The sequence below is a fragment of the Marmota monax genome, unplaced genomic scaffold (genome assembly GCF_021218885.2).
Source record: "Marmota monax isolate L192 unplaced genomic scaffold, Marmota_monax_Labrador192_F-V1.1 WCK01_AAM20220418_F8-fsc00096, whole genome shotgun sequence".
NCBI classification, from domain to species: Eukaryota; Metazoa; Chordata; class Mammalia; order Rodentia; family Sciuridae; genus Marmota; species Marmota monax.
Genome location: NW_026695236.1, coordinates 280057 through 352145, shown reverse-complemented (window position 1 = coordinate 352145; position 72089 = coordinate 280057). Strand labels below are relative to the sequence as shown.

General features: G+C 36.9%; 1 protein-coding gene across 1 annotated transcript; it reads right to left on the bottom strand.

The window, feature by feature from the left end:
• Positions 1-52698: 52698 nt before the first annotated feature.
• Positions 52699-65564, bottom strand: LOC124089358 (tripartite motif-containing protein 64C-like). Its single transcript, XM_046439367.1, is given in 6 exon segments — positions 52699-53174; positions 61616-61713; positions 62616-62638; positions 63419-63649; positions 64301-64396; positions 65145-65564. Coding segments are annotated over 6 exon segments (1344 nt in total).
• Positions 65565-72089: the final 6525 nt, after the last annotated feature.

Sequence of the window (72089 nt, the reverse complement as noted above, 5' to 3'; positions counted from 1 at the left end):
ATTAAAACTTACCAATATCATATTTAAATCTTCAAAGTTAGAATAAACTGAAATAACAGAAAATATGACAGCTGCTCTGAAAAGTAAGCATTGTATTGCTTAATAGCCTCAAAACATCATGAATATCCCTTCTCTTGTACTGTCTGTATCAGAACTCAAATATGTATCTGAGCTACTAGTTAACAAATGTGGTCTCGATCATTGTATTATGACTAGACAGGGAAAGAAGATATAAATGTTTCATGTCAGAAAATTTAAAATAAGAAGCATCTTCTTTGAGTAGCCTACTAAAATAATTGAACCTGACTGCCAGAGATCCCTTTCTTATCTGGGAACTTGTTCAGCATGTCCAGGATTCCAGTGATGTGTAATGAAAAGAGGTCTGGGTTCACTGGCTGGGGTTTCTGCATCTCCAGCAACTTGATTCTGTAAAGAATGACATCAGTTACACTTTTGAACCAAGGTTCTCTACAAAATCATTACAATGATACCACTTTTAATCCAATATATTGTAGAAATTGCCTATGTTGGTGAATTAGATATACATTTTATTCAACACTCTTGGAATTGTGTGATACTTTTTCTAAATTTGATGTACTAAAATCCAGTCTTTTTATTCTTCTCAAACATTATCAAACTTAAAAAACATATTAATTGCCATCCCCTCCCTTCTGTTCCCCCTAAAGCTTTTTAAAATCTAACATCACTTGAAATTCTCCATCATTGTGGGTCTGAAACCAAAATCTACTTTCTTGTCTAGTGCTCAGACTTTGTTCTCCTACAGAAGTTCCTAAAACAAATAAGATCTCTTTGGAAAAAAGATCCAAAGAAACCAGAGGAATCTAAAAGAGGAGAGCAGAAAAAAAAAAAAAAAAAAAAAAAAAAACAATGAGTTGTAAATATGAGTATTTATTTTCTCAGAAACATCTTAAGATGGGAAAGTTAGACTTTTATCAATTAATCACTTGAGTTGGAATCATCACAAGATTTTAGGAAGAACTTTCTTGATAGCTTCTACTTCTTGGAGCACAGCACAACACTGTTGCTCAGAGAGAATGGTTGGGCTATGTAGCAGGAAAGTTTAATATTACTGACCTATTTACTAACAGAAAGGAAAATGTTGCATACAATTATTATGAGCCATGCATAAATTCCAAAGGTTTGCAGGAGAGATTACCAAGGCAGCTCATGGGATGCTGCATCTCATTGTCCATGAGGAAGAAAAAGAATATTTAGAGACATTTATAAAGAAACACAAATGACTGTACAGCAACCTAAGAAAAGCAAATCCAGAGAAGAGGAGCAGCGACCTGCTGAGAGGCAGAGCCGCCCCCTCCCCCTGCACTGGCAAGGTAGAGGGAACTGTGAACACGCATAGAGCAGGCCCAGCGGCCTGCTGAGGGGCAGAGCCACCCCCCACCCCCCGCACCTGCCTGGTGACCACTGACAGAAAAGGCCCAGTGGCCCGCGGTGGGACAGAGCTTCCAATCACTCCTGCAAGGTAGGCGGGCCTGCGACCCACCGGCAGAAGAGGAGCAGCAGTCTGCTAAGAGGCTGAGCCGCCCCCTCCCCCTGCACCGGCAAGGTAGAGGGAACTGTGACCACGCACAGAGCAGGCCCAGCGGCCTGCTGAGGGGCAGAGCTGCCCCCCACACCCCGCGCCTGCCAGGTAGGTGGAACTGTGACCACGGACAGAAAAGGCCCAGGGGCCCGCGGCGGGACAGAGCTTCCAATCACTCCTGCAAGGTAGGCGGGCCTGCGACCCACTGGCAGAAGAGGAGCAGCGACCTGCTGAGAGGCAGAGCCGCCCCCTCCCCCTGCACTGGCAAGGTAGAGGGAACTGTGACCACGCACAGAGCAGGCCCAGCGGCCTGCTGAGGGGCAGAGCCACCCCCCACCCCCCGCGCCTGCCTGGTGACCACTGACAGAAAAGGCCCAGTGGCCCGCGGTGGGACAGAGCTTCCAATCACTCCTGCAAGGTAGGCGGGCCTGCGACCCACCGGCAGAAGAGGAGCAGCAGCCTGCTAAGAGGCTGAGCCGCCCCCTCCCCCTGCACCGGCAAGGTAGAGGGAACTGTGACCACGCACAGAGCAGGCCCAGCGGCCTGCTGAGGGGCAGAGCTGCCCCCCACCCCCCGCGCCTGCCAGGTAGGTGGAACTGTGACCACGGACAGAAAAGGCCCAGGGGCCCGCGGCGGGACAGAGCTTCCAATCACTCCTGCAAGGTAGGCGGGCCTGCGACCCACCGGCAGAAGAGGAGCAGTGACCTCCTGAGAGGCAGAGCCGCCCCCTCCCCCCAGCGCCTGCAAGGTAGACGGAACTGTGACCACCATCAGAACAGGCCAGACCTGCAACCGAGAGACAGAACAGGCCCAGTGGCCTGAGGAAGGGTAGAGCCGCCCCCCCCCCCGCGCCTGCAAGGTAGGCGCACCTGCGACCCACTGGCAGTACAGCCCCAGAGGCCTGCAGAGGGGCAGTGCCGCTGCCTGCGCCTGCAAAGTAGACAGAACTGTGACCACTGACAGAACAAGCCTAGCGGCCCACAGAGGGACAGAGCCGCCACCCACACCTGCGAGGGAGACTTTGCAACTATACAAGACCAATATAAATATATAGGGGGAAAATTCAATAGCACAACAGTTTCACCAAGTAGAAAGGAACGCGAACAGTATGAAGAGAAAAGGAAAGAAAGGACCACAAGCATTGCAGGTCAACTCAACGTTAGAAGAGGTAATAGCTGCAGCAGATGGAATGTCAGATAAAGAATTCAGGATATACATGCTTCAGATGATCTGGAGTCTCAAGGAAGACATCAGACCGCAAAATAAGACAATGAAAGATCACTTCAACAATGAATTACATAAACAAATCCAAGAAGCAAAAGATCAACTATACAGGGAAATAGAGGTTATAAAAAACAAACAAACAGAAATCCTAGAAATGCAGGAAGCAATAAGCCAACTTAAAAACTCAATTGAGAATACTACCAGCAGAGTAGAACACTTAGAAGACAGAACATCAGACAATGAAGATAAAGTATTTCAACTTGAAAAGAACATAGACAGCTCAGCAAGACTGTTAAGAAACCATGAGCAGAACATCCAAGAAATGTGGGATAACATCAAGAGACCAAATTTAAGAGTCATTGGGATACAGGAAGGGACAGAATTTCAAACCAAAGGAATGAGCAATCTATTCAATGAAATAATATGAGAAAACTTCCCAGACTTGAAGAATGAGACAGAACCCCAAATCCTAGAAGCCTACAGGACGCCGAATGTGCAAAATCATAAGAGACCCACACCTAGACACATTATAATGAAGATGCCCAACATACAGAATAAGGAGAGAATTTTAAAAGCTACAAGAGAAAGGAAGCAGATCACATTTAGGGGTAAGCCAATCAGGATAACAGCTGATCTTTCAACACAGACTCTGAAAGCTAGAAGATCCTGGAATAACATATTTCAAACACTGAAAGAAAATGGGTTCCAACCAAGAATTGTGTTTCCAGCGAAATTAAGCTTCAGGATGGAAGATGAAATTAAAACCTTCCACGATAAACAAAAGTTAAAAGAATTTGCAGCTAGAAAACCATCTCTTCAAAACATCCTTGGCAAAACATTACAGGAAGAGGAAATGGAAAATAACAATGAAAACCAACAGTGGGAGGTAGGACACTAAAGGGGGGAAAATAATCAAAGAGGAAAACAAACCATGTTTAGTAACATAAATAAACAAATATGGCTGGAAGAACAACCCATATCTCAATAATAACCCTAAATGTTAATGGCTTAAACTCACCAATCAAGAGACACAGGCTAGTAGAATGGATCACAAAACAAGACCCAACCATATGCTGCCTACAGGAGACGCATTTGATAGGAAAAGACATACATAGGCTGAAGGTGAAAGGTTGGGAAAAATCATATCACTCATATGGACTTCGGAAACAAGCAGGAGTATCCATACTCATATCAAATAAAATAGATTTCAAGCCAAAGTTAATCAAAAGGGATAAAGAGGGACACTACATACTGCTCAAGGGAACCATACACCAACAAGACATAACAATCATAAATATATATGCCCCAAACAATGGTGCAGCTATGTTCATCAAACAAACTCTTCTCAAGTTCAAGAGTCTAATAGACCACCATACAATAATCATGGGAGACTTCAACACACCTCTATCACCACTGGACAGATCTTCCAAACAAAAGTTGAATAAGGAAACTATAGAACTCAATAACACAATTAATAACCTAGACTTAATTGACATATATAGAATATACCACCCAACATCAAGCAGTTACACTTTTTTCTCAGCAGCACATGGATCCTTCTCAAAAATAGATCATATATTATGTCACAGGGAAACTCTTAGACAATATAAAGGAGTAGAGATAATACCATGCATCCTATCTGATCATAATGGAATGGAACTGAAAATCAATGATAAAAGAAGGAAGGGAAAAGAATACATCACTTGGAGAATGAACAATAGGTTACTGAACGATCAATGGGTTATAGAAGACATCAAGGAAGAAATTAAAAAATTCTTAGAGATTAATGAAAACACAGACACAACATATCGGAATCTATGGGACACATTGAAAGCAGTTCTAAGAGGAAAATTCATTGCTTGGAGTTCATTCCTTAAAAAAAGAAAAAACCAACAAATAAATGATCTCATACTTCATCTCAAAATCCTAGAAAAAGAAGAGCAAAACAACAGCAAAAGAAGTAGAAGGCAAGAAATAATGAAAATCAGAGCTGAAATTAATGAAATCGAAACAAAAGAAACAATTGAAAAAATTGACAAAACTAAAAGTTGGTTCTTTGAAAAAATAAACAAAATCGACAGACCCTTAGCCATGCTAGCGAAGAGAAGAAGAGAGAGAACTCAAATTACTAACATACGGGATGGAAGAGGCAATATCACAACAGACACTTCAGAAATACAGAAGATAATCAAAAATTATTTTGAATCCTTATACTCCAATAAATTAGAAGATAGTGAAGGCATAGATAAATTTCTTAAGTCATATGATCTGCCCAGATTGAGTCAGGAGGATATAGACAACCTAAACAGACCAATATCAATTGAGGAAATAGAAGAAACCATCAAAAGACTACCAACTAAGAAAAGCCCAGGACCGGATGGGTATACAGCAGAGTTTTACAAAACCTTTAAAGAGGAACTAATACCAATACTTTTCAAGCTACTTCGGGAAATAGAAAAAGAGGGAGAACTTCCAAATTCATTCTACGAGGCCAACATCACCCTGATACCTAAACCAGACAAAGACACTTCAAAGAAAGAAAACTGCAGACCAATACCTCTAATGAACCTAGATGCAAAAATCCTCAATAAAATTCTGGCCACTCGGATACAAAAACTTATCAAAAAAATTGTGCACCATGATCAAGTAGGATTCATCCCTGGGATGCAAGGCTGGTTCAATATACGGAAATCAATAAATGTTATTCACCACATCAATAGACTTAAAAATAAGAATCATATGATCATCTCGATAGATGCGGAAAAAGCATTCGACAAAGTACAGCATCCCTTTATGTTCAAAACTCTAGAAAAATTAGGGATAACAGGAACATACCTCAATATTGTAAAAGCAATCTATGCTAAGCCTCAGGCTAGCATCATTCTGAATGGAGAAAAATTGAAGGCATTCCCTCTAAAATCTGGAACAAGACAGGGATGCCCTCTCTCACCACTTCTGTTCAACATAGTTCTCGAAACACTGGCCAGAGCAATTAGACAGACGAAAGAAATTAAAGGCATCAAAATAGGAAAAGAAGAACTGAAATTATCACTATTTGCAGATGACATGATTCTATACCTAGCAGACCCAAAAGGGTCTACAAAGAAACTATTAGAGCTAATAAATGAATTCAGCAAAGTGGCAGGATATAAAATCAACACACATAAATCAAAGGCATTCCTGTATATCAGCGACAAAGCCTCTGAAATGGAAATGAGGACAACCACTCCATTCACAATATCTTCAAAAAAAATAAAATACTTGGGAATCAACCTAACAAAAGAGGTGAAAGACTTATACAATGAAAACTACAGAACCCTAAAGAGAGAAATAGAAGAAGATCTTAGAAGATGGAAAAATATACCCTGTTCATGGATAGGCCGAACTAACATCATCAAAATGGCGATATTACCAAAAGTTCTCTATAGGTTTACTGCAATGCCAATCAAAATCCCAACGGCGTTTCTTGTAGAAATAGAGAAAGCAATCATGAAATTCATATGGAAAAACAAAAGACCCAGAATAGCAAAAACAATGCTAAGCAGGAAGTGTGAATCAGGCGGTATAGCGATACCAGACTTCAAACTATACTACAGAGCAATAGTAACAAAAACAGCATGGTACTGGTACCAAAACAGGAGGGTGGACCAATGGTACAGAATAGAGGACACAGAAACCAATCCACAAAACTACAACTACCTTATATTTGATAAAGGGGCTAAAAGCATGCAATGGAGGAAGGATAGCATCTTCAACAAATGGTGCTGGGAAAACTGGAAATCCATATGCAACAAAATGAAACTGAATCCCTTTCTCTCGCCATGCACAAAAGTTAATTCAAAATGGATCAAGGAGCTTGATATCAAATCAGAGACACGCCGTCTGATAGAAGAAAAAGTTGGCTATGATCTACATACGGTGGGGTCGGGCTCCAAATTCCTCAATAGGACACCCATAGCACAAAAGTTAATAACTAGAATCAACAAATGGGACTTACTCAAACTAAAAAGTTTTTTCTCAGCAAAAGATACAATAAGAGAGGTAAATAGAGAGCCTACATCCTGGGAACAAATCTTTACTCCTCACACTTCAGATAGAGCCCTAATATCCAGAGTATACAAAGAACTCAAAAAATTAGACAATAAGACAACAAACAACCCAATCAACAAATGGGCCAAGGACCTGAACAGACACTTCTCAGAGGAGGACATACAATCAATCAACAAGTACATGAAAAAATGCTCACCATCTCTAGCAGTCAGAGAAATGCAAATCAAAACCACCCTAAGATACCATCTCACTCCAGTTAGATTGGCAGCCATTATGAAGTCAAACAACAACAAGTGCTGGCGAGGATGTGGGGAAAAGGGTACTCTTGTACATTGCTGGTGGGACTGCAAATTGGTGCAGCCAATTTGGAAAGCAGTATGGAGATTTCTTGGAAAGCTGGGAATGGAGCCACCATTTGACCCAGCTATTCCCCTTCTTGGTCTATTCCCTAAAGACCTAAAAAGAGCATGCTACAGGGACACTGCTACATCGATGTTCATAGCAGCACAATTCACAATAGCTAGACTGTGGAACCAACCTAGATGCCCTTCAATGGATGAATGGATAAAAAAAATGTGGCATTTATACACAATGGAGTATTACTCTGCATTAAAAAATGACAAAATCATAGAATTTACAGGGAAATGGATGGCATTAGAGCAGATTATGCTAAGTGAAGCTAGCCAATCCCTAAAAAACAAATGCCAAATGTCTCCTTTGATATAAGGAGAGTAACTAAGAACAGAGTAGGGTCGAAGAGCATGAGAAGAAGATTAACATTAAACAGGGATGAGAGGTGGGAGGGAAAGGGAGAGAGAAGGGAAAATGCATGGAAATGGAAGGAGACCCTCAGAGTTATACAAAAGTACATACAAGAGGAAGTGAGGGGAAGGGGAAAAATAATATAAGGGGGAAAAACGAATGTCAGTAGAGTGGGTAGAGAGAGAAGAGGGGAGGGGAGGGGAGGGGAGGGGGGATAGTAGAGGATAGGAAAGGCAGCAGAATACAACAGACACTAGTATGGCAATATGTAAATCAATGGATGTGCAACTGATGTGATTCTGCAATCTGTATATGGGGTAAAAATGGGAGCTCATAACCCACTTGAATCAAATTGTGAAATATGATATATCAAGAACTATGTAATGTTTTGAACAGCCAACAATAAAAAAATTAAAAAAAAAAAAAAAAAAAAAGAAAAGCAAATCCAAAACAGAAAACAGCTAAAGAAAGGCAATAAGAAGCTAATGAAAATTTTCCATAAACCAGATGTGAAGCTGCTCAGGATAAGGATGGCAACATACCTGAACACGTTTTTTTTGTGTTGAACACATTATTTGGAACTGAAGGTATACTTATATGTATCCTGTATTTTGAGTGGGATCTTCCCCATTTGGAAATAATAGACATACTGTAGTTTCTATCGTCAGGCAGCAAGGAAGCTTAATTAAATTATGACAGTAGGTTCCTCAGGATATATTTCCACCTAAAATTATCCTTTTGTAGGTTACTTCAGTAAGAAACAGAAATGAACTATTTATTCATGGACACTCCATTTTTGACTCCAACATAAGGATATATGGAAATTAGTCACAATTATTACAGTCGTTTTTTGATTTGAACATCCATAGTTCAAATTGCCCTTAGTACATCATTCTTTGTGGATAAGCTCTGCCAAAGACAGCTTTTTTCAGACAGCTGCTGGTTGGATGCAATATACAGTCACTCTTAACGGTTCTGAATTTAGCAAGAATTTAGATTTTGCCTGTTTTGCGTTTATGGTAGAAAATTAATTTACAAGGAGAGTTGGGGTGGTGCTTCTACTCTTTTTTAACTTTCTCAAACACAAAGGCTGGATGGGTCAAATAGCTAATTCTGATGAAGTTTACACTTTTCTTTTCTTATTTATTTTTGTTTTTTCTTTACACTATTTAGAAGACTCATTGACATGGAAGTTTAGCTTTCAATACAAACTGGAGCACCATGAAGGCTGTGAATACCAAGCTGTTTCTGACAATGCAGAGCATACTTATTGAGATAGTGTACTTTTCTCTGTGTTTGTGATTTAGTGAATATAATTTCTCTTTTTCTCTTTGTAAAATTAATTAATGCATTTAATTAATGAATTAATTAAATTATTAATTTCTTCTATTTCTTTCATTTTTTTACTTATTAAGTATATTAAAATTCAGAGATGGCCTCCTTAAAGCTCATCTAGTTCATGAATTGCTGAAACAATTGGAAACAAAAATTTTCATTGATAATTCCTTTATATATTTTCTCAATATAATTTCTTCTTCCCTTTTAAAACATGTTTTTTAGCTTTCTAAAGTCAGCTATGTATGATTTAAGATTTCAAGTCATAAACATATTGAGGTGCATGGGATAGTTATTCCCAGGTGATATGTGAGAGAATGCAGCAAAGGAAAAAAAATTAAGAAAGATTCCTTAAAACTAGAACAATCCTGATCTGGGCATGCCTGTCACCCCAATGGCTCAGTAGGCTGAGACAGGAGGATCATGAGTTTAATGACAGCATTGGCAACTTAGAAAGACCCATCTCAATAAAAAATAAAAAATGACTGGAGATTTGTTCAGCACTTCAGGGTTCAATCCTTGGTACCAAAAAACAAAACAAAACAAAACAAAACAAAACAAACAAACAAAAAAAACTACAATAAGCCTACCCCATGATTGTGTAGTTATAGTAAATATCAGTGTTAGGTCAGCTGTTAAGCTATATAGGCACCTTTAGAGAAAAACACATTTCCTTTGTTTCAGCTAAAAAATTTTGTAGAAATTCACAGTGACTCAGTCATCTCAAAGATGGCTGAGTTTTCTTTTAGACTTATTATAGCATTTAACTGAGCAAGCCCAGAAATGTCGGCCATCTTTAAGTGTTCTCATCTGCCATTTCAAGAATTTATTGTGTGCTCTATGACCTCCACTTGAGCGTATCAAGGAATATATGCCATCTTTTCATCTTAAACTATGTTTCTTAATTAAGCATGCCCAGAAAGGTACATATTTTGGCTGGACACAGTGGTGCAAGCCAGTAATCTCAGCAATTTGGGAGGCTAAGGTTGCGATTCAGAAGGATGACACCTTTGAGCCCTGCTTCAGCAACTTAGTGAGATCTTCAGCAACTTAAGGAGATCCTGTCTCAAAATAAAAAGGGTTGTGTGTGTCACTCAGTGGTAAATAGCCCCTGGGTTCAATCCATGGTCCTAAAAAGGAAGAAAAAACAAATGACAGAGAAATGTACATGTTTTCTTTCTTTCCTTTTTCCTTTCTTACATTTTATTCATGGAGATTGAAACCAGGGCCTCATACATGCCAGGCAAGTTCACTGAACAACATCCCCAGTTCAGAAATGTGCATTCTAAAGTGAATATGTACAGTGCCCCCCAAAGTGATTATGTACAGACTTGCAGAATAAAGTGCCAAAGCTTTATTTCTTTGAGGAGAGTCTTGTTTTTCAGACAACTACCATCCTGTCCTTACTCCCTGTGGGTAATAAATATTTCTCCATTATGGTGTGCTCCTTGGCTTTGCATCAACAAAAATGAAAATGCTTTTAATTAGGTTTCACTAGAATATAATTTTAATGAACAATCTCCAGTTGAGCCATTATCTCCTTCCTTAAATACGGTTTGAATCCATTGATGAATTTGTTGGTGACAAAAAGATCAATTTAATTTCTTCCCTTACAGGTGTGAGTTAGTGCTGCTGTACATACCCCAGTCTGTGAGGCCACATCAGTGCTCAACCCCTCACTGGAGTGATAGACAGACTTAACCACTTCCAAGTTGAGTGTCAGCCTGTTTGAGGTACAACTGCAAAGTGCCCTTCAATGATATTTTTCTGTGGGTTATCATGCCATCTTTCTTAATCTTTCACCTAATAAAAGAGAACAGCTGGCAACTAAGAATTTAAATTATATTTAGCGAGATATATACCATGTGATCATATGGGACAATGTAAAGAAAAAAAAATAAATGAAGCTGGTGTAATGTCACCAAGACCTGTCATAAAAGTTACAATTAGGAAAAGGAAATAAAAAGTCTCACTAAGCCCTAAAAACATCATCAATACAATATCAGTTGTTCACTAAGTCACACTAATAGAGTCAAGTCAAGACATTTCTATTTCAAGTGCAATTAAATATGGTGATGGCTATATTGATTTTATATTTTAAAACTGCTTTCATTTAATATTTCTCAGTAACTGAATTTGTAATACATTATACTTGATATGCTAAACAGTACAAAAACATAAAATAAAAAATGCATAGAAGAATTTATGAACAATAATAAAGTAAGTCATCACTTGGTGAAGAAGTATATGGAACTCCATGGTAGATTTAACCCTGACAGGTTAGTTTAGAAGAAAAAGACTAAGGGTCAGATGGAATTACACGTAGAGGCAGAAAATTCTTTGTGGGAAACGAATTCTGAAATATTTAGATTTTCTTAAACATGAATTTTTGACTGAAATATTCTATTAATATTAATGTTAAACATGAACATTTGACTGAAATATTCTCTTCTTTTCACAGTGAACATTACTTTTCATAATGAAAGAAACAATCTCAATGTAGTGCTGTGTGATTATTCAGGAACCTGACTTCTTTGCCTGGGAATCCATATTTGTTTTTTAACTAGAAAACTGTAATATCCCTCATACAATGATTGCCTTTATTTTGGTGTTATTTGTTTTCTCTTTTTCTTAAGAAAGACTAACAGAGGTTCATTTCATTCCTATGGAGTTGAGAATGCTCAGGTCTCTAGATTTTTTGGTGTCATGAAGAGTAACCAGCAGAAGTAAACTTTATAAGATCTGATTTGTAAAAAAATAAAAATAAAAAATAAAAAATAAGTTGTTAGACTTTTATTTTATTTATTTATATGCAGTGTTGAGAATCGAACCCATTGGCTCCCCCATGCCAGGCAAGTGAGCACCAGCCCCAGCCCCTATAAGAGCTGACTTTTTAGGAATATTTCCCCGTTAGTAAATGTTCAGATTTGCTGGTAGCCCTTGAATCTGATGTTTCTCTAGTAAGAGCTGTTCCACTAATCCTTGTTTTTTTCTTTTTTTTTTTTCTTTTAAGTCTCTAAGTAGACTCTCACCTCATATAAATTTTAAAAAGAAAGTTTGACTGAAATATTCTCTTCTTTTTACAGTGAACATTTCTTTTCGTAATGAAAGAAACACTCTCAAGGTAGTGCTGTGTGATGGTCTGAGAAGACTAACATTTGAACAAGACAATGAAAATGAATCTTTGAATTCTGACAGATCAAACTATTTTGCTGCATGGGGAGAGCATGTCCTTGCTTCTGGGAAACATTACTGGAAGGTAGATGTGAGTGACTCTTGGAACTGGGCTCTAGGAGTCTGTAGGGATTCTGTGGTAAAGAAGAACCACACATGAATTTTAGTATGTTTCTCCTTTTATGTATGAAGAAGGATAAACATATTAGTCTCTTGACCACCTCCCAGATATTTTCTCTCTATATAAAGAGATCTCCAGGACATGTTGGTATGTTCCTTAATTTTCAAACAGAAAGTGTGAATATTTTAAATGTTGCCAAGAGTTCCCATATGTGGATTTATCATACTGGGTCCCTGAATTTTCCTCTCAGGCCATTTTTCCCCCACAGGCCACACATAAGTAGGGATAATTCAGACACCTGACTTCTTTGCCTGCATACTCCATATTTGAGGGACTGCTTCTCAGTGGAAACACGGCAATAATACTGTAGCTGTCTTTTTTACCTATCTTAATGTAACCTCATCTTATTAAATATGAAGATAGGATATAGTGCAAAATTTTGTTTGTTGGCTCAATTTCTCTATAATAAAAACCATCTTTAGTGGCCCTTAACTGTAACAGAGTCTGTGGTTAATTCAATGTTTTTTTTTTTGTTGTTGTTGTTGTTGTTGTTGTTGTTGTTTTTTACTTTTGTGTGATTAAAAAAAAACCAAAAAAAAAAAAACCCAAAAAAAAAATACCTGGGTTTTTGATGCCAAATCAATATCTAATGCAGGAACACATGAGTTTTCACATCTAGACAGTAGTCACTATTCACAATGCTCCTGTCAGTTTGAAAAGACTACTGAATGAAGTAGTGGTTCATGCTTCTTGGGAAGCTGAGGAAGGAGGGTTGCAAGTTTGAGGTCAGCCTGGGCAATTTTGGAATATCCCTACTCAAAATGAAAAAGCCTGGAGATGTAGATCAATGGTAAAGAATCTTTCATAGCATGAATTTAAGGCCCTGCATTCAGTCATGAGTACTAAAATTAAAAAAGAGAAAACAAAATCTAAATGAAGTACCCCACACAAAAGCATTTTAGAATATCTTTTGCAACTAGAGGTCACAGGTGGACCACTAAAATAGCCTTTTGTTCATTACTGTCTATCTCCCTAAGCTTGAAAAGAGCTATCTATGTCATATAATGAAATTTTAGAAAACCTACCAGGGGGAATTTGAATACTTTCAACATGACTTGGATTTTTAAAAGAAAACAAAGGAGTTGGGTATGGACACACACACACACACACACACACACACACACACACACAATTTTCAGCTACTAGAGATGCTGAGACCTGATGATACCAAATTTGAGACCATCCTGGTAAACCTAGTAAGAACTTGTATTATAAAATAATAAAAAAAGAGGAGGCCTGCAGCATAACATAGAGGTAGAACACTTGTGTTGCATGTGTGCGGCCCTGAGTTTCATCTCCAGGACTGAAAAAAAAATAGTTTGGAGTGGTGATGCATGCATTTGATCTCAGCTATGGAAGTGTAGCTCAGTGATAGAGCACCTGCCTAACATGCTGAAGGCCCTGGGTTTCATTCCAACACCAGCATAAGTATTAAGGAATAGAGACTCCTCAAACCTACATTAAAATTTGGGTAAAATTTTAATACTCAACTTTTAACAAATGTTTATTTAACAAAAGGTAGAATTTAATTTAGGACTTACTTTCTTCATAAACTGGAATGGAGCTTAGCAGCAGAATATATGTAAACTTTCAAGCTCATCTAACTTGTGTTTCTTTGGCTTTCTTCCAAAAATCTGTTTGTATAAAACAAAAGTGACATAGGTAATTTCATAAAGAGAAAAATCTGTCATAAATCTGATGAATTGATTTTTTTAAATTGCAGATAGAGAAAAATTATATATATACACATACACACACATACACACACACTCCTAGTCATATACTACTAAGAATGATGAAGTAACAGAAATCAGCATGTTAGAAGCACAGTGAATAATTCTACTTCCAATACAGCATCAGAACTATTCTTCAGTGTTTTTTTTTTTTTTTTTTTTGTTCTCAATTCATTACTCTTTTTTGTTGTTTGTTAGGGGTATTGGGAACTGGTCCCAATAGTGCTTTGCCATTGGGCTATATCTGCATCCTGTTAAAATTATTTATTTTGAGACCAGGTCTCACTAGGTTGCTTAGAGTCTCACAAAATTACTCAGTCTGGCTTCAAAGTTGCAATCCTGTTTCAACCTATTGAGTCAATGGAATTAAAGGCATGTAGCACCAAACCCATCTCTATCCCTCAGTCTTAATTATTAACACCCTGATTGCAGGTTTTCAGAAATGGGAAGTATTGGTGACAAACTTAATGAAATGCTTCTATACTTGATTTTCTGAGTTAATCTCAAGGTGCATTATCAGGTAGTCTTAAGCTCTTTATTTTCTCCAAACTTATTTTTTAATTATTTTCTTTTTCAAGCTCAATTTCTTTTTTAAACTTAATTCATTCCTAACTTTAGCACTTCAGAAGGTGTTATGAATATTAAATGAGCCAGAAATAATGCATTACCTGGAAAATAGTAAGCACCCTACAAATTTTTAGGTGTCATTAAGACAGCAAAATCCTAAAAGATCTTATTTATTTATTTACAGATACAAAATTTTTTATAAATTTTATAATCAGTTTATTGCAGAGAACTGGAGTAACAGTTCTTAGTTGATTCTAGCAATTGGGACCCTGGGGACGGTGTTGTGAGATATTCATAAAATGGAATCATCCTTTAATGATTATGAATCTGAATATCCCCATAATGAGAATCTCTGGTGCCATTAGCCACTGTTGTCAGTGTGACTGGTCAGCTCACTTACACCCTCTCCAGAGGGGAAAATGAGAATCAAATGACCTAAGGGCAAATAATTATGACCTGCTCTAACAAAGACTGTATGGTGCTCTGACTCTGAGTTGGACACTGTTCTCAGGATTGCTGATATATACAAAATCTAGAAGACAATACAGCCTGTTGAGATTCTTTAATATTTGGAGTTCGTACAAAACAACAACTTAATTAAAATGGGAAATGGATATAAAATTTTCCAAATACGTGAAAAGATATTCCATTTGATGCATGAAAGGAATCAATTTTTTCAAACAAAAAACAGGAGAAAAAGGAGGACAGTGCGAAGGATGGGTTCCGGATCTAGGTGCGCCCAGAGCGCGGGCAGACCTCGCCCCCTCTAGTGGAAATTTATGTACTGCATCCAAACAACTGAGATGGCTCCACAATCCTAGCTCTTCAAGCCCAGCCCAGCTCCCCCGCCATAAGCTTCAAGTGGGCGAACCCGGGTGAGCTCGCTGAAGGAGAGCAGCGCTGAGAGCTTCATGGTTAGAGCCACGAAAGGAAATTCATTAGAAGCAGCCCCAAATTAGTACCCAGTTCTTTGTGAAAATATGCATACTATTGTCCATTGTCGGCTTCTGCCATCCACTCACCTGCAACTTCTAAACAATCTTGATTTCAGGGTCTCTAGTTCTAAGATTTACCAGGAAAAAAAAAAAGTAACATCAAGATTTGTGGAGATCATTGCCATATAATAATCCAATCTTATTCTCATTTGGTGGCAGTAGATACCAGTGAAGTGTCCAAAGGAAAGTGAAACAAACATGAACCTTTCCTTTCTCTCTGATATCAGCTTTAATATCCGTCTTGGAAGGAACTTGTGTAGATTTTCTCAGGGAAAGGTGGCCCTTATTTCTCTAGACAGAATTAATAGTCAGATTTACAAGCTTTGAAAACCATCAATTGCTTTCTCCGAAACAAAGCAGATATTTAGAGTTTATTTTGCAATTACACAAGAACCAGAAATTAATTATCAGAATTTTTTCAAATACTACTACTACTACTACTACTACTACTACTACTAATAATAATAATAAATTAAATCATTTTATTCTCAACACCCCTACAGCAATTTTATAAATACTTTGGAAAAAAATAATAGGAGGTTCTTTTTTCTTTCATTTTTCTTCTTCCTTTTTTTTTCTTCTTCCTAACAAAGGGGTGTTTTACCACTGAACTATATGTATCCCAGCTTTTTATTACTTTAAAATTCAATTTAATCATTTTAATTTTTTATTAATTAATCAATTTGTTTAGCTACTGGGAAATGAACCCAGGGGTGATTTAGAACTGAGTTACATCCCCAGCTGTGTGTGTGTGTGTGTGTGTGTGTGTGTGTTATTTTTAAATTTTAAGAGAGGATCTAGTTAAATCTCTTTGGCACTCACTAAATTGCAGAGGCTGGTCTGAAACTTGTGGTTCTCTTGACTTAGTCAGGGGAGTGGCTGGGATTACAGGCTTGTTCCACAACTTCTTCTCAGATTTTCCTAATAAATAGATTTTTATACTTTGCAGAGTAGTGGATTCTGCTAGAAAATTTGATTTAGAACTGGAAATAAAGCCTTTGTGTTTAACAATTATGGGACTCCAGAGTGCAGCTTCTGCTTTTAGAATCCAAGATCATTTCTAGAAATCACAGTTGTGAAGACGAACCAGACCATAAATTGTATATATACATATAGGTATGCTGGAAGACTAAAAGGTCAGATATGAATTTTCATTCCTTCTAAAACCCTTGTATTCCCACAATTGAATCTTGGTGTGAAGTATGCCAGGAAAAGGGAGGCATCTGTATTTAAAAATCAAGTTTGGTACATTGGCAATATAATTTAATTCTTTTTAAAACACTATTTCTCAAAGTCAGTAAATAAACTATTTCATATTTTTGCATTGTTCTTTTCTTTTTGTAATAATAAGGAAAGTACAACTGTCCCAGTGGTGCACACCTGTAACTTCACCACTTGGAAAACTAAGACAGGAAGATATCAAGTTCAAGGCCAGCCTGAGCAACTCAGACCAAATAAAAATTAAACAAATAAGTATAATGTAAATTTCACATTAAATTGCCCCACAAAGTTCACTGAGCAAGGAATAATCTTGGCCTTTCTCCCATGTACTCTTGAAATGGTTCAGGCACTGCCAAATCAATTTTTTTCTCTTGATGGAGGCCTTGGGAAGCATAATCTGGAATGTGAGGGCTGGAGAAATCTCCAGTGTAGAGAGGGATCAAAGATATTCTTGGATTAAAATTAAAAAAAAAAAAACATAAACAAATGGATAACTGCATAACTCTCTATAAGACAGGATAGAATTAAATCCAATCTGAAGCAAAACATTTCCAAGTTTCCCAAAATGCTCGCTAAAAACATAAATTTATGACACTTCATTTCTATCATTTCATAGACAAAAAATAAAAAATATTCCAAAAAATTACATTGAACGTTGACCTATGAAGTTTCAAGTATTGTAAAATCAGTGGCTATTGATGAGAGGAAGTTTTTACAAGATTGTTTATGGAGATTAGCCAAGGGGCTAAATCAGTTTCTATTTTGGACAAACCTAATGGATCATACATTCAAGCATCTTCCCCAAGCTCCAAGGAAAGCAATCTCTTAGAGAAAGTGGGTATGGTTTTAGGGCCAATTGAAGAAAAAAAAAAAAAAAACCTTGAAGAGCCCAACTCATTCTTCTCCAGAAACCACAGAGTGCCTTTTGGACTGGCTGGAAGATTTCTGAAGCCTGCCAGTACCATACACAATCTTCATATTATTACTTCTGCAGCAGGTATCGGTGAGCCCACAGACATATTTCTTAGGTCAGTATACAGAAGAGCAATTCCTCCTACTTTCCATATCAAAGCAAGCAAATATATGAACTTCAATTATAAGCAAAATAAACTTATTTTCTGTGAAGTGATATAATTTACTTTCTTAGAAATGATTAGACTGCTATTTTCTTAACTTTGTACATCCCTTGGAATTAATTTGATGATTAATTTACTTCAATAATTTATGTGTTGCATTGTTGTTCCTTTGTATTAAAAAAAACAATTTACATCCTCACCGAAGTATATAATATTTTCTTTTTTCACATCCCTACCAGAATTTGCTGTTATTTGTTTTGTATTCTTGATGATTTCTATTCTCATTGGAGGGAGAATCACAGTGTATTTTTTTATTTGAATTTCCTTGAGGGATAAAAATATTAAATATTTCTTTTATCCTTCCTTGATATTTTTTTGTGAAGTTTGGGTACTAGAGACTTAACCTAGAGGTGTTTTAACACTGAGCCACCTCTCCAGACCTTTTTAATTTTCATTTTGAGACAGAATCTCAACAAGTTACTTAGAGTCTACTGAGTTGCTGAAACTGGTCTTGAATTGGCAAACCTCTTTTCTCAGCCTCTCCGATCTCTGAGATTACAGGTGTGCATCCTCTATACACTGAGCATATTTTCATATAGTTGTCAGACATTTGTATTTCTTTTGAGAACTGTCTGTTCAGTTCCTATGCCTACTTTGTTAATTGGGTTAGTTGCTTTTATAGTGCTCAATGTTTTGTGTTCTTTCTGTTCTGAATAGTAATACTCTATCATAAGCGATGATGACAAAATTTTTCTTCTGTTCAGTAGTTTCTCTTCACTCTGTTGGTTTCTTGTTGTGCAGAAAGTTTTTAATTATCTGTCATCCCATGTATTGGTTCTTATTTTTTGAGCTATGGGGTCCTGTTCAGAAAGTGTGGCAAAATACATTCCAACAGAAAGCAATGCTTGTTTTCTGGCATCAATTAAGATAAATACATATTTTTCTAATGTGAACATTACTTGATAATAGTTTTAGTGATTTGCAAGATGTACCTTTTGTAATTTGTGTGTATTTTTTACAGGAGAATATATAATAAAGGTAGGATTTTTATCACAACAGATTAATATATTTTTTCAGTAGACTTTGGTTGAAATCTGATACAGTTTTGCAATATTAACTTTAATCATTAGCCCTTAGACATTTAGAAATTGTTTGGGAGTAGGGGATTCTGGTTGAAATCATAATACTATCAAATTTAATATTTAAATAAAATGACTAAGGTAAAAGTTCAATTGCAGGGCCATTCCTTTTCACTTTTTTCTTTTTTAAAATTCTTCTTTTTTTTTTTTTTTTTTTTATGGTGCTGGAAACCAAACCCAGGGCCTCCACAATGATGGGCCTGACTCTTCCACTGAGCTAAATCCCTAGCCTTCACATGCCCTTTTCTATGTGAATTACTGGCAGTAAGCATTATGGTTAATGTTAAGGGCATTCTGAATCCACACTATAAAAATGTAAATTGGGCTAAACACCCATGCTTAAAACTGTTTAGAGGAATGTCACATCTCCATGAAACTTAGATTCCTTTATTTTTTAAAAGGCAGTTTTATAACTTCATTTGACAATCAGCCATTAGTTTTAATCCATATTGTCTAGGTTTTTGAATGGGACAACTGGAATGTAGACTACCAAAGTGTAATACTTGTTTGGTGAATCTTCATCCTTGTTATGTTTTCTGCACAATTGAACATAGATACAGAATTCAGACACTGTGTGTTCTTCTTTTCTAGAAATTTTTGCTAAGTTTGGAATCCATGTGCATATCTAGAGTCCCCATTTCCTTCATAGCAAATTTCTTGATCTTGAGTGACTGAGGTACATGTCTTGAAGCCCACTCCCTGGATGGGATTGTAATTGCTAATCGGGTATTCTTTGGTCACCACTTTCTTAATGGCAAAACAGCCCTTCTCCTCACCACTCTTCCCTGTGGGAGCCATTCTATCTCAACTCAATTTGGAAAGGAAGACCACTAGGGATTATATGAAACTGGATTATGCATGAGAAAAATATAGGATGAGAATGCTGATGACTAAGGAAGTCATAGTGGTTTATACAGATTTTGAGAGCTATTTTTATGCCTCAGTTTTTGTTAGTATCATATAAAAAGTAAATTCTATTCTTCTTTAGACATAAGATTATTATTACATCATGACTTGAGTAAAACTTTTCTTAATTCTTTGTCTTTTCTGGGTATAAAATTAAAATTGTTCAGATTTTTAGCCCTTAAAAATAAAAAGAGAGAGACAAAAGAAATAAATGGTCTCAGACATCCTGCAAGTCTTTCAGAAAGAACTCATCTGCTCTATCTGCATGAATTGCCTTATAGACCCAGTCACCATAGGATGTGGGCATAGTTTCTTTAGTGCATGTCTCTGCCTTTACTGGAAAGAAGCCCAAACTCCTGACCATTGCCTTATGTCAGGGAGCCATCACAGCAGACACTTCAAGAGCAATGTTCCTTTGAAGAATATCATATCCACTGCCAGATAAGCCAGTCTCAAGCATTTCCTGAGCTCTAAGGATCACATGTGTGTGACCCATGAGAAAAAAAGTTCTTCTGAGAGGAGGACAAAAACCTGCTCTCTTCACTCTGCTCCAAGTCTCAGGAGCACAGGGCTCACAGAGGTTGTCCCATTGAAGAGGCTACTGAATAGTACCTGGTAAGTGATGCTTTGAAGTCACTGAGAAAGTTGGAGTGCAGGATAACTAATAATATAAAGCCAAGAATCACCAGCTTAACTTAGTGTTCCATAGAGCTGTACATACCAGTGATAAAATTCTGAATACTATATGTGTTTGTATCTGCCTTTATGGAGACTGGGAGAATGCTGAACCTAATTTATTATTCTTTATTATAATAAATTGATTATATGGCATACTGCTTCAGAAGCTTTAAAGCTCTCATGAGTATTAATGAGTTTCTAAACTAACAAAACTCTTTAGTACAGCTAGAGGTGGTAGTTCAACCCTGTAATCCCAGCTACTCATGAGACTGAGGCAAGAGGATACTCAGTTTGAGGATGACATAGGGAGCTTAGACCTTAATGCTAAACAAAACAGTAATAACTTTTAAAAATTCCTGGTGATGTAGCTCAGCTGTAAAGCACCCTCTTAGCATGCAGAAGCCCCTGGGTTCAATTGGTAGCACCATGGCCTGGGGACAGATTCAAAAGCCTTCTAAAGAGGATATAGTACATTGAAACTCACAGAACATTGGAGTCATTAGATCCAAATTCTGAAGCAAATTCCAAACTACCTAAGAATTTACTAAACTTTTGGATGTGTCAGTTTCTCTAGGAAAATGATTTATTAAGTTCTGCGATTCCATAGTCTGAATCTCCTAAAATTGATAATTACCCATATCAATCCTGGAAACACCATTCTTCTGTTCCCCTTAAAACTTTTTTTTAAATCTATCATTGTGGCTCTGAAATCAATATCTGTGTGCTTGTCTAGTCTCAAACTTTGTTGTCTTTCAAGAGAATTTTCTAAAACAAATGAGATCTTTTTGGGAAATGATCCAAGGAAACCAGAGAAATCTGAGAGAGAAGAGCACAAAAGTCAACCAATGGGGTGTAAGTCTGAGAGTATACTTCCTTCAGAAACAACTTAAGACAGGAAAGGTAGACATTTGTTAATTCATTTCATGATTGGAATCATCACAGGATTTTAGGAAGATCTTTCTTGATGGCTTCTACTTGTGGGCGTACAAAGCAACACTGTTGTTCAGGGAGAATGGTTGGGTAATGGATCAGGAAATCTTGATATTATGGACATATTTACTAACAGAAATCAATTTGTTGCATACAATTATTTATGAATTATTTGTGAATAATATAAAGATATAAAAACAAATATTTTTTTCTCTAATACAGAGAGACCTCTGGATCATGTTGGTGTGTTCCTTCATTTTCATAGTGAAAGACTGAGTTTTTTGAATAGTGCCAACTTTCCTTTATACAGAAATATCCTACAGGGTCCCTGAATTTCCTTGTTAGGCTGTTTTTTTGTTTTGTTTTGTTTTGTTTTGCACTTCACATATAATCAGGAATTGTTCAGGAACCTGACTTCTCTGCCTCAGAAATCCATATTTGAGGGAACCCTTATCAGTCGAGGCAAAGCAATAATATTATACTTCTATCTTTCGCTTAACTTTATCTAATCTTATTTTACTAAATATGAAGATAGGATACAATGTAAAATTTTGTTGGCTCAATTTCCTTTTAATAAAAATCATCTTTAGTTGCCCATTATCCATAATATAGGTTGTGGTTGACTCAATGTTCTGTTACCTTTGTATGATTACAAAAACATGAATTTTTTATTCCAAATCAAATTCTAATACACGAACACAAGAGTTTGCACATCTACCCAGATCTGGCTATTCACAATGCACCTGTCAGTGTGAAATGCCCCTCTATATCTAATAAATCCTAGTAATCAATTCACCCGTAGTAGAGAAAAGGTAGTATAGGTGTGTGTGTATGTGTGTGTGTGTGTGTGTGTGCCTGTGTGTATATGTGTGTGCATGTGTGTGTATGTGTGTTACAATCATGGTGGGCACACATAATTTTTTATGTTAATTTAAGGAACTAAGGCTATAGCTCAGTAGTAGAGCATTTGTCCTGCATGCAGTGTTTAATTTCTAGCAGGGGTGAATGTGTGGGTATTTAATATTTATGATGATCCCACAGGGCATGAGACATGAGATGGGAAGATAAGAAACAGAATACAGACTTGTACTCCCTACTGACTTTGCTATCTTGCCATGATATAATACTCCATTGATTTTTATTTATTGTCAATGTATTTATGCAATCAAATGTTCTGCCTGAATGTATTGTAGAAATCAAGAAATGTTTGTTAATAAAAAATGAAAATGTGTATCTTGGTAGACAATGCTGTCTGCCATACCCAGGAATGAGTGTTCACTATGTAGCCTTGAAGTTACCTACATTCACTTTGCCAGTTTCATTACTAATCAGTCCTGGTGAAAAGACTTATAGACTTCAATTTACTGAACATATATTGTGTGGCTTACATACAAATGTATTATGTATTTGTTTAAAAAAACAAAAACACTGGTCTGGGGCCATGGCTAAGAGATAGAGCACTCACTTGGCGTGCGTGGGCACTGAGTTCGGTCCTCAGGACCACATAAAAATAAAATAAAATAGTAACATAAATATGTTGTGCTGACCTATAACTAAAATTAAATATTAAAAAAAAATAAAAAATAATACTACTGGGATTGGTAGAGCCTGCCTGTAATCCCACCAACATAGAAGGCTGAGGCAGCAGAGTTGCTAGTTCAAGGACAGCTTTAGACACTTAGTGAGATCCTAAGTAACTTATCAAGACACTGTTTCAAAAGTAATAAGAGTTATGGGTATATCTCAATGATTAGGTGCCCTGGGTCAATACCCAGTGTCCCTCAAAAAAAATAGAAAATGGAAACCACCAATACTGCACTCATAATAAAAAAGAAGCTGAGCCAGGAGGAATTGACAAGTTTGAAAATAAGGAGTTTGTCTCCAAATGAGCTTTAACTTTGGATTCTACATGATCCCTCTCAGGTGAGCCATCTTAAGTGATAGACAAACATTCATCCCAATGATTGTGACATCAGATAAAATAATGCAATCAGAGTTCATCTTAGAATTTAAAAGAGTATCCAAAAATAAATATTGGCATCAAATATTAAAATATTGTTAAAACAATTCCCAACTCTTAATATGAATTTTCTTCACTCATTCCTATCACTGGCTAATCTACAATGTCAAGTGCTATCAGCAAGTCCAGTCCACCTCCTTTATTCTCAGTAAATAAAGTTGCAGCCTACCCTGCTAATAAGATGAAATTTATGCAATTTCTTTAATTCATGTTCATACTCATGCCTTCTTAAGCTTCACAGTAGCTTTATTATTACATTTCAATTGTGTTCACAAAAAAAGGAACTTAAAGTTAGTTTGTATTTTTCCTGTAGAGTACATATTTATTAAAATGCCTTTCTTAAGTTTAACATGAATTGTTATGTCCTAGATTTACACAATTTTTATTATTCCCTTTTTCACATTAGAATTAAAGCATAGTGTAAACACATATTATGCTAGCTTGAGAAAAGTTTCCAAAGTGCTGCTAAGATAATAGGACAGTAAAAATATTAGAAAATAATGTCAATGAAAGGCAAGAAAGAGATAGATTTCCAGATTTGCAGTTAAGGAGGGTCTGCTATTTTGAAATTTGAAATTATTATCTTATTTTATGATGTAAAGTTGATTTTGACATTTCTCCAGGGCTAAATATGTACCAGTGGAATGTGAAGACCTATAGTGATGAGGAAGCTAAAATGTAACTTAGAGTGATGGAGAAAATCAACAATAAAATTCACATATTATTAAATCACTGTTCTAAAGTTGCTATAAACACAAAATATTTTTACATTTTAAATATTATTACACATGAAAAATAATACATATTTTTATAACTAATGGGATACCTATCTCTATTTAAAAAAGAAAAAAAAATATTTTGAGAGTATACTCATGAGAAAAAATAATAATTTGTGAAGGAATTGTGTAATTTATAATATGTTGAATTCCACCAAACTGAGGGTTCATTTCTCTCTCTCTCTCTCTCTCTCTCTCTCTCTCTCTCTCTCTCTCTCTCTCTCTCTCCATCCCTCCCTCCCTCTCCCTTTCTCTCTCTCTGTGTTGGAATTGAGAATTGTACTCAGGGGGTACTTAACCCCGAGTCACATCTCCAGCTATTTTTATGTTTTATTTTGAGACATGATCTCAGGTTACTTAAAGCCTCATACCCTGTTGAGTGTGGCCTCAAATTTGTGCTTCTTCTGCCTAAGTCTCCCTAGTTACTTGGATTACAGATGTGAACATGTGGCCTCAGGGTTTGTTTCTCATAGACACTCATAAGTTGAAGCCTCTTATGGGATCTGTTAGGGCACAGGCCAATTTGCCTTAACATAGATGGCAATTTTAAAGAATTGGAAAGTGTGTTGTTCTCACTTGTTTCTCCAAATATAGGAGATAGACAAAAGAAAGATTTTCATCAGCTGGATTATTATCTGTGGATGCAAAAATGGGCAAATTGTTGCCATGTGCCATCCAGTAGGGAAGCTGAAAAATATCATGATGAAGGGGGCCTGAATTGGGAAAAGTCTTGGTGATTTTCACAGCATATCTGTTTTCATCCTATAAGTTCAAGTTCATCCTTATGACACACCAAGCTGCAAGATATTTCTGAGTATGCTGCATACACAATGACAGAGATTTTATTTATTTAGAAGAAAAAAAATTATAGTCACAACAGAATAAATACTCAAAAGAGTTCATGTTTAATGCAATAAGGTATGCTTTTTAATTTTAATTCTAGGGATTAAACCCAGGAGCTTTTAACCACTGGACCACAGTCTCTGTCCTTTTGATTTTTTTTTTTTGGGGGGGGGGAGGGATAGAATCTCACCAAATTTCTGAGGAAATCAGTAGTTTGCTGAGGCTGGCTTTGAACTATGATCCTCTTGACTTAGTCTCCAAAGTGGATGGAATTACAGGTATGGGCCACTACACCAAGCTTAAAGTAATGTAATCTTTAATCAAGGATGTAAGGATACTTTGAGTTTCAATTAGAAGTGAGTACAATTCAAGATTAAATTCTGTTTTTCAACTTTGGTGATGTGTTGAAAGTTCCCTTATTTATTATCTGAGTAAGTGAGGGCCATATATTAAGATACAGTTTACTTGTTTTTATTCTCTTAAGTGGACAACTAAAACATGAACAATTCTCCAAATTATGAAGATTCTTTTCAGAAATGTTCCCTTATTCTTACCCTCTATACCAACTAGATTTTATAGTTGACTCTCTTTCTCCCCCTTCTGTTTATTTTACAGAGTTCTTTAATAGTTAAGTATCTTATTGAACTTTTCCCTCACTGTAACCAAAATATCTGACAAGATCAACTTAGAGGATGAAAAGCTATTTTGAGTCTCAGACTTTGGTTTCAATCCATAGGTGGCGGACCCCATTGCTCTTGATTAAGAGTGAAACAGCGTTTCAGGGGGGAAGGGCCCAGCAGAGGGAAGCTCCTTCCCTTGTGGTGGCTGCAGGAAATGATGGGGGGAGGAGGGCACCAGGGAAGATTTACCCCAGGAAAAATTATATATCTGCCTGGTAATTTTTTCCAGCCATTGTAAAAAGAATATCTTACCCCAATGATACTCCTGAAAATACTTAATTACTTTTTTGTAAAGCATTTTGCGGTACTGTAGATTAAAGACAGGGCACCCTGCCACTGAGCCATGTCCCCAGCCATTTGTTTGTTTGTTTGTTTTATTTTGATAGTATGTCCCTAAACTTCTGAGGTTGGCCTTAATTTTGTGATCCTTCTGCTTCATATTTCCAAATCATTGGCATCATAGGTGTGTACCATTTCTTCTTGCTTGTTACATATCCTTCCTGTCTTTCATTTTTACAGACTTATGTAACAATTACTATAACCTGGGTTATAAAACAGAGAAGTGAAATCAAGGCGAGAACACTGGAATCCTCTCCATTTACATGAAAAATACAAGGCTTTTCTTGTTGTTTATTCATACTTCTTGTTTATCTTTTAGCAAAAGTATAATTCTTCATAGAAATAAGAATAGAAACCAATGTGGAGAACATAGCATGTTTCAGTTATAAAAAAAAATCAACAACAAGCAGATGAAATTGTAAGAGGGATAGTTACAAATTGAAAAAGAACATCACTGATGATACAATGCTAAGAAAGTAAAAATATGAAGGACATGCTGTGGAAAACAGTCAGTCAAGAAACTAATTGAGATGGCAAATACTGTAGCTAAAAGAAAATTGTGTGTAGCAAAATTAAGCAAAGGAATTACAACAGCATAAATGAAGCGCTGCCCTTGAGCCCTCAATGTTGTCAGCAATATCCAGTTTATGGCTCCAACTGTGGCTGGGAACTGTGGACTTGGAGAAACATCTTCCCACTGCTCTGCCTTCATATTCACCTTGATTCATGCTAATGACCAATCATTCAAGATTATGTGTTAATGTTACTGGAGATGGAAACTGTAGTACTTTCAAATCAGAAAATATTATTTTGGCTTCCAGCTAAACTACTGGTTGTAAGTGTGTGATTGGGGTACAATTCTCACATTACTCTTTTTTCCCCTTATATCTCTAAATATGTCTGTTATATAAAATTCATGGAAAGCCAATGATTTGGACAAAGCTCCCACCCTAAAACTAACAGACTAACCTGGGTGCTGTGATGCATGTTGATAATCCCAGTGGCTTGAGAGGGGTTCAATTCTCAGAACAATCAATCAATCAATCAATCAAAATAAGAAAGCCTAACAGACCAAGTTATTACAGTGTTTAACCACAGTATCTAATGTCAATTAATCACAGAAGCCTCTGTAGCCCATGAACAAATGAAGTTGTCTTTATATCTCACTTCCAGTTTCTATAAATGCTATTAGATCAAGTCATGGGCTGGAGTTCCCTGATTTGTTTTAATTCTAGGGATTGTCTGATTTGAGAACTGCTTTTGTTTTATTTTGCATAGCTCTGTTTTACTTATAATTGCTCAAAGAAATACTTTTAAATGTAATTAAAACTTTTCTTTGGATTCATTAAAAGACAAATTTTCTACAAATTTTGTTAAATAATATATTGGCTTTATTTGCAACTCATTAATTTCATCTTGTTTATAAATAGAGGGGTGCACAAATAAAATAAAACACAGAAATAGAAGGGCACTATGCCAGGTCTGACAGAACAACAGTTTTTATACTGTTGTTTTAGCAGAAGCTAAGGAAGTGTATATGACAAAGTGAACTGGTTAGTGTCACCTTGCTATCCTTCTAAGGGTTAAAACACAAAACATTCTCTTACTATGTTGGCAAAAACTGGCCTGTTTAGGTAATAGGTCATTCCCTTCTGGTTTCTCAAAAGGACCAATGAACAATTTGATCTTCATTTAGTGTTGGGAATATTAGCACCAGTGGATGTATTTTGGTTTGAATTGTTGAGGACTAGTTCAAATCAGTGAACTCTTATCCATTTTATTTAACAGATAAAATATAACTTTTAAAAAATTACTTATGTACATGTATAATGTAACAATTAAAAATATTAGAAAATATTTTAGTATTTAATTTCTATGATTTTATGAGATGTAATCTCCTATTTTTGATTCCTCTGATCTTTCCTTTGAAAAGTTGAGTGGAAAATAAAAGACTGAGGCCAATTACCTACTGCATATGTTTTTTTGAGATGTCAAAAACCTAAAATTGAGAACTCAAAAATTTACAACAATGTCTTTGGTTTAAGGTGGAAGTTTAAAGTAAGTATATCCTTAATTGAGAAAACATAAGCAATACAATTTTGAAAGAGAGGAAGAAAATTTAGACAGAACTGGAACTACAGGGGAATATAATGTGGAATAGAGAACAAGGTTAATTGTTCCCTTCAATTATTATAATTATTTTTTGTACCAGGGATTGAGAGAGCAGGTCACATTAACTGTGATGATGGAGAAGAGGGGAGAAGATAACACTAAATATAGAATTGACAGGATGTGGATTTTGTGTGTGTGTGTGTGTGTGTGTGTGTGTGGTATCATTGCCAAGGAAGAACTTATTTGAGACAAAACAATTTTGCATTTTCTTTACCCTCTTGGATTTATTAATTCCTTAAGACTCAGCTCAGTCATCACTGGAAGAAGGGGAACCTGCCCTTCCTCTGGTAGTTTGAGTGCTGTGAACATATAGCACCTAGGGGAACACTTGTATATTTGTTATTCCATAATTTATCCTATTTTCTGCAAAGTAAAAGAGGGTAGAAGCTAATCCAGTCCAGATTCTGTTTATGGAAGAGTTGGTGAGAGATTTTTCTCCCTTTATTTATTTGCATTTAAAAAAATTTCCTAGAGCAGACAGTAAGAGACATCTTTGGGATTTAGGTAAATATTTAGTACATGTCATATTTCCATTAAATCTTATTACTCAGTGGCATGAGGCTGTATCAATACAAATCTCGATTATGAAATGTGAAAAATAAGAGGGAGAAGGTTTAGTATTCAGTAGCAGTGTCTAAATATAATATTACCAACATGAGAGCAGCTGAAAGAATTGCATAAGCTGTACTCATAATTTTAAAGTCAAAGGGGTTCATTTCTGGAATGTGACAAAGGAATAACACTAGGCATGTCAAAACTCAATTTCTTTACTAATAATACTAAGTGTGACAGTTTTATGTGTCAACTTGGATCAGTGGAGTCAGTAGAGTAGTTTACCTACCCCAAATGAATGAACTTCATCCATACCACTGAGGTACAACATATAACAAAAAAGCAAATGATGGAAGGTTTTACCATTTCTTGCCAAACTGTCTGAGCTAAGAAATCTCATTGTATTTCTCTTAACTTTGGACTTTGATTTATACTACTGGCTTTACTGGTTTTCAGGTCTTCAGACTCAGACTGGATTATACCACCAGTTTTATATAGTGTCCAGCTTGCATATAGGAGATCATGTGACTTCTCAACTTCCACAACTATTTGAGCCAGTTCCTCATAATGAAGTGATCTCTGTCTGTGAGTTCTATTTTTGTGGAAAATCTTGCCTAATACAATAAGAAAAAGTCATTCTATGAGAAAAGGTATTTGACAAATTAGTAAACACAATATATTCAAACTGATTATTAATAAGAATAATGCATTTTCTTACTATGTCCTAATTTATTTCAAATGTGTATATCAGCATGATTTTCATGGTTAAAAATTCAATAAGACTTAGCTTGAAAATCAGGATCATGTCATATCAGTGCTTTTGTTCAACATTGTTCCGGATATTCATGCAACATATTTAGTCAGGAAAAGATAGCAGAGGTACAGTAATTGTAAATAATTCCATTATTATCTGAAAATAATTGTTAAAGTTCAGAACAATTTAAACACTGATAACTCGATGTTTTTCATACAAATATGATTCACATATTATGTTGCTAACATTCATGAGGACAAAATATAAAAATAGCAAGGAATATTCAGGGGAGAAATTATAAAAAGGTCCTAGACTTACATATACATTCAAAAACACAAGTCAATGAAAATAATCAATACATTCTTATATTGGTGCATAAACCGAAGTCAGAAAAGATAAAGTCAGAGTAGTGTATTTATCATGTCTATATCTGTGTAATTATCTATCCTGAGTATAAAAGGTGAGATTCACTCACCTGGGGCAGTAGAAAGAAATTGGAGCTTCTGTTTAGAATAAATTCAGGTATCACTTATAAGAACTGCTCTCGAAGTTATAAAACTTTGACTCCATGGATGTCAAAACAGATAGATGAGTTTTTTTGTTTTTTTATTTTAATTTCCATTTTAAAAAATTAGTGACCAAAGTCTCACTGAGGACTAGGAGTTAAATATACACATACAGATGTTTCTGCCTGCATAGCTCTGCCCAATTTCATATGGGAGAGAGATACTGGGAGTTGATCAAATTTCTTAAGGCATCTACTCTACCCACTACCATCCAATATCCCTAATTTAAGATTCAGTGGAAGCATCTTGAGGGAAAATTTCATAGACGGAGTGAGTGACAGGTTTATGGGTATCCCCTCTACCACCTCTGGAAGACAGAGAGTGAGAGCAGAACTTACTTCAAGAATATTCAGTCTAGTTCTGTGTGTCTTCCAAAGCACAATCATCTCATTCTGTATTCTTAGACTCTTAATTCAGTGTAATTCCACTTGGTAACACTTCCACTGATTCTTCCTTTCCCAGGTTTACAAACTTGGTATAGAAATTACTGCACCATATTCCCTTCTTTCCAACCAGGACACCTTCCTTTTATTGTGTATATTTCTCAGGCAGGACGATAATAATTTTAGAATATAAATAAATTTCAGATGAAGTCTGTCTGAGGATACCCCTGAGAAAGATAAGTGAGCTAGAATCACTGCCCTCATACCCACCATGTCCATCTTCAGCTCCACTGCTTGAAACTGAGGAGTCACTTTCTTCTTCTTCTTCAAACTCTTCCTTATTGTTCTGTTTTGATCCTGGTGAGGAAATGATGGTTGATAGATGATGGCATGTGAGAAACCTCCAGTGAATCCCTCCATGAAGACTTCAGACCCTGCTTCTCTTCTTTCAGATGATGGAGACCACTGGTCTATTGATATCAACTTGGAATCTGGGCCTCCTGTCCTGGTCATATTCTTATGCTAATCATAGCTTGTCTTTTTGGGGTCTGGGTTTGGCACCTATTGTAGACATCAGATGTCTTGGAGTCCTGAGATAGATCAGGGTGATTTTCTCTGAATTGAACCAGTTTTTCTTCAATCTCTTTTTTCTCCTTCTGGAAGTCTTCAATATATTTCTGATTTATTTGTTCTGGGAGCTGCTTCTCTTTGTAAAAGTGGATATAAGCAGTCAGGATTTTGGGGGGTGAAGTCTGGATATTTCTCAGGTTTTTTTTTGTTTTCTTCTATCTCTACCCCATCTACTGTAATTCATTTCTCCCCCTTGTTATTTTTTTCCCTTTCCCCACACTTCCTCTTGTATGTAATTTTGTATAACCCTGAGGGTCTCCTTCCATTTCCATGCAATTTCCCTTCTCTCTCCCTTTCCTTCCCACCTCTCATCCCTGTTTAATGTTAATCTTCTTCTCATGCTCTTCCTCCCTACTCTGTTCTTAGTTACTTTCCTTATATCAAAGAAGACATTTGGCATTTGTTTTTTAGGGATTGGCTAGCTTCACTTAGCATAATCTGCTCTAATGCCATCCATTTCCCTGCAAATTCTATGATTTTGTCATTTTTTTAAAATTTTTTATTGTTGGTTGTTCAAAACATTACAAATTTCTTGATATATCATATTTCACACTTTGATTCAAGTGGGTTATGAACTCCCATTTTTACCCCATATACAGATTGCAGAATTACATCACTTACACATCCATTGATTTACATATTGCCATACAAGTGTCTGTTGTGTTCTGCTGCCTTTCCTATCCTCTACTATCCCCCCTCCCCTCCCCTCCCCTCCACTCCCCTCTTCTCTCTCTACCCCCTCTACTGTCATTCATTTCTCCCCCTTGTATTATTTTCCCCTTTCCCCTCACTTCCTCTTGCATGTACTTTTGTATAACCCTGAGGGTCTCCTTCCATTTCCATGCAATTTCCCTTCTCTCTCCCTATCCCTCCCACCTTTCATCCCTGTTTAATGTTAATCTTCTTCTCCTGCTCTTTGTCCCTACTCTGTTCTTAGTTACTCTCCTTATATCAAAGAAGACATTTGGCATTTGTTTTTTAGGGATTGGCTAGCTTCACTTAGCATAATCTGCTCTAATGCCATCCATTTCCCTGTAAATTCTATGATTTTGTCATTTTTTAATGCAGAGTAATACTCCATTGTGTATAAATGCCACATTTTTTTTATCCATTCGTCTATTGAAGGGCATCTAGGTTGGTTCCACAGTCTTGCTATTGTGAATTGTGCTGCTATGAACATCGATGTAGCGGTGTCCCTGTAGCATGCTCTTTTTAGGTCTTTAGGGAATAGACCGAGAAGGGGAATAGCTGGGTCAAATGGTGGTTCCATTCCCAGCTTTCCAAGAAATCTCGATAATGCTTTCCAAATTGGCCGCACCAGTTTGCAGTCCCACCAGCAATGTACAAGTGTACCCTTTTCCCCACATCCTCGCCAGCACTTGTTGTTGTTTGACTTCATAATGGCTGCCAATCTTACTGGAGTGAGATGGTATCTTAGGGTGGTTTTGATTTGCATTTCTCTGATAGCTAGAGATGTTGAGCATTTTTTCATGTACTTATTGATTGACTGTATGTCCTACTCTGAGAAGTGTCTGTTCAGGTCCTTGGCCCATTTGTTGATTGGGTTGTTTGTTTTCTTATTGTCTAATTTTTTGAGTTCTTTGTATACTCTGGATATTAGGGCTCTATCTGAAGTGTGAGGAGTAAGATTTGTTCCCAGGGTGTAGGCTCCCTATTTACCTCTCTTATTGTTTGTTTTGCTGAGAAAAAACTTTTTAGTTTAAGTAAGTCCCATTTGTTGATTCTAGTTATTAACTCTTGTGCTATGGGTGTCCTATTGAGGAATTTGGAGCCCGACCCCACCGTATGTAGATCGTAGCCAACTTTTTCTTCTATCAGATGGCGTGTCTCTGATTTGATATCAAGCTCCTTGATCCATTTTGAATTCACTTTTGTGCATGGCGAGAGAAAGGGATTCAGTTTCATTTTGTTGCATATGGATTTCCAGTTTTCCCAGCACCATTTGTTGAAGATGCTATCCTTCCTCCATTGCATGCTTTTAGCCCCTTTATGAAATATAAGATAGTTGTGGTTTTGTGGATTGGTTTCTGTGTCCTCTATTCTTTACCATTGGTCCACCCGCCTGTTTTGGTACCAGTACCATGCTGTTTTTGTTACTATTGCTCCGTAGTATAGTTTGAAGTCTGGTATCGCTATACTGCCTGATTCACACTTCCTGCTTAGCATTGTTTTTGCTATTCTGGGTCTTTTATTTTTCCATATGAATTTCATGATTGCTTTCTCTATTTCTACAAGAAATGCCATTGGGATTTTGATTGGCATTGCATTAAACCTATAGAGAACATTTTGATGATGTTAGTTCTGCCTATCCATGAACAGGGTATATTTTTCCATCTTCTAAGATCTTCTTCTATTTCTCTCTTTAGGGTTCTGTAGTTTTCATTGTATAAGTCTTTCACCTCTTTTGTTAGGTTGATTCCCAAGAATTTTTTTTTTTGAGGATATTGTGTATGGGGTGGTTGTCCTCATTTCCATTTCAGAGGATTTGTCGCTGATATACAGGAATGCCTTTGATTTATGTGTGTTGATTTTATATCCTGCCACTTTGCTGAATTCATTTATTAGCTCTAATAGTTTCTTTGTAGAACCTTTTGGTTCTGCTAGGTATAGAATCATGTCACCTGCAAATAGTGATAATTTACGTTCTTCTTTTGCTATTTTTATGCCTTTAATTTCTTTTGTCTGTCTAATTGCTCTGGCCAGTGTTTCAAGAGCTATGTTGAACAGAAGTGGTGAGAAAGGTCATCCCTGTCTTGTTCCAGATTTTAGAGGGAATGCCTTCAGTTTTTCTCCATTCAGAATGATGCTAGCCTGAGGCTTAGCATAGATAGCTTTTACAATATTGAGGTATGTTCCTGTTATCCCTAGTTTTTCTAGAGTTTTGAACATAAAGGGATGCTGTCCTTTGTCGAATGCTTTTTCTGCATCTATCGAGATGATCATATGGTTTTTATTTTTAAGTCTATTGAGGTGGTGAATAACATTTATTGATTTCCATATATTGAACCAGCCTTGCATCCCAGGGATGAATCCTACTTGATCATGGTGAACAATTTTTTTGATATGTTTTTGTATCCGATTCGCCAGAATTTTATTGAGGATTTTTGCATCTAGATTCATTAGAGATATTGGTCTGTAGTTTTCTTTCTTTGAAGTATCTCTTTCTTCTTTAGGAATCAGGCTGATGTTGGCCTCATAGAATGAATTTGGAAGTTCTCCCTCTTTTTTTATTTCCTGGAATAGCTTGAAAAATATTGGTATTAGTTCTTCTTTAAAGGTTTTGTAAAACTCTGCTGTATACCCATCTGGTCCTGGGCTTTACTTATTTGGTAGTCTTTTGATATCTTCTTCTATTTCCTCAATTGATATTGGTCTGTTTAGGTTGTCTGTATCCTCCTGACTCAATCTGGGTAGATCATATGGCTTAAGAAATTTATTGTTGCCTTCACTATCTTCTATTTTATTGGAGTACAAGGATTCAAAATAATTTCTAATTATCTTCTGTATTTCTGAAGTGTCTGTTGTGATATTGCCTTTTTCATTCCATATGCTAGTAATTTGAGTTCTCTCTCTTCTTCTCTTTGTTAGCATGGCTAAGGGTCTGTCAATTTTATTTATTTTTTCAAAGAACCAACTTTTAGTTTTGTCAATTTTTTCAATTGTTTCTTTTGTTTCAATTTCATTAATTTCACCTCTGATTTTAATTATTTCTTGCCTTCTACTTCTTTTGCTGTTGTTTTGCTCTTCTTTTTCTAGGATTTTGAGATGAAGTGTGAGATCATTTATTTGTCGGTTTTTCCTTTTTTTAAGGAATGAACTCCAGGCAATGAATTTTCCTCTTAGAACTGCTTTCATTGTGTCCCATAGATTCCAATATGTTTTGTCTGTGTTTTCATTTATCTCTAAGAAATTTTTAATTTCCTCCTTGATGTCTTCTATAACCCATTGATCATTCAGTAACCTATTGCTCATTCTCCAAGTGATGCATGATTTTTCCTTCCTTCTTTTATCATTGATTTCCAGTTTCATTCCATTATGATCAGATAAGATGCATGTTATTATCTCTACTCCTTTATACTGTCTAAGTTTTGCCCTGTGACATAATATATGATCTATTTTTGAGAAGGATCCATGTGCTGCTGAGAAAAAAAGTGTAACTGCTTGATGTTGGGTGGTATATTCTATATAAGTCAATTAAGTCTAGGTTATTAATCGTATTATTGAGTTCTATAGTTTTTTTATTCAACTTTTGTTTGGAAGATCTGTCCAGTGCTGAGGGAGGTGTGTTGAAGTCTCTCATAATTATTGTATGGTGGTCTATTAGACTCTTGAACTTGAGAAGAGTTTGTTTGATGAACATAGCTACACCATTGTTTGGAGCATATATATTTATGATTGTTATGTCTTGTTGGTGTATGGTTCCCTTAAGCAGTATGTAGTGTCCCTCTTTTTCCCTTTTGATTAACTTTGGCTTGAAATCTATTTTATTTGATATGAGTATGGACACTCCTGCTTATTTCCGAAGTCCATATGAGTGATATGATTTTTCCCAACCTTTCACCTTCAGTCTATGTATGGCTTTTCCTATCAAATGCGTCTCCTGTAGGCAGCATATTATTGGATCTTTTTTTTTTTTTGATCCACTCTACTAGTCTGTGTCTCTTAATTGGTGAGTTTAAGCCATTAACATTTAGGGTTATTATTGAGATATGGATTGTTCTTCCTGCCATATTTGTTTATTTATGTTACTTAACATGGTTTGTTTTTCCTCTTTGATTATTTTTTCCCCTTTACTGTCCTACCTCCCACTGTTGGTTTTCATTGTTATTTTCCATTTCCTCTTCCTGTAATGTTTTGCCGAGGATGCTTTGAAGAGATGGTTTTCTAGCTGCAAATTCTTATAGCTTTTGTTTATCGTGGAAGTTTTTAATTTCATCTTCCATCCTGTAGCTTAATTTCGCTGGATACACAATTCTTGGTTGGAACCCATTTGCTTTCAGCATTTGAAATATGTTGTTCCAGGATCTTCTAGCTTTCAGAGTCTGTGTTGAAAGATCAGCTGTTATCCTGATTGGTTTACCCCTAAATGTAATCTGCTTCCTTTCTCTTGAAGCTTTTACAATTCTATCCTTATTCTGTATGTTGGGCATCTTCGTTATAATATGTTTAGGTGTGGATCTCTTATGATTTTTCACGTTCGGCGTCCGGTAGGCTTCTAGGATTTGGGATTCTGTCTCATTCTTCAAGTCTGGGAAGTTTTCACATATTATTTCATTAAACAGATTGCTCATTCCTTTGGTTTGGACCTCTATACCTTCCTGTATCCCAATGACTCTTAAGTTTGGTCTCTTTATATTATCCCATATTTCTTGGATGTTCTGCTCATAGTTTCTTAAGAGTCTCGCTGAGCTGTCTATGTTCTTTTCAAGTTGAAATACTTTGTCTTCATTGTCTGATGTTCTATCTTCTAAGTGTTCTACTCTGCTGGTAGTATTCTCCATTGAGTTTTTAAGTTGGTTTATTGCTTCCTGCATTTCTAGGATTTCTGTTTGTTTGTTCTTTAGAACCTCTATCTCCCTGTATAGTTGATCTTTTGCTTCTTGGATTTGTTTATGTAATTCATTGTTGAAGTGATCTTTCATTGTCTGATTTTGCTGTCTAATGTCTTCCTTGAGACTCCAGATCATCTGAAGCATGTAAATCCTGAATTCTTTATCTGACATTCCATCTGCTTGCAGCTATTACCTCTTCTAAGGTTGAGTTGACCTGCATTGCTTGTGGTCCTTTCTTTCCTTGTCTTTTCATACTGCTCATGTTTCTTTCTTGTGGGCAATGGCTGGGCCCCTCCACCAATAGGGGTGATCTGTCTACCACACTGGCGGGCTGCTGGGCCTCTTCTCCAGGTTGCAGGTCTGCCTACCTTGCCGGCACGGGCGGCGGCTCTGCCCCTCCTCCAATTGGGGTGATGTGTCTACCACGCCGGCGGGCCACTGGGCCTGTTCTGCCATCGGTCACAGGTCTGCCTACCTTGCTGGAGCAGACGGCGGCTCTACTCTGCCCCTCCTCCAATTGGGGTGATGTGTCTACCATGCTTCAGGGCCACTGGGCCTGTTCTGCTGGTCGGTCGCAGGTCTGCCTACCTTGCAGGTGCAGGCAGCGGGCGGCGGCTCTGCTCTGCCCCTCCTCCAATTGGGGTGACGTGTCTACCACGCCAGCTGGCCGCTGGGCCTGTTCTGCTGGTAGGTCGCAGGTCTGTCTCATGAGATTTTTTTAAAAGATTCTTTGACTTCCAGAACTAATGCATTCAATATATGTAACTTCCTCAATTTAAAAGAAAACTCTAACCCGTTTACATTTATACACTTCTGAAGAGAAATGCTTAAAAGCTATATATTTTTCTCCATCCAGATGTTATAGGATTATGTTGAATGCTTTGCTATCATTATATTGGACATTATTCTCTATATTTTTTCAGTAGTCTCAGGATGTTTTTGTCTGAGCAGAGGCCTTAGCTGTGACATCATGATATTTTGCGATTTCTCTCTGGGTCACTGACAAAATGTCATTTGTGCAAACACCTCAATAAGAGTTTAAAATTCTTCAGTCTCACAACTCAGCACATAAATTATTTTTAGAAGTCCTGTAGTATGTGTGATACTGTATTTCTAAAGAGAAAGCAAAAACGTTACTTTCTTTCATTAGGGGTTAACAAAAAAATAAAACTCACCTGCAATATATTCCTTAAGTAGTTTAGACTTAACAATATAAATGGAAGATTATCTACTTCTAAAATAAAATTTATGCTTCCTTTTATATGCTGCACTCCCAGTATTTGAAATCTCAACCTCTTTAAACCTGGATGCTCCTACCAAATCTTAGCAGAACCTCCCTTAAATAACATACATCAATAACACAAATGCCAGTCTACTCATTCAAAAAGCTTCAGATAAAATAAAAAATGCCCTGGAGACAGAATAATATGACAAAAGGAAGATAACTGTCTAAATGGGAAAAGAATTCCCTTCTGTAGTGCCCTAAGTAAGGCCACTTTCTAAGGGCAACCCAAACAGGTATCACTAAAGTTGCAGATAAGGAGCTGCAAATAATACAAGATAATCCAATGAACACGCCAGACATGCCTCCAACTGTTTTCTATGGGTAGAAGGTGAGCCTGTAATCAGTGACTGACTGACAAATGCTTCAGGCCCCTGAAGTTGGAAACAAATATTTTCTAGAGAATCAGACCATATCTCCTTTCAAACAGCAAAGTTTCAGGAGATTTATAGCACTCACAGTTTTAGTTGGCTTTCTGTTTATTATATTGAAGACTCAATGAAAGTTTTACCCTTTCTATAGTCTCTTCAGTACATCTATTACCTAAGAAAACTTAAATACATTGCAGATCTGGTAGCTACTGTCCTCTTACCAATCTTGTCTTTTCTGGTGTAATACCTCTTACATCAATGTCCTTTGAAAAATGAAAAAAAAAAAAAAAAAACTTAATCATAGGACAAAGAGAGTAACTGAGATAAAATAACATTCACCCAAGAAAGTAAAGAAACAAATGAAAAACACAATCCCTTACATTTTGTTTATGGTCACAACTCACTCTGAAAAATGGATGCAATGAAAAAAAATCATCACTTTTGTTTTAAACCTCCAACTATTTTATAAGTGATAGTTAAAAAAAAGCATAGGATATATTCTGAGTTTTTGTATTCAAAAAGAGATTTATAAAATTAATATTGAAAAATAAATGTTTGAGAACAACACATCCACAATCATATCAGACTTATTATCCAAAAGGTCATCCACATTTGGAAGTATGCAAACTGTGTTTAAATGGCAACTGGCATTTTACAATAAATACACTGTGCTTTTAGATGAATGAGTGGAGGTCATCAAAATTCCCCTTTCTAAACCAGAATTGATATTGAAAACCCTCCCATTTCTGGCACCTCATTCTTTTTTTCACCAATGTTATCTTTCCAAAGCCATCACCAGATTCTGGATTTCCATTGGATACTTCATAGAACAAAGCTGTAACCTGAAGTTCCAGAAAACAGCATTCTGTGAATTCTTCAGTGTTTTCCAATTAAGCTTAGATCCCACTCTCAAAATAGAACTACATGACATCAAAAGTTTTTTTTTTTTTTTTTTGGACACACATGGAGCATAAAATAAAATATATTGACTTCTGCATTTCAAAATAATGATAATTTAAAATTCTGTAGTTCAAGCATGAACTAAAAATAATTACATGATTTTTATTAAATATGCTTCAGCAACTATTTGTAAAGCCTTTTGACAAGTGAATTTAGAAAAAAAAAAGTAAGGGAAAAAGTATGAATTCATTTACTGAGAATTTTGTACTCACCTGGAGACTCTATAATTTGTCTTGTTAGTGGTTGCAAGAAAATTCATTTAAGTGGCTCAGGGGTTCTGTGTCTTCTGGGTTCTCTGGACAACAGCTGCAATCTCCGGACATCATTTTCCATATTAAAGCCAACTTCAAGTGCCTCTGAAGAGAAAAAAAAAAAAAAAATATATATATATATATTCTTATATATATATATATATTCTTTTTTTTCTTCAGGAAACCTTTATATTATATGGGAATGTTAAAGCCTCATCCTGATTAGGTTTATGCAGGATAGAGTATCATAAGAACAAAAGGTCAAGTCTATTCCTTGATCCAAATGTTATATTTAAATTTCTATTATACAACTTTCTCTCAATCCTATTTTCATACCTGATAATATTTTAACATACTATTTGAACATAATTTTTTCTCTTCTCACAAATGTCTGCCCTTTCTTCTTTATTATCTAGAATACTTTATTATCTTCACTTTCGTCCTGGCCATTTAAATACTTTCATTCCTGCCAAATTTCTACCAGCCTTTAGAATTGAAAATTGGAATACCAATGATTTATTGGGGGTAATTTGAGAAAAGTAAAAGTACAGATTCAATTGTCTGGCATCCTGATTTGATTTTGAATTTGGGAATATGACAAAGGCACAAAAATGAAAAAAAAAAAGTAATAATCTTGTTGAAAGCAGTTTGAGTAAACTTAAATTTGTCAAAAGATATCATGATTCAAAAAATGACATATGGACAAACACTATTTTTTTATCAGATTTCTTTTCTTTTCTTTCTTTTTTTTTTTTTTTAAATACCAGAGATTACTCTCAGGGGCACTTGGCACACTTAACCACTGAGCTTCATATCAGCACTTTTCATATTTTATTTTGATACTGAGCCTCACTAAGTTGCTGAGACTGACCTCAAACCTTGGACCCTTCTGCCTCAGTCTCTTGATTCTCTGGGAATACAGGCATGTGTCACCACACTTGGTAGCTTCAACATATTTTTAAAGATATATTTCATCTACACAAATTTTTATATCTAAATAAGTTACCAACTAGTAATTAACTGAATATAACTAATAATGAATTGTTATAGGGAAAAGATTACATTAATGAGATGTTTCAATAAGTGGTTACCTTCACAAAGTAGTAACTAACATCAAAATAGAGCGGTGCATGCTTGTAATTCAAATTATTCTGGGAGGTTGAGGCATAAGGATTCCAAATATATCCCTGGGTTGAACACCCAGTAGCACAATTTAGGAAATGCAGGTTCCACTTCTTCCAGTGATGACTGAGCTGAGTCTTAAGGACAATGATAACACACACACACACACACACACACACACACACACAATGTCCACATCCTATCTTCAGTGTAATCTCTTCCCCTCTTCTCCATCAGCACAGTGCATGTGACCTGCTCTCTCAATACACAATCATAATATGGGTCCCAAAAAGGGAATCATAAGACTGCCAAGCTATAGGAGAATTTCTTTGTAAACAACTGAGGGCACAAGCAAAAACAATACTTTTTTTTTTTTTTTACATTGCAAGTAAAGAGGATTGGGTATGTTATCCACATGATACACCAATCTTCTCATCATCTTTTCTGAATTTCATTAACACTAAGGTCCCTACATCAATTTGAAATGGTCATAAAGACAGGTAGAAGATGGTAAAAATATCAAACTTACTCAGAGATAAGAGGAATCAAACATTTACTGATTGCCTGTCATGTACATTACAGGAAATTTTATATACTTCAACTAAAATATAAACATAGTTCCAGTTATTTGTTCACAGAAACACTCCTACCCCCAGGATGGTCTATATTTTAATTGGTCTTTCACTGTAAGTGCAAATTAAAATGAAACATTTGATCTTTCTCCAAAGATGTATATCATATGCCCAAATACAGGTTTCATTTCAAAGTAGTGCACTGTGAGCTGGGTATCACTGGGCTCTGTGAAGAAAACTGACTTCACTCCAGCAGTAGAAGAGGCAGTAAGTGATCAAGGCCATTTTCTTCTTTAAATAATAAATTTGTGGTTTTAAAAGTTAACTATCATATTTTTGCACACTTGTATGTAAGTGTGCAATGTCAACTCATGGCATTCAAGATGCTATTTTGCTACTTAAATGTAGGATTCCTTTATTCTCAATTCCTGAGTACCATTTGTCCAGCATCAGGACTTCCTGGTTTCACCACTAATTAAAACTCAAGATAGGAATGAGGAGGGTTCAGCAATCATGTTTCTGAGGAAAAGACAGCTGACTTCTGTTTTTAACCAGAGGTATCTTTCAAAAATGGTAGTTGTTAGCCAGCATAATGGCACATACCTGGAATCCCAATGGCTCAGGAATCTGAGGCAATAGGATCCCAAGTTCTAAGTCATCTTCAGCAATTTAATGTGGCCCTAAGCTACTTAGAGTGATCTTGTATCAAAAGGGCTGAAAATTTGGTGTAGTGGTTAAGTGCTTCCTGGGTTTAATCCCTGGTACAAAAAATAAAGAAAGCAAAAGAAAAAAAGAAAAAAAAAACAAAAACAAAAAACAGGAAAGGTAATTACTTTTGAAGCTCCAAACTTATCATTTAAACAAGAAAATGCTCTTTATCACTCACTGCCTTTTCTAATGCTGGAATGAAGTCAATTTTCTTCACAGAATCCAGTAATACCCAGATCATGGTGCACTACTAATATGGTCAATCTACGATGTCTGTCCTCCAGCCAGCCCTCATTTCTCTGGGCACATTCTTTTCCTGCTGGGCTATGTGCTCCTCCCCTTTCATGTCTCTATTTTCCCTCTGACATTCTATCTACTCTCAGCTTCACCAGAGGATTATTTCTTGCCTGTGTTCAAACTCTGGCCAGTCATCACCACACTGCTTTTGGGATCTACCAGTATAACTCACTAACCAGCTTATGCAATTTTTAAAAAGATCAATTTGAAAATACTAATACAAGCAGAAGAAAAATACCCTGAACACATTAAACTAACTAATTTAAATAAAACATTTCAAGATTGATACATAGACCAGAGGTAAAGGTGTTAATAGAGCATAGCAGCCCACCCCGTGTGTACAAGAGATTTAATAATAAAAAAAAAAAAAATGGTCTCACGAAGATTGTACTGCTTGGTTTTCACAAAGATCAAGTTTTATGCAATTTTCTGATTTACAGTAAAATACTGACTTAAAAAGATGTCTATACTTCAGCTATCTTCTGCAATCTTTTTCTCTTGCCTATCTTCAAACTGAGATCTGGGTGTTTATAACCTAATAAGTGTTATGTAGTATGTATATTTTAATGGTATATTTGTGACTCACAGTGTGTATATTAAATGAAAAAAGATTCTCTACCAAGATACATTTTTCAAAGGGAAAGATAAATAAATGGGTCTATGCAAAGTAAACATTAACTTTGGTAGATTTCAGTGTAGGACATTCTATCACAAACATATTTGCCATTCCCTTTTTAAAATCTTTTTCAGTGAGACTTTATTTTTTCAGCATTTGTTTTTCATTTCACATGATCTTCAACCAAGTTCTGAGTGCTTAAAACTCTGTGACCAGTCTTTGGGAGCTTGGTTATCAACATCTGCAACACCTGTGGTGGAACAATTTGCTGTTAACACAGGCAGCAAATGATGCAGCTGTCCACACATAACAATTGCATTTGTCAGATGGTCTGCAGCTTTCTCAAGTTTGCCTTGAGGTAGTAACTCTTCACCAAGCTGTATTTCTTCAAGGAAGACTTTATGAACAGCTTCAGAATTTTTAAGATCCTGTAACTTGGAAAACCCACTCTCTCCTGGGCAAACTTCTGCTTTTCTTTTCATCCCCGAAATTTGTTCTTGAAGTTGGAGGTGTTCTTCCTCTTGCAATTGAAGCAAATGCTGTAGCAGATGATGAGCTCTGCATACTCTTGTGGCCCGTGCACTGCTTGGGCTCACCCCTTCACTAGGTACAGGGAGTGCCACTGCCCTTTCCTCAGAGTAGATGGTGGCTGCACTGACAGAGAGAGGAACTTTAAAGAATTTTTGTTTATGGTAAAGTTCACGTACTGATTGTTTTTCACTCATCAGGCTTTGCTCTGCCTTAAATACCATAAACTGTAGTTTCCTGAAGTTACCTTCTTAGTCTCCTTTGCTGCTTTCTCTTTCATTGGGATGTGTGTATTTTCTTAGTCCTTAACTCACCATACCTGGTGCTTTGATCTACCATAAATATATTGAGTTCAAATTTGTTATCAAGACATGTCAGAAACTCAGAATTCATCCTACTTCTAAATCCTGCTTAGTTTTTCAGCATGTTGTGTTTTTCCTTGTTAACTAAGTACCCAACAGCCCACATCCTTCCCCTTTGTATTTAGTGTTTCCCTTGCTTCTTCTCCATCAACACACAATCATAAATATGATGCCCAGGAAGAGTGTCAAAAGGCTGCCAGGCTCTACTATAATTTTAGTAAATTTTCTTTATAATTAAACTTTCTTTAAGTTTTGCAGCTTGTTAAACACAAAATAAGTAGAGATGATAGACTAGTGGAGGAGGAAATAGAATTTGCCAACTGATGGCCTCCATTTTGACAAGAGAAGATGAGGTTATTTTAAATACAAAGGTCTGTGAAAGACTCATTTTGTATATAATTGCATATTTATATTAATTATCTTGCACAGTGGAGACTCTTCTATCATATTTTATTAAACAAAAATTTATTGAATATTGTTTTGAATTTTAATGAAATCAACAAAAATGAAAATAATGCACAAGGTTTTGGCACAAAAAAAATGACTAATAGTTGTATTGTCTATAGAGTATTAAAGGCAGTTTCAGCAGTATGTTGCGCATAAATATATTTTTGTTTTCTTAACACCCTTTGAAAATTTAGACTATTGTATATAAATTCTAGATGGATAACATATTGAATTTATTTGAAAAAAGCAGTTTCAGATTGAGTCCATTATTTCCAATCTTGACACTAAATTTGAAAAAATAAAATTAAAGGACCCTAGTTGGGAGCTTGGTTATCAACCAAGCTCAGTGGTATAGCACCTGCTTAGCATATGTGAGGTTTTGGATTTGTTCCATGCACTGCAATAAATAAATAAATAAATAAATAAATAAATAATCAAAGATATGTTTCTCATTTATATTCATTTCTTCTCTACCCTCTCAGCTTACTCTGCTGAAGATTTACCTCAGGGCCTCATGCTTGGTAGGCAGGAACTCTATCACTAATGTGCACCATCAGAAAAATACCTGAATCTTTTTATTTTTTTTTCTTTTTTGAGTATTTAGGAGATCTTTAATGGTTTTGTTACATATATGCAAAATAAATACAATGAGACTAGAGTCTTCTCCATGTTAACCAGCCTTTCGTTAACAAAGTGAAATTATATGCAATAAGTGAAAATTTTGATATTCTTGTGTTGTAAAGTGGGGGATAGGGGATGTGCTGTTTGTATTTTCATTTAATATAGAATTTTACCATGGTTGTGAACATACATTACACGAACGTTTTTTTTTTTTGTTTGTTTGTTTGTTTTTGTGTGTGTGTATGTGTGTGTGTGTGTGTGTGTGTATGGTACTAGGGATTGAAACCAGTATTATACATGCAAGGCAAGCACTTTAAATTGCAAGGCACAAGGTGGGAGTAAGGCTGATAGCAGAGGTTAGAAAGTGATGTGTTTCCGGAAGGATAGTAGAATGAAACAGACATTATTGTTGCTGTGTGTATATATGTGACTGCATGACCAATGTGATTCTGTAACCTCTACTCTCAAAAAAATGACAAATTGTGTCCCATCTGATTCAAATGTAGGATATGTGGAGGTCATTGTACTTTTATGTGTAACTAATTAAAACAAATAAAAAATTAAAAAAAGAAAGTGAGATGTATGACTTCAAATGGAGCTCTGCATGCATTTTTAAATAATGCATTTTAGAATTCATTTAGCATCTATTGATTTTTAAACCTTGACCTCACTATATGGGATGCAGAGATAAAAATAACATTGCTGATATTGCCACACACTGAGGCAGCTTTATTCATTCAATTAAGTACAATACTGTAATCCAAAACTCTAAACTTCTAAATTTGCTGTTATATAAAGATGGCATTGCTTACAAGAATCAGCTCTTTGCTTATCTGTTTCTTAACTCATACATTTATGAATTATACATAAAATTACAATTACATTTGATATAAGATTATACTTTATGTTTATAAAGTGCTTATCTCCCAGAAAACTTTAGGTTGATTCCTACCACCATTTCTTCCTTTATTCTACCCAACACATACATTTTCTTTTAATTCCATCAAAAAATCCTAATGTAATACATAATAAATAAAAAATAAATTACATTAAAATGAACATTTTTTAATCTCTTTAATGGATATGTCATAAAAAAACTATAGCCCTGCTACAATTTTCTCTCAACTTTCACCTAAATTAGTACTCAAAAATTTTTTTAAAATGTACTATTGAAGCATACATAAACACACAGACAATAACAAGAGAGCCTTATCCACAATAGCAATAGCACTTGGTAGAAAGTGCCCTGTATTTTTTAAAATGTACAAAATTTTCTGAAATGCAATTAAAACAGTTTTTTTCTTAATCAAATAAATGCTAATTAGGAGAGAAGTATTGAAAGTGATATGAGGACAGTGGGAACTAACTTCCCCAAACTTAGATATCAATTTCTACAATTTATTTATCCTAGTCATCTCTTGTGCACAACTTGTAGGTACTAAATTTGCTAAAATATTAAGATCCAAGTAGTAAGAATTATTGATTCATGTATTTATAAAAGTTATAGGTGGGAGTTCCAAAATAAAGAGATGTAGAGAACTTTTAAAATATTTCCAAATAGCTAAATAAACATAAAAAGAAAAATCAAGTTAACAAAATCAAAGCTTATGAAGTATGTCTATAACAAAACTGGAGTACAACATGCTTTCCAAAATGCCAAAATGGGTACAGGTTCAGGCAAACCAAAGATAACTACAAGATCCATGGGGTGTCAGAATCTTTTCAGGATGAAGCACAGGAACATAACAGAACATCTGGCAGATTTGAGAATGTCAAAAGTCAGCAACAAGGATTCATCAAAAAGTGTGGAGGGAAACTTTAACAACAACTTAGTAGGGTCATGGTTCATTCCAATGTGCAAGAAGTCCAGGATAAGACGTGAAGGGATTGGGACAATGTGGTTAGTATAATTCTCACACATAACTAGCCCTAAAAACCTTCCACAACAAATCTCTCTATGTAGAAAAAGGTACTAAGTGTAAAATGCATATTAAATGAAGGTGGTGCAAAATAATCAGAGATAGAAGATATTCTTACAAAATAAGTGGGAGAAAGAAACAGAATAAAGAGAGTGTAAAAAGTAAGATGTCAAATATTGGCATCTTCACAACAGGTTAGCTCTAGTTTGAGGATCCTAGAAAAGCTATCTTGACAATCCTTGTCTCATAAAAGTTAAAAAGACTAATTTCATAAAGATAATTAGAATAGAGAACATTTTCATTCATACTTACAAAGATTCTAAAGAAAGGACCTTTCAAAAAATAATAGACCTTATTTTTAGTAGTGGCCTCTAAAATTCCAGAAAGAACCTTGGTCATACGATTATAATGAGGTTGTTGACTGCAGTCCCAATCCTAGAAGAATTACATTTGAGCCATCCTGTCAGTCCTCTTCTTGGAAACTCTGACCCCACTTCACTAGGTCAACTGTGATTATTCACCTCAAGCAGTTCCTGACAGTTAATTCCTGTACTCTTTCCTGATCTTCTCTTCCTCAAACTTCCTCTTTTAGTGCTTACTGCAACACACCCCACCCACACTCTTTTTACCTGTCCTTGCTCAAAAAATACTTCATTCAAGAATCCCTGATATAGATCTCTATCTATCTACTATCTCCATCTATCCGTCCATCACTCTATCCATCCAGATACACATGTGGAGTGCATAGGATCCTAAATTATATGATGCTGCCACCCCCAGATCATTACTTTTCTACTTCATACAAAGAAATCTGGTATGTGTAACTGGAGATCAGAAATCAGCTCCAACATCTAACCTGTAATTCTATCACAAGTTTTTGGATTTAGGAAATGATTCAAGTAAATCAGCTATCCTTGGGGGATGGAGTTTGACAGTATAAGCCCCCAAAGGGTTGATTTTAACTATTCAATTTAACTCATAAGGGAATGCTGGAGATTAGACAATGTTTGAGGTAGCTAGCTGTCTTACTCTGAGGGGAAGACATGAATTGAAGTTTTCCTGTGTTCCTGTTAATAATGGTGAGAAATTTTGCTTACTGGGAACATTAATTATGTGAACTGGAGAAATCATGAATGCTAAATGTCTTAGGTTAGGGGATAAGGGGGCTACAGGAAGCCACTTGTGATTTTCACTGGCTCAAGTTTATCCACAACTTTAGGATTAAAGGGAATCCTCCATTCTCTCTGTGTACTTTGTGCCATTGAAGAGGGGATTGGGTTAAGAATTTGTGATCTTAAACCACTGAAATATTCAAAAAGATGAACCACCACTGAGACTTACAGAGGAAGCTGGTTTTCTGCAAGGCCACAGGACTTCTGCTCTGTCCTTGGGTGTTCTGTTGTCCCCAACTGTGCATTCGGATTTAACCAGAGAATTGAGAATGAAAACAACAGCAAAATGCTTCAGTCCTTCAGCTTGCCAGCGCTAGAGAACACACTGGAGAGCCATGATGCCAAAATCAGTGCTTATCTTCCCTGACACTGGAAATTCAGTGTTGTCCGTGGACTCAAACCAGGAAGGAGAGTACACAGCCAATTTCTCCAGACTCATGGGCGCAAAGGGGCTTACAGGGATTACTGAAAATTGACCACTGTGTTCAGCACATTAGTATGATGATTTAGGGTCCTCAGCACTTCCCCATTCCAGGTGATCCAATCTGGCTCTCTGCATTTTTCTTAAACTGAGATGGGTTCCTTGCAGCCTATCTGGGTACAGGACAGAACATTTCTTGGATGATGAAGTTAATGATGATGATGAAGAGAAGGAAAAGATTGCCTTGAAATCGGAAAGTGTACTCAGGATGCATCTAAAGATGTCAGCCAAGTAGGGAATCAGATGCATGGGATCACAAGAGAAAGCTGGACTGGGAATAATGCAAAAGAAAACCCTAACCCATTCAAACCTGGATTAGGCTTGCTACACTGTGGTTACTGATTCAAAATTTCTGAAATATTTATAGAGGAGGTGGTGAACTCCCTTGCCATCACCATCCCACTCCAAATAATATATTTCTGTTTGTAATCATAACTCCACAAATTTTATGAAAAAAGTGCATCCACATCAAAAGGACTTCCTCTTTGTTGGACCATTGATCCTTTGCCTGATACTGAGTTGTTAAAGGACAAATGGAGAGCAAGCAGAAATGACATGCATACACATGTTAACAGATAATCAAGAAAGTTAGAACTTTTATCCTGACTTTAACTAATATGCTATCAAGACAAACCAAGGATAGTATATAAATCTAATGTTAGTAGTAGATGAAGATATTAAAAGTATCAGAACATTAGGGAATGAAATGAAAATCTATTTTCCATTCTCTTCTTCCTCTTTTAATCAATTTGATTACAAAACATTCCCAGGCCTTTATATCATTATATACAATATAATATTAGATTTTAAACTCTAGCCAACTAGAGGATTCAAAAATAAAAGCCAATAAAATGGAATTTGGGGTATTATTATTATTATTTTCCCTGAAGTACTGGAGATTGATCCCAGAGCCTCACATATACTAGGAAAGCACTCTACCACTGAGCTACATCCCCAGGTTTTGTTGTTGTTGTTGTTGTTGTTTTGTTTTGTTTTGACATAAGGCCTCAGTTAGTTGCTCAGGTTTGCCTCAGTCTTGGGCTTCTGCTGCCTCAGTGTCTGGAGAAGCTGGTATTACACATGGGCACCATCCCACACCTGGCAATCAAAAGTCTTAATATAAACAGATTATTCATACCATGCCACAGAAGAGAATTTCCTCACTTCCTTCATTCATTATACTTTACCCTAGTAGTTTTTTGGGCTCTCATAAATAGTATGATTTCTGTTGGTTAAAAGCACAAATGCTCTCCAAGGGTGCATATGGTTATTATTTTCAAATTTCTAATCTAGATTATTGGTGGTTTTTATTGTTGCCTTACAATGTGAGATGAGAATAGAAAGGGAAGAAATAATTGACATGCAGCTGAGATGGTTGAAATCTGTGGAGTAAGCCAAGGAAACAGGGTTAATGGTCCCTCCTATGTGGCTGATTCTAAAAAGGAGGAGCTTCACCAAAATCCATACAATTGAAAGTGATATGAGCAGTACGATTTTTTTGGCAAGGATGTGGGGAAAATGTACATTCATACATTGATGTTGGGACTGAAAACTGGTGCAACCAATCTGGAAAGCAGTATGAATATACCTCAGAAAATTTGAAATGAAACCAACATTTCACCCAGCTATCCCACTCCTCAGTTTATACCCAAAGGAGTTAAAATCAGAATACTACTGTGATACAGCCACATCAATGTTTATAACATCTGAATTCACAATAGCTAAATTATGGAACCAACCTAGATGCCCTTCAACAGATGAATGGATAAAGAAAATGTGGATGCACAATGGAATATTACTTAGCCTTAAAGAAGAATGAAATTGTATCATTTGCAAGTAAGTGGATGGAGCTGGGGAATATTATGCTAAGTAAAATAAGCCAATCCCAAAAATCCAGAGGCCAAATATTTTCTCTGATAAGCAGACACAGATCCTGGTTTACTGGCTGAGACATTTGAATTTGCAACAACACAGTTCTGTAAAAAATTCCAGAATTTTTCCATTTGGGGTTAATTTGTTATATTTTTTTATTCTAAACTCCTGGAGATATATGCAATGTTATGGCTTTTGTAACCTTAATTTACAAGGTTATATTGTAAATTTACATTAGGTTTATATCAAAATCTAATGCCTTCATTCTTCTCTGACATTATCCAACTTCTAAAATTATTGAATATCATTTCCTTCTTGTATTTCTCAATGGACCTTGGAAAATACAAAGATCCTGGGTATGTTACAGAAAGCAGAAAGTTTAGCCTTTGGGAATTCAGTCCACATAAGTCAACAATGACATAGTCATTGATTACTAAAGGGAATGTTCCTTGGATCAGAGATTTTAATCATCTTTGCCTATGGAAGGGATCTAGTACAGCATTGCACCCCTGATCCTGAGGGTTCTCTTGCAACCCTTACACTCTGTGTTCTCCCTATACCTAGGGCATGTAGGATCTGGATATTGCTACCATGGTGATGAACTACTACCCCCACCCCGCTTCCCATCCTTAGGGAATGTTTCTATGTGTGTGTGTGTGTGTGTGTGTTTGTGTGTGTTTGTGTTTGTTTATTTGTTTGTTTGTTTTCACCTTCTTCTTCTCAAAACTGTGGGTTCCTTGGGGTGCCTGTGAACAAATCTCTTTTTATGTTTAGGTGGGGCTGGAGAGGATAATACAAATGGCTGAAACAAAGACAAGAATGAGTAAGTATATTTAAATTCATCCACATAAGAAGGACATTTGTGAATCAAATAACCTATTACCTCACAGCTTATTTTCAGCCAAATTGTTAACTAGCCACAAAGAATGATATTAACAATTCAAAATATATCTTCACTATCAACAAGAAAACAAATTTTGCAAAAATCAGAGATCAAGGTGTGAAAATACCTTTTCTAAATGCTTTGCTTTTTAGAGAGAGAGAGAGAGAGAGGGAGAGAGAGAGAGAGAGGGAGAGAGAGAGAGTTTTACTATTTATTTTTTTAGTTTTCAGCAGACACAACATCTTTGTTTGTATGTGGTGCTGAGGATTGAACCCGGGCCACACACATGCCAGGCCAGCGCGCTACCACTTGAGCCACTTCCCCAGCCCATGAATTACCTTCTAAGATTAACATTTTGGATAATAAGAATATGGTAGTACTACCCTTCTGATCTTGGAATTTAGAGTCTAGGGGCAATAAGTAAATATCAATTTGAGGAGCATTTGTTGCATGTTAGAAGATAGTATAGTATACTTGGAGTGTGGAATAAGAGAAACTATCCTGGTATATGGAGACAGAATGGCTTTCTTGAAAAACCTTTGAACTGAGATATGATGACTAGGACTTGCAGAAATTATCTGTCAGATACCTGGATCTACCCAGCTAGGTCAGATTTGAGAGAAATCTAATCACTTTAGCTACTTTCTGTTCATTAGTAAGCTAAGATATAAATCATTTCATCATTCTGCCACAGGTTTGATTAAAAAAATGTACATTAAACTCATAATTTTCATTGTTGATGAGCCTTGAAAGTTTTATACTAAGTGAGAAAAGATACAAAAACAACACATATCCATTTTCATGAACTTTCTGAAATACACAAATCCATAAAAACCTAAACAGAATTCCAGGTACTGCGAAGTGGGAATGAATGGGAAGTTAATGTTAATAGGTATTGAATTTTTTTGAAGGGAATGAAAAATAACCTCAAATCATTTAATGGTGGTTTCACAACACTTTATTAAAATAAAATTTAATGAGCAAATTTATAAATTCAACGCGGTTATCACAATTTATGGCCATAAAATGATTACACTTCCTTAACTTAAAACAGACCCCCAGACATCATGTGTAGGCATGTAACATAACATGAGAAACTCCCAAGAACACAGTTTCTTCAGACATGGGCATTCACCAAAAAATTATCATAGTTTTTTGAATTTTCTCGGTTATTTTCTTTCATTTTTACAAATTTATTTATCTTTTTTTCTTTTCTCATTACTGTGGATGAACACAGAGACTCACACAAGTTAGGAAAGTGCTCTACTACTGGCCTTCAACTGTCCCTTGACCCCCATTTTTATCTCTCTTTTAAATATCCATTCTGTCCTCAAAACTTGTGGTCCTCCTGTCACAGCTTCCTGTGTAGCAAGGATTAAGGGTATGTGAAACCATGCCTGGGAAAACCTCAATTTTATGGAGAACCAAAGACAAGAAAAGGAGTTAGAGGGGATGTGAAGGAGGAAGAAAAGAAACTGTAAATGAGGGAACCTCGGCAAACATCATAGAAGCTCAGAGTTTCATTTTCATAATCAAGAAATACTCCAACTCGACCTGCAGGCCTTTGCAAATAATGAATTAAAGAAGGAGAGTTGGTGGAGAGAATACAGTGATTGTTCTTCTTCGAGGAAAATAAGACAAAACCTTTCTTACCTTCAAAACTGTCACTTGTAAAATCTTTACACACACCTATAATCCAGTTGGAGGTGTTCCCCACATCCACCTCCCAATAGTGTTTACCAGAGTTAAAGGCCTCAACACCCCATATAACATAACTCTCCAGTGTCTGGGGATTTTCAGTTGCACCATCACCTCCAAATATCCTATTTCTAACTTCATCAGGAAGACTCATATAGCGATTGGCCCATCCTTGAATAAGTTCATTGTGTACTGAAAAAAAAAAAAATATCGGATCAGTAAATGGTGTCTGCATGCCTTGGGCAAAGATTATCTACCTACTCTATCTCTTTATTGACTCCTCCTTAAAGAAACTCTAGAGAGTAGAGAGATTTCAAACTCAATCATGTATGAAGAATGGTTCCTATGCCCTCATTAGCACCCAGAAATCTTTAAATTATCTTGGCAATCAAAAGAAAACTGAAAGTATTCTGTACTGTATGAAGGGTGATTTAATATCTACTTTTGGATGGTTTGTTTCAGAAAAAAACCCAAAAGTCCTTTTTTCTTTAGTAGAAATCTCTTCTTGAGTTGTTTTTTTTTTTTTTAAATTTTTTATTGTGGGTTGTTCAAAACATTACAAATTTCTTGACATATCATATTCCACACTTCGATTCAAGTGGGTTATGAACTCCCACCTTCACCCCATACACAGATTGCAGAATCACATCAGTTACACATCCATTGATTTACATATTGCCATACTAGTGTCTGTTGTGCTCCGCTGCCTTTCCCATCCTCCCGCCTCTCCCCTCCCCACCTCTCCCCTCCCCTCCCTTCCTCTTTCTCCACCCCCTCCACTGTATAACCCTGAGGGTCTCCTTCCATTACCATGCAATTTCCCTTCTCTCTCCCTTTCCCTCCCACCTCTCATCCCTGTTAAATGTTAATCTTCTTCTCATGCTCTTCCTCCCTACTCTGATCTTAGTTACTCTCCTTATATCAAAGAAGACATTTGGCATTTGTTTTTTAGGGATTGGCTAGCTTCACTTAGCATAATCTGCTCTAATGCCATCCATTTCCCTGTAAATTCTATGATTTTGTCATTTTTTAATGCAGAGTAATACTCCATTGTGTATAAATGCCACATTTTTTTTTTTATCCATTCGTCTATTGAAGGGCATCTAGGTTGGTTCCACAGTCTTGCTATTGTGAACTGTGCTGCTATGAACATCAATGTAGCAGTGTCCTTGTAGCATGCTCTTTTTAGGTCTTTAGGGAATAGACCAAGAAGGGGAATAGCTGGGTCAAATGGTGGCTCCATTCCCAGCTTTCCAAGAAATCTCCATACTGCTTTCCAAATTGGCTGCACCAATCTGCAGTCCCACCAGCAATGTACAAGTGTACCCTTTTCCCCACATCCTCGCCAGCACTTGTTGTTGTTTGACTTCATAATGGCTGCAAATCTTACTGGAGTGAGATGGTATCTTAGGGTGGTTTTGATTTGCATTTCTCTGACAGCTAGAGATGTTGAGCATTTTTTCATGTACTTGTTGATTGATTGTATGTCCTCCTCTGAGAAGTGTCTGTTCAGGTCCTTGGCCCATTTGTTGATTGGGTTGTTTGTTCTCTTATTGTCTAATTTTTTGAGTTCTTTGTATACTCTGGATATTAGGGCTCTATCTGAAGTGTGAGGAGTAAAGATTTGTTCCCAGGATGTAGGCTCCCTATTTACCTCTCTTATTGTTTTTTTTGCTGAGAAAAAACTTTTTAGTTTGAGTAAGTCCCATTTGTTGATTCTAGTTATTAACTTTTGTGCTATGGGTGTCCTATTGAGGAATTTGGAGCCCGACCCCACCGACTGTAGATCATAGCCAACTTTTTCTTCTATCAGACGGCGCGTCTCTGATTTGATATCAAGCTCCTTGATCCATTTTGAATTCACTTTTGTGCATGGCGAGAGAAAGGGATTCAGTTTCATTTTGTTGCACATGGATTTCCAGTTTTCCCAGCACCATTTGTTGAAGATGCTATCCTTCCTCCATTGCATGCTTTTAGCCCCTTTATCAAATATAAGATAGTTGTAGTTTTGTGGATTGGTTTCTGTGTCCTCTATTCTGTACCATTGGTCCACCCGCCTGTTTTGGTACCAGTACCATGCTGTTTTTGTTACTATTGCTCTGTAGTATAGTTTGAAGTCTGGTATTGCTATACCGCCTGATTCACACTTCCTGCTTAGCATTGTTTTTGCTATTCTGGGTCTTTTATTTTTCCATATGAATTTCATGATTGCTTTCTCTATTTCTACAAGAAATGCCGTTGGGATTTTGATTGGCATTGCATTAAACCTATAGAGAACTTTTGGTAATATCGCCATTTTGATGATGTTAGTTCTGCCTATCCATGAACAGGGTATATTTTTCCATCTTCTAAGATCTTCTTCTATGTCTCTCTTTAGGGTTCTGTAGTTGTCATTGTATAAGCCTTTCACCTCTTTTGTTAGGTTGATTCCCAAGTATTTTATTTTTTTTGAAGATATTTTGAATGGAGTGGTTGTCCTCATTTCCATTTCAGAGGATTTGTCGCTGATATACAGGAATGCCTTTGATTTATGTGTGTTGATTTTATATCCTGCCACTTTGCTGAATTCATTTATTAGTTCTAATAGTTTCTTTGTAGAGCCTTTTGGGTCTGCTAGGTATAGAATCATATCATCTGCAAATAGTGATAATTTAAGTTCTTCTTTTGCTATTTTGATGCCTTTAATTTCTTTCGTCTGTCTAATTGCTCTGGCCAGTGTTTCGAGAACTATGTTGAACAGAAGTGGTGAGAGAGGGCATCCCTGTCTTGTTCCAGATTTTAGAGGGAATGCCTTCAGTTTTTCTCCATTCAGAATGATGCTAGCCTGAGGCTTAGTATAGATTGCTTTTACAATATTGAGGTATGTTCCTGTTATCCCTAATTTTTCTAGAGTTTTGAACATAAAGGGATGCTGTACTTTGTCAAATGCTTTTTCCGCATCTATCGAGATGATCATATGGTTCTTATTTTTAAGTCTATTGATGTGGTGAATAACATTTATTGATTTCTGTATATTGAACCAGCCTTGCATCCCAGGGATGAATCCTACTTGATCATGGTGTACAATTTTTTTGATATGTTTTTGTATCCGATTCGCCAGAATTTTATTGAGGATTTTTGCATCTAGGTTCATTAGAGATATTGGTCTGTAGTTTTCTTTCTTTGAAGTGTCTTTGTCTGGTTTAGGTATCAGGGTGATGTTGGCCTCATAGAATGAATTTGGAAGTTCTCCCTCCTTTTCTATTTCCTGAAGTAGCTTGAAAAGTATTGGTATTAGTTCTTCTTTAAAGGTTTTGTAAAATTCTGCTGTATACCCATCCGGTCCTGGGCTTTTCTTAGTTGGTAGTCTTTTTATGGTTTCTTCTATTTCCTCAATTGATATTGGTCTGTTTAGGTTTTATATATCCTCCTGACTCAATCTGGGCAGATCATATGACTTAAGAAATTTATCCATGCCTTCACTATCTTCTAATTTATTGGAGTATAAGGATTCAAAATAGTTTTTGATTATCTTCTGTATTTCTGAAGTGTCTGTTGTGATATTGCCTTTTTCATCCCGTATGCTAGTAATTTGAGTTCTCTCTCTTCTTCTCTTCGCTAGCATCGCTAAGGGTCTGTCGATTTTGTTTATTTTTTCAAAGAACCAACTTTTAGTTTTGTCAATTTTTTCAATTGTTTCTTTTGTTTCGATTTCATTAATTTCAGCTCTGATTTTCATTATTTCTTGCCTTCTACTTCTTTTGCTATTGTTTTGCTCTTCTTTTTCAAGGATTTTGAGATGAAGTATGAGATCATTTATTTGTTGGTTTTTTCTTTTTTTAAGGAATGAACTCCAAGCAATGAATTTTCCTCTTAGAACTGCTTTCAATGTGTCCCATAGATTCCGATATGTTGTGTCTGTGTTTTCATTTATCTCTAAGAATTTTTTAATTTCCTCCTTGATGTCCTCTAAACCCATTGATCATTCAGTAACCTATTGTTCATTCTCCAAGTGATGTATGCTTTTTCCTTCCTTCTTTTATCGTTGATTTTCAGTTTCATTCCATTATGATCAGATAGGATGCATGGAATTATCTATACTCCTTTATATTGTCTAAGAGTTGCCCTGTGACATAATATATGATCTATTTTTGAGAAGGATCCATGTGCTGCTGAGAAAAAAGTGTAACTGCTTGATGTTGGGTGGTATACTCTATATATGTCAATTAGGTCTAGGTTATTAATTGTGTTATTGAGTTCTATAGTTTCCTTATTCAACTTTTGTTTGGAAGATCTGTCCATTGGTGAGAGAGGTGTGTTGAAGTCTCCCATGATTATGGTATGGTGGTCTATTAGACTCTTGAACTTGAGAAGAGTTTGTTTGATGAACATAGCTGCACCATTGTTTGGGGCATAAATATTTATGATTGTTATGTCTTGTTGGTGTATGGTTCCCTTAAGCAGTATGTAGTGTCCCTCTTTATCCCTTTTGATTAACTTTGGCTTGAAATCTATTTTATTTGATATGAGTATGGACACTCCTGCTTATTTCCCAAGTCCATATGAGTGATATGATTTTTCCCAACCTTTCACCTTCAGCCTATGTATGTCTTTTCCTATCAAATGCGTCTCCTGTAGGCAGCATATTGTTGGGTCTTGTTTTGTGATCCATTCTACTAGCCTGTGTCTCTCAATTGGTGAGTTTAAGCCATTAACATTTAGGGTTATTATTGAGATATGGGTTGTTCTTCCAGCCATATTTGTTTATTTCTGTTACTAAACATGGTTTGTTTTCCTCTTTGATTATTCCCCCCCCCCCTTTAGTGTCCTACCTCCCACTGTTGGTTTTCATTGTTATTTTCCATTTCCTCTTCCTGTAATGTTTTGCCAAGGATGTTTTGAAGAGATGGTTTTCTAGCTGCAAATTCTTTTAACTTTTGTTTATCGTGGAAGGTTTTAATTTCATCTTCCATCCTGAAGCTTAATTTCGCTGGATACACAATTCTTGGTTGGAACCCATTTTCTTTCAGTGTTTGAAATATGTTATTCCATGATCTTCTAGCTTTCAGAGTCTGTGTTGAAAGATCAGCTGTTATCCTGATTGGCTTACCCCTAAATGTAATCTGTTTCCTTTCTCTTGTAGCTTTTAAAATTCTCTCCTTATTCTGTATGTTGGGCATCTTCATTATAATGTGTCTAGGTGTGGATCTCTTATGATTTTGCACATTCGGCGTCCTGTAGGCTTCTAGGATTTGGGATTCTGTCTCATTCTTCGAGTCTGGGAAGTTTTCTCATATTATTTCATTGAATAGACTGCTCATTCCTTTGGTTTGGAGCTCTGTACCTTCCTGTATCCCAATGACTCTTAAGTTTGGTCTCTTAATGTTATCCCATATTTCTTGGATGTTCTGCTCATGGTTTCTTAACAGTCTTGCTGAGCTGTCTATGTTCTTTTCCAGTTGAAATACTTTGTCTTCATTGTCTGATATTCTATCTTCTAAGTGTTCTACTCTGCTGGTAGTATTCTCCATTGAGTTTTTAATTTGGTTTATTGCTTCCTGCATTTCTAGGATTTCTGTTTGTTTGTTTTTTATAACCTCTATCTCCCTGTATAGTTGATCCTTTGCTTCCTGGATTTGTTTGTGTAATTCATTGTCGAAGTGATCTTTCATTGTCTGATTTTGCTGTTTAATGTCTTCCTTGATACTCCAGATCATCTGAAGCATGTATATCCTCAATTCTTTATCTGACGTTCCATCTGCTGCAGCTGTTACCTCTTCTAATGTTGCGTTGACCTGCATTGCTTGTGGTCCTTTCTTTCCTTGTCTTTTCATACTGCTTGCGTATCTTTCCTGCAGGTGCGGGCGGCGGCTCTGCTCTCTCCTTATTCCAATTGGGGTGTCGTTGCTACCACGCCGGCAGGTCACTGGGCCTCTTCTGGGCGCTGGCGGTGGCTCTGTTCTGCCCCTATTACAATTGGGGTGACGAGTGTACCACGCCGGCAGGGCATCGGGCCTGATCCGCCGGTCGGTTGCAGGTTTGCCTACCCTGCAGGCGCGGGCGGCGGCTCTACTCTGCCCCTACTCCAAATGGGGTGACGTGTCTGTCATACCGGCAGGCCACTGGGCCTGTCCCGCTGGTCGGTCGCAGATCTGCCCACCTTTCGGGCACGGGTGGAGGCTCTGCTCTGCCCCTACTCCAATTGGGGTGTCGTGACTACCCCGCCTGCAGGACACTGGGCCTGTTCCTGGCACGGGTGGCGACTCTGCTTTGCCCCTACTCCAATTAGGGTGGTGTGTGTACCACGCCGGCAGGCTCCTGGGCCTGATCCACCGGTCTGTTGCAGGTCTGCCTACCTTGGAGGCGCGGGCGGCGGATCTGCCCTGCCCCTCCTACCACGCCTGCGGACCCCTGGGCCTGATCTGCAGGTTGGTCACAGGTCTGCTCACCCTGCGGGCACAGGTGGCGGTTCCGCTCTGCCCCCACTCCAATTGGGGTCACGTGACCACCACACCGGCAGGGCCTGATCCGGGCATGGGAGAAGGATCTGCTCTGCCCCTACTCCAATTGGGGTGATGTGTGTACCACACTGGCAGGCCACTGGGCCTGACCCGCCAGGCTGTCACAGGTCTGTTTACCTTGCAAGCACGAACGGCGGCTCTGCCCTGCCCCTCCTACCACGCCCATGTACCACTGGGTCGCGGGTCTGCCCACCTTGCGGGTGTGGGTGGCGGCTCCGCTCCGCCCCCTCTCCAATTTGGGTCATGCGGTCACCACGCTGGCGAGCCGCTGGGCCTGCTCCGGGCGCTGGCGGCGGCCCGGCTCCTCCCCTCTGGCTCAACGACAAATTGAGGAGACTCGGGTGTCTGTGCCTCACCCCCCCTACCAGGAGGCCAACTGTTTCTGTCGCCGCTGGTATTGATGAAGTTCTCTCCTCCGCCGCTTTCTGATGACATCAGATCTCTGCCATGTTGGTATCCTATGCGAATGGCAGCATTTTGTTCCCCTTGCCTGGCAACCAAAGCAACGGGTGAGTCCTGACCGGCCCTCAGCAGGACCCGGACCGAGAAGCAGTTTCCCCGGGCTCCTAGCCCCGGGCCAGGGACGTTCCGGGAGCCGGAACTCGGCCGCTCCATGCTCTGTGTAAGCTCCTATAAGAGTAGGCTCCAGGAAGCAGTCCCCGCGGGCTCAGTTCCGGGAGCCGGAATTCAGCCGCTTAGTGCTTGGTGTATGCTCTGATAGGAGCAGGGTCCAAGAAGCAGCCTCCGCAGGCTCCGCAGCCCTGGGCCAGGGCGGTTCCGGGACGGTTCCGGGAGCCGGAACTCGGCCGCCCCGCGCTTGGTGTTCACTCCGATAAGATCAGGTTTTAAGAAGCACCCAGGCACTGAACCCTAGCAATCTGTCTGCAAGCCGCAGGCGAATGGCAGCCTGAAATTACCTGTTCTATGGCTGAATGAGCTGCGGTCAGTCGAAAACAGGGATGGTGACGTCAGCTTTCCAACATGGTGGCTGCTGGCCTCCTCTGTGGTCTGACCGGTGTGGAGAACCGAGATGGACCGCTTCCTTCCCCCGTCTCGAACCCAGAATTCAGCCCTGAGTACGGTGCTTGCACGGCTGGCAGAAACTGCAGCGCTGTATCCCTGCGTCGCTATCTCCTCGTTTCCCAGCGCGCACTGCAGACTCTAGCCGCGGGGCAATTTGCTGAATAAGCAGTGTTACCCTCCGTGTGACAAACCTCTCGCGTTTGAGTCCCCGTAGCCGATCCTCGTGCGATAGAAATCCTTCTTCCAGGTTCCAGAGCACCCCACTATTGCTGGAAATTCCTAACAAGATATCCTTTAGCTGTCCTGACTTGTCATACTCCCACACAGTGAAGCAGCACACGGGGGCAATGCACTCCCCTCGCCGCCATCTTCCTAAATCCTTGAGTTGTTTTTAATACCATTAATAAGTAGACATCACTTTGCTATGATTGTGCCTGCTTCATCATCACACATCAAATAATTTGAGGGAAAGCAACCATCTGTACCCTTTACTGAAAATCATCTCTCACTTCCATTATCTACTGAGACCATACATTCAATTAAAGTTGGATTTCAGCCTTCTGATATCTAGATCTCTTCTCTAGTGGGGCACGAACATGTCTGGGTCATGTTCAAAGATCACTTACCTTTCAGTTGTTTTGAAACCCATCTGATGGTATTAAAATTGTTCCATTTATGAGAAATTTAGTCATTTTTTGGTTCATTAAAAACTTATATTTTATAAATAGTAATTATTATTTGCTCATTGCACATCATAAACACACTTGGAATATAGAATAGATTGAAAACCACAAATATCATATTTAAATCTTCAAAATTAGAATAAATTGAAATAACACAAAATATTGATGGCTGCTCTGAGAAGTAAGCATTGCATTGCTTAATAGCCACAAAACACCAATAATATTCCTTCTCTTGTACTGTCTGTATCAGAAATAAAATATGTATCTGAACTATGAGTTAACCAATGTGGTCTTGATCACTGTATTATGACTAGACAGGAAAAGAAGATATAAATGTTTTCATTTCAAAAAATTAAAAATGGAAAGCATCTTTTTTGAGGAACCTACTAAAATAATTGAACCTGACTGCCAGAGGGCCCACTCCTACCTCGGAACTTGTTCAGCATATCCAAGATTCCAGTGATGTGTAATGAAGAGAGCTCTGGGTTCACTGGCTAGAGCTTCTGCATCTCCAGCAACTCGATTCTGTAAAGAAGGACATCAGTTACACTTTCAAACCAAAGATCATACACAAAATCATTACAAAATTACCACTTTTAATCCAAGATATTGTAGAAATTGCCCATGTTGGTGAATTAGGTATACATTTTATTCAACACTCTTGGGATTATATAATACTTTTTTTTCTAAATCAGATGTACTAATATCCAGTCTTTATTTTTCTCAAACATTATCAAACTTAAAAAAATTGATTGTCATCCCCTCCCTGTATTTCTGAATCAACCTTGGGAAATGCAAAGATCCTGGATATCTTACAGAAAGCAGATTGTTCAACCTTTGGAACTTTGGTACACAGAGGTCACCAATCATACAGTCATTGGTTTATAAATAGGAAAGTTCCTAGAGCCAGCAAATTTGATCATCTCTGCCCATGGAGGGAATCTAGTACAGCCTGGTAGCACTGATCCTGAGGGTTCTCAGGCAGCCCTTCCCCTCTGAAAAGGGGCTTTGCCATGATGAAACAGGATCTGGTCATTGTTACTCATGGTAATGAAGCTCTCCTCCTTTTCCCACGCTAGGGAGTATTATTCGTTCCTATCTTGTTTATATTCTACCTCACTAGAATTGGAATCTTTTGTGTGATACCTTACAAAAATCTCCTTAGTCAGGTTTATTGGGACTGGGCTGGAGTCCATAGAAGAAATGGGTGCAACAAAGCCCAGAACACCAAATCATTCTTAGGTATAGTTGAATTCAGCCACAAAAGGACATTTTTGAGACCAAGGAACATATTACCTCAGAGCTTCTTTTCAAACAAAATATTAAATATCTACGGACAAAGATGTTAATAACTGAAAACAAAAATTTCTCTTCTTCAAGATAAGAACAAGTTTCTCATAAACCAGAGATTAATACATAAAACTCACCTTTCAAATATGTCCCCTAAGTCCTAAAAGGAAAAAAGAAAGAGATAATATTAATAAAGTGAACACTGTTTTTCTGCATTCTCTCTGGTACTTTGTTCTCTCTCTCTCTCTCTCTCTCTCTCTCTCTCTCTCTCTCTCTCTCTCTTTCTCTGTGTGTGTGTGTGTATGAGTGTTTATGTGTGTGTGTAACATTTTTTTTTCTCTGAATAATCACGTTAGACTATGTTAATACCAAAGCCAAAATTAAATGTGAAAGACAGCCTTGATGTGCACTGAGAAGGATGGAGCTTACAAAGGATCTGTGCAGTAATGCAACAGGACATAGTTTCCAGTGTCACTCGACTCCTTTCTTAGTTCCCAAAACAGATTTGACCATCTCTGAAAATTAAAACTACACAGTGACCTATTTGAAAAATAGTGCATTGTAATTGATTAACAAACTCTGTACATCTTGTCTAAGAGAGGGGCAAAGCCTCAGCTGCTTTTGGGCAGGAGAACAGAGTGTGATAATGGAGTTGGGAAACATAAACTGAATATTTCCTCAACAAAATTAACTTTCCTATGATCACTGAGTTTTGAATAATTCGCTGTGGGTATCATAGTCTTAATGATACAAGAATTTTGTCTGGTTTACCTTCTAAATGACTTACAGTCTCTCAAGATTAACAGAATTTACAGAGACAGTGATTGGACAATGATGGGTGTAAAGGATCTCCTGTCACTCAGCTCAGCACAGTGGGGTCTGCAGACAATATTGCCCAGACAAAAATTCCTCTCTCTCAGGAAGAACCCTCCTTGGTCACCTGGAGCAACTCCATGTCAGATTTGTGGTACAACTCAGTAAGCTCTCTGTACATTTCCTTCAGCTTTTCTCTGTGTTGATCTATTCTGATTCCACTGTCTCTGAGCTGCTGTAAAATTTCCTGTGCTTCTCTTTCTAGTGTCTCCAGTTGAAATCTCTCCTCTTCAAGGAGAAATGGATGCATCATTTGATATTGAACTTTGATCATGTTCCTCCTTAAAACTACATAGTCCTGCAGATATATTCATTAAAAAAGATTACACTCAAAAGAAAATGTAAAACTTCAAATATTATTGTCTTAGCATCAAGCAAGTACTTCATATTCTTTCCACCTGATGCCTGCAAAGTGTCTTAAATATTTACTAGTACTGTTTACTGGACTTTCTGCTTCCTGACTCTCTCCTGATTAAATTAAGACCTCTGCAGGATCCCAGGCTATCTCCCTATGATGCCACTTCAGTGTTCTTAATGAATTATTTCTTCTTTACCTCAATCTTCTCTTTTATTTTTGTTCCTTTGTCTGATTCTTCTACATATTTTAAAATATTTTTATACACACTGTTTTGTGAATTTAGAAAAATACTCCACGTTGCCAATAGCTGAAAATCTATTTGTTTTCCGACTCTAGCACTAAGACTGTCTTATTCTCAGTGTCTGGGAAGATTTATCCAAATCTCCAAAGTTGTACAAGAAAAAAGCGTCATACCTCATTCACCCTATATACTAGTATTCTTCACACTAGCTTGTGTTGGTCACTACATTTTTAATATTACTACATGTCACTGCCTTGTCTGAGAGGAACACACTATCCTTCAATGTTAGCTCCAATTTAGCTGATAGCATCATTTTAATCTGCATAAAAATAAAACCTTTTCAAACTTACCACAAAGGACTCAGATTTTCTAATTTCTTTATTTAGATTATCTTGCATCTCCTTAGTCTTTTGCCATAAAGGATCCATTTTCTTTACAATTTTCTCCTGCAAAATTACCATAGGCTTTTAGTGATAGGGAAGACAGTCTTGTAGGTTTCATCTTTTGTGTGCTAGAATAAAGCAGTGTTTGGTAGAACAGTAATCTTGAGTTTTAAAGAGTCAATTTTTGCAAAATAGTCCAAATTAATTTTACTATTGGGTAAAGTAGAAGAAAAAATAAGATTTTTAAAGGAGTCCATAAATAATACAGTCTATTTACCAAGAAAGCAGTTTTTATATAGTCTCACTATAAAAGGGTTTGGGCTTCAGTAACAGAAGTTCATGTTCCTAGTGCTAGCCATCTGCTGTACTGCTGCACAATTTCACACATTTGAACAATATATTTACTTTTTAATTTGTTTTTCAGTACTGGATACTGAAAAAAAATTTCTCACATAGTACTCAATAATTTACCTCTGCACTATATCCCAGCCCTTTAAAAAAAGAAAAGAAGGAGAGTGTCTTGCTAAGCTGCCCAAGTTGGCCGCAAACTTAGCATCCTCCTGCCTACATTTGCTGAAGAGCTAGAATTATTGGCATAGACACCATGCCCTGTTTTTTGGATAATATTTCTAGAGAAAATTCCCTTCATGAGCATTCAACCTATTTATGATTTTAGTGTCAAATTGATCAGCATTTATACAGCACATTTTCATGGAAACATCACCACCTCTACCATCTGCATGCTTATCTGCCTCATTATGAAGAGTCTTCATCCTTCTCTTTGATCTGGACCCTACAGGTTCTAGATTACATCACTCACCCTGTTCTCCTCTGCCACGCAGGCAAGTGGGCTGTAGCTATGAACTGGGTATTCCGGTGATTCAGAGCAGGGTGCAGAGAGCAGACTCTTGTCCAACTCACAGAAGAGCCGCTTTGTCTCCCCGTTTCTCCTGCAGAGCTGCTCCCCAGAGCTGCTGACAGAGCGAGGTCTGGCCTGTCTGGCGAGAGAGGCCAGCTTCTTCAGGGCAGTGTTGGTCCTGTAGTCTGTCTTCTCTGCTATTTTTCTGCACTCAGGGCAGCACCTGGGTGTTTGGGCTTCCTCCCAGCAGAAGTAGAGGCAGGGTCGGCAAAAGGTGTGTCCACAGTCTATGGTGATGGGTTCTAAGAAGTAATTCACACAAATGGAGCATGTGAGTGCACTCTGGAAGTCTTGCAAGGCATGAGAATCCATGTTTCTGAAACCAAAAATATAGAGGGTGGAGCAAGAGGAAAGAGGGAGACAAGAGAGTGTTATCCTTCTATCTTGAGAAAATTACAATTATAAAAGGACTTTGGTCACTGCTTTTTCAGTTGAGTCATGCATAATCTTTCTATTAACTTCCTGCAATACAAATCTAGATATAAAAAATAAAGACAGGTTGAGTTTCTTCTATGACACAAATGACAAAATGAGATGATCATGATCTAGATTTAAAAAAAACAACAACAAAAAAAAAACTTTCTCATTAATTTGGGCAAGTTTAATACTGGGACAAAGAAAGTTTAGGATGATTTCAGACTTACATTAGGTGTTTGCTCTGGATACCCATATAAAATCAATCTCTCTCTTTCTCTCTCTCTCTCTCCCTCTCTGATTCAATGACTATGGTAAATGTAAAGACAGTCTTTATGACATATGTCTATGCTTTCCACCTCTCAACCCATAGATGTACTTTTCTAAAGACAATTAAAATTAAGATTAATTCATTTGAAGATTGCTTGACTTAATCACTGTTGGCTTCAACTTACAACTCCTGAAACTACAAACAGGTAAATTTATGCTTCAAACCATAATTAAACAATATATTTCAAAAAAGAAAATGAAAGTGGGATGTATCAATGCACCTCTTATCCAGCTATTTTGGAGGCTGAGGCAGGAGGATTAAAAGTGTGAGGCCAACCTCAGCAATTTATTGACATACTGTCTCAGAATAAAAAAATAAAGGGTTGCAAATGTAAGTCAGTTGTAGAGAAATCCTGTCTTCAATCCTTATTATCAATAAGAAATGAATTAAGTTTTAAATTGAAAATTAGAATATAAATTCTGGGGATGTAATCAGTGGGAGAGCACTTGCCCAGCATTTGTAATGTCCTGAGTTTTAGCCCAAGGACTGAATAGGAAATTAAAAAGAAAATTTCTATTACTTCTCATTAAAGAAAATAATATTTCTCAGAATCAGTTCTGATCATCAGAGTGTCTTCATATTTTCAGAAGATGGATGCACATTCTACAGTAATAATCAGCAATAATTCATCCATTGTTATTTAAAATAAAATCAACAGGAAAGCCCAGTGCAGTGGCACATCCCAACTATTCCAGCTGTTGGGGAGACTGAGGCAAAAGGACACTAAGTCCAAGGCCAGCCTGGGCACCTCAGTGAGGCCATTTCAAAATGAGTTGTGACACAGTGGTAGATTAGCCCTGAGTTCAATCCCCAATACCAAAAAAAAAAAAAAAAAAATTGTGACAGTGAGAGAGAGAGAATTAATTTACAATGGTAACCATGGTGCTTTCCTCTCCAGAGACTACCCTTCAGTTTAGAGATGCCTTGATGAAGCATGATCAATTCATCTTAATTTCTAGTTTTTTATCTAGTGATCAAATTTCCCACTTGAAAACCTCTACAAGTTTGTTGCATCTACTGGGGTACTTGTCAAATCTAGATTGCAAACTGAAGGTTTTAAAGGGACAGCAAATAGTACTTTCACATCAAGGGTTTTACAATCAAATCTATACCTTAAAATTCTAATCCAACCATGGTGGCACACGCCTTTAATCCCAGTGGCTCTGGAGCCTGAGGCTAGAAGATGGAGTGTTCAAAGCCTCAGCAAAAGCAAGGAACAAAGCAACTCAATAGTACCCTGTCTCTAAAAAAAATACAAAATATGGCTGGTGACATGGCACAATGGATGAGTGCCTCTGAATGCAATATTTGGTACTCACTAAAAAAAATCTAAATAGATGTGCATAATACTATTACATGCATAAAAAATATGTTGAACATTTTAAGCATTTTATGGGTTCTAAATTTGATAATACTGCAAAAATATTTCATTTCAGATCTGGAAAATCTAATAAAACACAAGGTAGGGCTGGGATGTGGCTCAAGCGGTAGCGCGCTTGCCTGGCATGCGTGCGGCCCGGGTTCGATCCTCAGCACCACATACAAAGATGTTGTGTCCGCCGATAACTAAAAAATAAATATTAAAATTCTTTCTCTCTCTCTCTCTCTCTCCCTCTCTCACTCTCTCTTTAAAAAAAAAACACAAGGTAATAGAATAAAAATTATTCAGATCACTTTACAGAAACAAATATTTTTAAAAAGGTATATATATATATATATATATATATATATATATATATATATATATATATATATCAGGAAAAACAAAGTAGTTTTTTCCACTTGGACAAACCCAATTAAGTTGAAAAGTGAATTCAAACAATTTTTAGGAAAGAAAGTAAACTGAAAAGCTTTTCTTCTAAGTATCCAACTCACCAGAGTCCGCTTTAAGAAAATTCATGTCTGGAAGTGAGGAAAATTTGTCAGTAACACTCAGGTCTCCAAAGCTCAGCAGCTGAAAATTTGGGCTGCTCCTTAGAGGAACCTCAGAGGAAAAACCATTCTCCTGAGAAGTGCCCTACTTAAATACCTGAGACTCACCTAAGACCACACCCACTATAGGTTACCTCTTCTAAAAGTGCTGGATCACACTATGAGATCACAGTGATTGGCTTTATATAAGAGAGTAAACAACTTTGATGAGATTTGGGGTCAGACACAAGAAAGTTCACATGACTTAGGTTTTGCAAAGAGACATTTTAACTGAAACAATTATTTTATTAAATGATACTTTGTTTTACAACAATAACATCTCAATTAAAAAACATTGATTTATTTTTCTACTGGTGTTTAAAGTTTGAAATATCTGATTTTGATTTCTTGCTATTCTGTTACTTCTTTCTTTTTTTTTGTTTTCTCTCTCTCTCTCTCTCTCTCTCTCTCTCTCTCTCTCTCTCTCTCTCTTTGGTACTCCTTATCACTGAACTGACAGTGAAAACCATTGTATGGCATGGTGGTGCACGCATTTGACCTCAGCTATGGAAATGTAGTTAAGTGGTAGAGTATCATCAAAAGTATTAAGGAAATAAGTCTTCTCAAACCTACACTAAATTTGGGGTAAATTTTTTCTACTCAATTAAAGAAATGTTTAGTTTACCAAAAGCAGATCTGTGGCAGAGTTAAGTTCAGGACTTTCTTTTGTTATAAACTGGGATGGAGCTTGGCAGTGTGATAGAGTAAACTTTCAAGGTCATCCACTTTGTGTTTCTTTGGCATCTGCCAAAGATCTGTTTTTATAAAACCCAAGTGTCATAGGTAATTTCATAAAGAGAAAGATCTGTCCTAAATCTGATGGATTGAATTTTTAAAAATTAATTTCAGATAAGAAAATGATAAGATACACACACAAACACACACACACACACACACACACACATAAACAGCCATATTGTACTAAGAATGATGAAATAATAGAAATCAACATGTTAGAGGAATAATGAATGATTCTACTTCCAGTAAAGCTTCAGAATTATTCTTCAGTGTTTTTCTTGTACTCAAGTATTTTTCTTGTTCTCAATTGTTTGATTATTTTTTTGTTTGTTCAGGGTATTGGAAACTGGTTCCAGTGGTGTTTTGCCACTGGGTTATATCTCCATCCTGTTAATGTTATTTATTTTGAGACCAGGTCTTACTAGATTGCTTAGAATCTCACAAAATTGCTGAGTCTGGCTTCAAACTTGCAATCCTCTGTCTCAGCCTATTGAGTTGATGAAATTAAAGGTGTGTAGCACCAAGCCAATCTCTAGTCCTCAGTCTTAAATAACACTCTGGATTCAGGTTTTTAGAGATGGAAAATATTAATGAGAAGCTTAATTAAGTTCTTCTATACTTGATTTTCTGAATTAATCCCAAGACATAGTTACATTATTAGGTAGTCTTGAGCTCTTTATTCTCTCCAAGCTTAATTTTTTAAATTTTCTTTTTCTTTTTTTAAGCTTAATTTTTAAAAAATTTTATTTCTCCATAACTTTAGCACTTCAGAAAGATGTTATGAATATAAAAGAGCCAGGATTAATGCATTACCTGGGACACAGTAAGCACCATATAAAGTTTTATCTGTCATTAAGACAGCAAAAAAATCCTAAAAGACTTTAATATCATTTATTTACAGATACAAAATTTGATATAAAATGTATAATCAGTTTATAACGAAGAACTAGAAAACATTCTTATTTTATTATGGCAACAAAGACCCCTGGAGATGGTCCTCTGAGGTATTTATGAAATGGGATCATCCTTTTATGGTTATGAATCTGAATCTCCCCATACTGAGCATCTGTGGGGGCAGTAAACCTCTGTTGTCAGTGTGTCTGGGCTGCTCACTCACACTCTTTCCAGAGAGGAAAATGAGAATCAAATAACCCAAGGGCAAAGAATTGTAATATGCTTTAACAAAGAAAGTACAGTGCTCTGGCTCTGAGTGGGGCACTTTTCTCAGGATTGGCAGTTTGTCTTGGTGGAGAATCAATAGACTTGACTAGCAGTTGCTTAGGGAGCTGATTTCAAAATACTCAATTAATGCTTAACCTAGACCCACTGGTTCTTATTTTGTCAACCCCTATGAATGACTGAGCACTAAGCACATAGTCTTTGAATTAAGCTACAATAAAAACATTGCCTACTGGGTGTCAGGGCAGCTGTGCAGTAAAACCTTCTGTTTTCTATCACTGATTTCTGGCTTGTTATAACATTAACTGGATTCAATTGTCAGAACCAAAAAAAAAAAATAAGCAAATACATACATAAATGCGGTATTAGATCAAAGAAGTGGTACACTCCCTCAAATTTCATGATTAAATTAATATCTACTGGAAATTGATCATTTAATGTGGGCTGCCTTCACTTTAATTGAGGATTTTTGTTGGTTAGTATATATGAAGAATTTAGCCATTGTCCAACATGATGAGTATATTTAATAATAATACATTGTGTGTTTGGAAAATAGTATGGCAGTGGATGTCAAGTATTTTATCTATCTATCTATCTATACTTACATACATACCAGGGATAGAACCCAGTGGGACTTAACTGCTGATCCAAATCCCCATTTTAAAAAAAAAAATTAAAATAAGGAAGGTCTTACTGAGCATGCTTTAGAGCCTCAGTGTTTTAATGAGGCTGGCTTTGAACTTGTGACCCTCTGTCCTCAGCCTCTTGAGCAGCTGGGATTATAGGCCTGCACCACCATGCCTGGAGGATGTTAAGTATTCTTATTACAAAATAGCTATGTGATGAATAGGTTATGCATAGATTAATTAGATATAGATTTGGTGATTTCACAATGTGTCTGTACTTCAAAGTATCATGTTTTCATGAGTCTATACAATTTTATTGGTCAAATAAAAATATAAGATTAAATTTAAATGTTTCTGAAATAGATTATGTAACACTGTGCTGCATTTACCTTTTAAAAGAAATTTTTTATAGTGTCTCAATGGTTGCTCAGGTAGTCTCTAATTCCTGTGCTCATTTGAGTTAGAACTACAGGCACACACCATGATACCCACACTATATGGCTCTTAAAATATTAATGTTTAGGCATGACAGCCTCTGCCTGTAGTTCAGCTACTGTGGAAGTTGAGGCAGGAAGAATGTACAGTCCAGGCCAACTTTAGCAATTTAGCCAGGCCCTAAGTAATTTTGGAGACCCTGTCTCAAAACAAAATAGAAATAGTTCTGGAAACATGGATCAGTGGTTAGTTCTCCTGGGAATGGGAATTGTCAGAACCAAAAGTAAATAAACAAATACATGTATAAATGCTGGATTAGTTCAAAGAAGTGTATCACTCCCTCAAATTACATGATTAAGTTGATGTCTAATGGAAATTGAGAGTTTAATGTCAGCTGCTTTCACTATAATTGAAGTCTTTTTGTGGTCAGTATGTATTTTATTCAGTGACTGATAAATTGGAATGCATTCTTTTATTCCTTATTTAGTAACAACATGTTCTAGGCATCAAGGACAGACCACAAAAAAAGCATACTACTCTATGGAAACTAACTGCTCTCAGGAAAGAGCAAATATTTACTTATAGAGCAAAGCATTGAATAGATAGGGTAAGGAATAATCACATTCAATAAGGTTGAGTGTTATGAAGAAAAATACTGTTCACTGTGGTCGGAAATACTGAAGAGTTTACCCAGATTAGTATAAGAAAAAAAAATCTGACTTTAGAGATAAAACATGATTAGGGTGTGGTGGGCAGGGATAATCAAGTGGGAGAAAGTGTAAGTTCAAACGACTGAACTGAACCATCGAGTGTGGAGTGAGGTGACAGAAGAGTGGAATAAATGAAGGATATAAAGTTAGGCACAGCCAGAATATTGAGGACCATGGAGATCCCTGCAAGTCTTATAATTTTGAATACATTTCCCTATTGAATATGGAATTTTGAAAACATTCCTATGCCCATTGTTTCATGTATATAGAAATGACTTGTTGATATATACACAACCTAGAAGACAATACAACCTATTTAGAGACTGAGATCCTTCAATATATAAAGAGTTCATTCAAAGCAACAACTTAATTAAAATGGGCAAAGGATGTCAAAAATTTCCAAACACATGAAAAGATGTTCCATTTTATGCAT